Below are 68,839 nucleotides of genomic sequence, written 5' to 3'. Positions count from 1 at the left end.
AGACAGAATATACCACTTCATTAGAACGGGGGAGGGACCCGAGAGTATTCATGAGGCCATGGCACAAAGAAAAGTGGAGATTCAACGCGCACTCTTACGTTTTTTAATTAATTGTCTGATTAGGGAACAAGACCAGCCAAATAAAGAAGTAACTAAAGGTATGATGGAGTGGAGCAACAATATAGCTGCTTGTAAACATGATAAAATGTCAAAGATAGAATGCATGTACAGGAAAATACGTAAAGAAATTTTAAACTTACACAGGAAAGAGTCAGACGAGAAAGAGGACGACTTAGCATCAGATGAGGCTGAGTCCGAAACAGAGGAAGTGAGTAAAATAAATTACGTAGGTAGAGCAAGACAGTTTGACAGGCCCAAAGGTCTCGATTACAGTAAACATGGACCTCCCATACCAGAGAGATATTCTCTCGAAAACCTATTCCAAGCTACCGAGAATGCACTGAGAAGACGAGTAGGGGGCGGGGGCGGTAGACCGCATACTATGCATGAACAGGAACTAACCCGGTCAGCCGTTCAATGGGCGTGCAATTCTAATATATATAATGATGACGTAGTGGCGCAAACTTTTTTAAGTCTTCCTCCGGAAGAACAGCGTTTAGCTGGAATTTACATGGTTCAACATCTGATCACGTTGTACGAGAGTCAACATTCTGATCCAGGTCCCTTGTATAAATTACTGGATGATCTACTCCTAGAGAGATGGATAGGCCTAGGTACCGAATTAATTAATGTCATTCTAGACCAACGACATAAGTACTTGACTTTTCTGACCTCACACTTGATCCCTGCCCCACACCACGACAGAAAGATTTTCCACATAGACAGACAGAACCCCCTACGTGAGGTACATCCCTTCAAAAATGAAAATAATGAGCTTCAACGAGTATATGTTTATACACCCTTGACGAAAATAGAAATACTGGAAATGAAAAAATTACTGCCCTGTCATGATAAAGACCCGGGGGGGTTCCACCGTGAATTAAAAGACATTCTCTGCATAGGGGATTATACGCACGCTGACATCATTAAATTGTTAAAGGTACTGTTACCAGCAGGCATTTATGAAAAGTTACAAGAAAAAGATTGGGAAGTGGGAGAGAAAAAGATAAATTGGACAGAATTGGAAGATGAGGAAAAAACTCGGCTCCCTGGTGTTGGTCTTGGGGCAAAAGCTAAAGCACTACCTGAACTATTGATACAGGTCCTGCCGAGATTATTAGTTACTAAAAAGGAAGATTGGGATGCTATTTCAGCCTGTAAACAGAAACCAGATGAAGACACCAGTGATTTTTATTCTAGATTCGAAAAATGTTTTACTATTAATAGTGGCCTTAAGACAAATAGTGAATCATATCCACATCTTTTTGTGAGCAAATTAGTAGAAAATTCCTTACCCCCGATCAAGAATAGAGTAATGAAGGTTGAGAGTACCTGGCAAGCAAATAGCCCTTCCCAAATGTTACAAATGTTACAATACCACCAGAACCGAATTAGAGAGGAACAGGAACATGAAAAGAGACGCATGAAAGATACGAAAATGAAAGTACTAGTTGCACAATCAGTACCAGCTGATGGACATAAAAAGGGCACGGCACCTGTTAAAGGGAACTGTAATTATTGCAAGCAACCAGGTCACTATGTAAATGAATGTGCTGTCCTGAAACACAATATAGCTACAGGCAAGACAAAAGAAAGACCGCGTCCTCCTAGACAGGATAGCACCCCGCAGAACACGCAAACGCCACAGAACACGCAACAGACAGTAGCTATACCGCAACCGATAGCTGCCACACAACATGTCACACAACAAATGTACCAGTACGCACAGTCAGACTATCCAGAATATCAACAGTACTCATGAAATAGCCTAGAGAGGGAGGTTGGCTTGCCCCTTATTGAGGTTCCTGTAGATCAAGAGGGTCCCTATGTACATAGTCGTGTATTGGGAAAAGACAGAAAATTTCTGATTGACACAGGGGCGAGCAGAACTACCATCAGTCATGACGAGGTTCCAGGGGCACCCCTCTCAGGCTCAGAGAATATTTCCCTGGGATTTTCAGGAAAGCCTATTGTTAACGAAGTGTCAAAGCCAGTTTCATTAGGAGTCGGTCCATTGTCCCGTACTACAGACTTGTTACTTACTAAGTCATGTCCAGAAAATTTGCTTGGTATAAAGACATTGAAAGAACTAGGAGCAGTGATTTGTTGTTCTCCGGAAGGAGTGAGATTGTTCTTACGTGATTTTAAAGGTCATTATGTGTTGAGAGATTTTGATCCCAGACTCCAGAATGTACCACAGCATTTATGGGCGCAAGGTCCGACTGATGTAGGTTACATGCACATTATGCCACACCGTGTCACTCTCAAACCAGGAGTTGTACTGCCACGAATCCGACAATACAAGTTGCCACCTGATGCCGTAGTAGCATTACTGAAAATTGTTGACAAACTCATTGCACAGGGAGTGGTTGTAGAAACTGACTCAAATGTATGTAATTCACCTGTCATCCCTATTCTTAAGCGAACTGACCCTAATGCACCACCAGTCTACAGACTAGTGATTGACCTCCGAGAACTGAACAAATGCATAATACCCCAGTACCCAGTAGTCCCAGACATTTCTTCATTACTGACTGCAATTGATTCCGAAGCGACGTTCTTTACTGTAATCGATCTCAAGAACGCCTTCTTTAGTGTCCCAATACATCCAGAAAGTCAGTACCTTTTCGGATTCTGTTTAAATGGACGCAGTTTTAAATTTACGAGGGCTCCTCAAGGATTCACAGAAAGTCCTAGCATTTACAGTCAAGCATTGAAAAGACAACTAGACAGTATTCACATGCCTACCGACACCGCACTGCTCCAGTACGTGGACGATATCCTGATCACAGCACAAACAGAACGAGACTGCGAACGTGCATCACTGACAGTCCTATACTTTCTGGCAGACAAGGGGCACAAAGTGTCCCCTTCAAAGTTACAATTCTGTGCACAGCAAGTGGTGTACCTTGGACACTTGCTGTCCAAGAGGGGTAGACAGCTGACACAAGACCGCATTCAGTTAATTGCAAATCTTCCACAGCCCAAGACACAAAAGGAGGTAGGGGCCTTCATTGGCCTCACTTCTTACTGCAGACAATGGATTCCCCAGTATGCATATCTAGCCAAACCACTCATACAGTTGACAACACAGGAGGCAGCGTCTTCGACTGTCCTCCCTTGGACACAAGAACATACCCTTGCATTTGATGAATTGAAAAAAGCCTTATGTCAAGCACCAGTTTTAGCGACTCCTTGTTACAGCAAGCCTTTTACGCTTTTTGTCACTGAACGAGATGGAACAGCATTATCTGTCCTTACACAAGATCAAGCAGGAAAACACAAGCCTTGTGCTTATTTTTCTAGTACATTGGATCCAGTGGCCCAGGCTCTGTCTGCGTGCCTGAAATCAGTTGCAGCAACAGCCCTAGCAATAAGACAGAGTGATTCCATAGTGTTAGGACACCCCCTGACAGTACAAGTTCCACACTCAGTGGAAGTTCTCTTGAACAGGACTCAGACTCAACACCTGACTATAGCAAGACTGACAGGATATGAACTGACATTATTCCAGCCACACATAGAGATCAGACGATGCAATACTTTAAACCCTGCTACACTCTTGCCCTCAAGCACAGCAGACACTGCACCACATGACTGTGTGGAAGTAATTGATACAGTAACGAAGCCAAGACAAGACTTGACAGACATTGCACTGCCAGACCCAGACCTGACACTTTATGTGGACGGTTCATGCATGAGAACAAGCACAGGAGAGTTAGTGGCCGCATATGCAGTGACCACTGATACTGAAGTCATAGAGACACAACGAATTGACACACTGTCAGCCCAAGCAGCAGAGCTCATCGCTCTGACACAAGCCTGCATACGAGCCAAGAACATGAAAGTAAATATATACACAGATTCGCAGTATGCCTTCGGAGTCGTTCACGACTTCGGAGTTTTGTGGCAGGAGAGAGGTTTTCTGACCTCTCATGGGGCCAAGATTCAGCATGGTCCCCTTATTCAGGCTCTGTTAGATGCAATACACTTGCCTACAGCCATAGCTATCATGAAGTGCAAAGCTCATACTAAAGTCACAGACACCATTTCCCAGGGTAACGACCTGGCAGATCGAACAGCTAAACTTACAGCCCAGACTCCAACAGACATTCCTACAGACGCGACGAAGACAGAAGTACCATCACTGACAAATTGCATGACAGTCAGGGATCCCTCACAAGATGTACTCGACATACAGACACATGCCACTCCAGACGAAATAAAGAAATGGACCGAACAAGGAGGGGTCCAGACTGACCAGGGTTGGATGACAAAAGGCAAAGCTACATGGTTTCTTCCTGACTCCATGGTTCAAGTTATCATAAATACAGCACATAGTCCAGCACACTTAGGAGAAAAGGCTATGTTAGACAGTTTACAGAATATTTGGTTCAACAAGCACCTGCGTGCAGCAGCAAAACAGAAAGTGCGTACCTGCATGATCTGTTGCCAGTTCAATCCAGGCAAAGCCATTCCCGTGGAACAAGGTGGATTTCCTCCTCCTGACCACCCTTTTGAAGTCCTCCAGATGGATTATATTCAGATGGACAGATGTCGAGGATACAAGTATGTCCTAGTAATTGTATGTGCATTATCTAGATGGACAGAAGCGTACCCAGTCCCAGATTACACTGCTGTAACCACTGCCAGGCAGTTGGTTCGAGAATTCTTTCCGCGGTACGGTTTGCCCCGTGTCGTGTACTCAGATAACGGTCAGCCATTCTCCTCTGAATTAATGAAACAAGTATCTCTTCTGTTAGGGTACCAGTGGAAGTTCCATTGTGTACGGCACCCAGAGGCAGCAGGCCTTGTCAATAGGCACAATCAGACACTTAAGACAAAATTAGCGAAAGTCTGTGCAGAAAAAGGCGTGGATTGGATGGTAGCCTTGCCGGTTGCCCTCTTTTACATGTGTATGGTAGCTCATTCCAGAACAGGAATGTCCCCGTACGAGGTGGTTTTTGGTAGACCGCCGAATATGTGGTGTACGCCTATGCCAAAGAGAATTACCGATGTTGACAGTAATATGCTGACAGATTACCTGGCTTCCTTGATGTTTGCACTCCTTTCTTGTCGTTCACAGGTTGCAGCTGCCTTCCCTGACAACACCCACGTGAAGGAACACTCTATCGTTCCTGGAGATACCGTATTGGTCCGGAATTTTGATCGTTGAAGTCCTCTCGAGCCCCGCTGGCGAGCACCGAAGCTGGTACTTCTCACAACGAGGACCGCCGTCAAGGTCGAGGGAAGAAAAGGCTGGATCCATGCCCAACACATTAAAAGATTCCATGGACACGGAACTGTAAACGAGATTAAGGACTGCCCAGATATCAGTGACTCGAAACTCCCTTTGCTAGAAAAGACTCCGCAACAGGAGTACAAATTAAAGCTACGGTCTAGTAAGTCAGACAGCGTTAATTGTTTAAGTCCACCCTGTGGTGAATCGGTTAGACAGGTTCCTGACATGTATAAGATCGTAGACCCGAATAATAGACAGAGAGATAGACAGAGAGATAAGAAAGAGAAATACTGCAAGACCTTACGCAGCAGATGCATAGTAACTCTGATCATTATGTTTTTTTTTTAGTATATCGATTATATGTATAAGCTTGACACTACATGTTTTCTTTCCTCCTCTTGGTTCACATATACATTCTTCCTTCAACGACACTGTAGAGCACACATTCAGTGATCTGCCACCCCATGAACTGTCATATCGACTAGCACTGCGCAACAATATTTTTATTCGCATGTTACACCATTCTCACCAGACCAGCAATGTAACGAATTGCTGGGTATGTGGCCGACTCCCACCTTATCAGAAAACGAAGGGAGTTCTGCCCCTTTTTCCTTATCCATTCTCACACAATGGTTCGTGCTGAGCATGGTTTGCTTTAATGTCATCGTTACAAGACAGAAAGTTCACAGAGAATTCCCAGAGTGAATGGATTTGGGGAGATTTGAATATAGTAATGAATAAGGCATGTTTCCCAGACAAAAATGGTTTTCCCCAAAGGAAAGAAACAGATCTAGAAAATGAAGTGTATGAACTAGGAAATGTTTCCCTTAACTTTATGATTCTGAATGTCCAATCCGAGACAAATATAGGTTCACCGTTCATAACAGTCTTACCAGTAAAAGGTGAATTATGCGTTAGAAAGAAAGGTTCAATGCAATTAGGACACAGTGATTGTAATACTGTGGTCGAGTTCAATGATAAAGGAAAGTCTACTTTCAAAGCCTCCCGCCATTCCTATTTCATCTGCGGTCAGACAGCCTATGTACGTCTGCCCTTAGACTGGGGTGGGACATGTTATATAGCGTTCCTACTGCCACCTGACACAAGAGGGAGACCGATTCCCCAGTTGTCGATCAGACTGAGACAGCTTTGGAGCAATATACAGATTTCAATAGAGGATTCTTTTTCTTCATAGGTCCCATCCAAAACAGTAAATTAATACGCAGATTAACGAGAACTTTGGAAGCAGTAGTGAATGAGACTACTTCTGCTTTAGGAAACTTGACCGAGGAACAGTCTGCTATGAGACTTGTTGTTCTTCAAAATCGCCTTGTTCTTGACGTCATCCTGGCAGATAGGGGCGGGGCTTGTAGAGTGATCGGCTCCAGTTGTTGCGTGTTTATTCCTAATAACGCACCATCTGTATACGCAGCAATAACAAGACTCCATAAGATAGCTCACGAGATACACCAAAATCCAGGCACATGGACTTGGTCCGGTTGGCTCTGGAGTGTAATATCAGCTTGGGGATGGAAATTACTTTCGTTCCTAGGAATAATACTACTAGTCATATTCAGTTGCTGTCTCTGTCTGCAATGTGGCCCAGCGATTTGCGGCTTGTGTGCCACTGCCTGTATTCCCCGTCCATGTTCATGTGTACAAAAGAAAAGAAACCAGCAAATGATGCTGTATGAACAGATAGATGGTATCATGAATATAGACGTGTCCTGAAGGGCACAGTAGGGGACAAGGAGGGAATGAGGAAATAGAAATTTTACGTGGCCAGTGTGTCCCCTACACGCACCCTATGTATGTACCTATGCCCCATGTATGTCCATGTCATCATGCAATTCCCTTCTCATGCCTGTAGTAATAATGCCTCTGCATTTCCGTCCAATGTTAGCATGTCAGTTATTAGGCCCTCCATGAATGAAATGTTAATTCAGCACTGAGGCCTATGTTGCCAATGCATTTACATGGTACACGTTTAAATATTGAGATGAACACGTTTTTGTGGCACAGCCGAGCCAGGACCCGAATTCAGGCTCCGAGCCTCCTGACATTCTGAAAGCTGCAGTTTAGTTATGAATCCCTGACCTCTCACATACTTCCTGCTCAGCCGAGAGGTGCCCAGCCTGGCCTGCCAAGACAGTATTTTGCCTACAGTTATCTGTTCAGCTCCACAGAAACACATTCCTGTCTAACGTAAGGGGTAAACATATTCCGCCTGCAGAAGATAGGGCCTAGCCTTTCTGTCTCCATCCAAGTGATTTACTGAACCCGTTTCCATAGAAGGCCCATGGCCCCCACACAATGCACAAAGAGATATATGCACACACTAGCATTTAGTGATGAGCAGCCTTTGCTCGAGCGACCTTTACTTCAGACAATACATCCTCCAAACACAAGATATCAGATAATGCCAGAGGTGCAGGTCGTTCTGACATCCCAGACTCTTCTACTAGCACTAAAGTCAGCTCCCCCCAGCTCTCCCCAGTTACACGTCAATTCCACGTCATGACCAGTTTTGCGCGCACAAGTAGGGTAAAGGTTCCTGCTGACCATGCAGACCCCCTCTATGCATCCACCCACCTATGACACACCTATGACTCATCAAGTGTACACCCATGTGTACGCCCTCTTTCACGCCCATGTGCTCTTATCTCTCTCTTTCACTTGCTCCGCCTGGAGTGCTCCGCCTTCTCTATCCAATTGAATGTATGTTTTAACTATATATAATGTATTCTGTGAATAAAGAATCAGATGACGATCCTTCCTGAACCTTAGTGGTGATGGAACCCGATTCTCCAGTAACTCGAGGTATTGTATTAAAGCCCTTCTGAATCGGACACCACGGACTCTGCCTCTCATTATATGCATGATCCTTATTAATGTATAGAAATTATGACAGGGTAATTTATTATTTACCACAGTTCCAGTGCTGCCCCCTCAGCTAGTTCCATTCCGTTTCATTGTTTGACGACGCCCGCTGCAGTCGCTCTACAGACGAGCGAGTGAGCGAGCGAGAAGGACGCCACGCCACTGACACACAGGCTCCCGCGCTACTGATACCCTCTGGGGGGAGTTCTAGCCAGCTGCCTTCTCGCCCGCCTGATGTGGGGGACCCTATACAGGCTGAAGGCTACAGGAAAGGAGCTGCTCCTTCGTTATAGCGCTCCATAGCGCGGTTGTGTTATCGGACCAAAGGTGAAAAGATGAGCACAGTTCGGCGTGGCCACAGCAGGTGAGTGCACCCAATTTTAGGTTTCGCCTGGCGTCCGCTGCGCAGCAGGGAGAAAACTTTCGAGAAGAGTATGTGGCTTGGTCACCGCCTCTCACTTCCATTGGCTAGCTCCATAAATGGAGGCTAGCCATTGGAAGTGAGATATGTCCGTCCCGGTCCGAGGCGTTTCGTGGGATTTCCGGCGATCTTTTTCTCATCCTGCCCCTTTTCGCACGTCATACGGCTGTGGGCGTGTGTTTTTTTTTTCTCCTGTGATGTTTTCGTCTTTTTGGAAGTACCTTTAGCCGGAGTGGTCGGCGAGATTTACGTTGCCAGGAAGTTGTTGTGATTTCCGATCAGGTAAGCAGTATTTTGTTTACAATTTTGCTCTTTGCTCTTGTCTCTGTTTTGTTGTCTAATGCTTGTTTTTGTTCCTTTTACAGGTCTCCCCCGGCCCGTGGCCGTTCCGTGCAGCGTCGTGCAAGGAGTGTTTTGCCCGGTATGTATGCAGCAGTTTGCGGGTCTCAGGTAAGCCATCTTGTCTCTGTTTGATGTCTAATGCTTCTTTTTGTTCCTGTTACAGGTCCCCCCGGCCCGTGGCCGTTCCGTGCAGCGTCGTGCAAGGAGTGTTTTGCCCGGTATGTATGCAGCTGTTTGCGGGTCTCAGGTAAGTCATCTGGTCTCTGTTTGTTGTCTAATGCTTGTTTTTGTTCCTTTTACAGGTCCCCCCGGCCCGTGGCCGTTCCATGCAGCGTTGTGCAAGGAGTGTTTTGCCCGGTATGTATGCAGCTGTTTGCGGGTCTCAGGTAAGCCATCTTGTCTCCGTTTGTTGTCTAATGCTTGTTTTGTTCCTTTTACAGGTCCCCCCCGGCCCGTGGCCCCTCCGTGCAGCGTCGTGCAAGGAGTGTTTTGCCCGGTATGCATGCAGCAGTTTGCGGGTCTCAGGTAAACCATCTTGTCTCTGTTTTGTTGTCTAATGCTTGTTTTTGTTCCTTTTACAGGTCCCCCCGGCCCGTGGCCGTTCCATGCAGCGTTGTGCAAGGAGTGTTTTGCCCGGTATGTATGCAGCTGTTTGCGGGTCTCAGGTAAGCCATCTTGTCTCTGTTTGTTGTCTAATGCTTGTTTTTGTTCCTTTTACAGGTCCCCCCCGGCCCGTGGCCGTTCCGTGCAGCGTCGTGCAAGGAGTGTTTTGCCCGGTATGTATGCAGCTGTTTGCGGGTCTCAGGTAAGCCATCTTGTCTCTGTTTGTTGTCTAATGCTTGTTTTTGTTCCTTTTACAGGTACCCCCGGCCCGTGGCCGTTCCGTGCAGCGTCGTGCAAGGAGTGTTTTGCCTGGTATGTATGCAGCTGTTTGCTGGTCTCAGGTAAGTCATCTTGTTTCTATTTGTTGTCTGATGCTTGTTTTGTTCCTTTTACAGGTCCCCCTGGCCTGTGGCCCCTCCGTGCAGCGTCGTGCAAGGAGTGTTTTGCCCGGTATGTATGCAGCAGTTTGCAGGTCTCAGGTAAGCCATCTTGTATCTGTTTTGTTGTCTAATGCTTGTTTCTGTTCCTTTTACAGGTCCCCCCCCTGGCCCGTGGCCGTTCCGTGCAGCGTCGTGCATGGAGTGTTTTGCCCGGTATGTATGCAGCACTTTCTGGGTCTCAGGTAAGCCATCTTGTCTCTGTTTGTTGTCTAATGCTTGTTTTTTTTCCTTTTACAGGTCCCCCCGGCCCGTGGCCGTTCCGTGCAGCGTCGTGCAAGGAGTGTTTTGCCCGGTATGTATGCAGCTGTTTGCTGGTCTCAGGTAAGCCATCTTGTTTCTGTTTGTTGTCTAATGCTTGTTTTGTTCCTTTTACAGGTCCCCCCGGCCCGTGGCCCCTCCGTGCAGCGTCGTGTAAGGAGTGTTTTGCCCGGTATGTATGCAGCTGTTTGCGGGTCTCAAGTAAGCCATCTTGTCTCTGTTTGTTGTCTAATGCTTGTTTTTGTACCTTTTTACAGGTCCCCCCCAGCCCGTGGCCCCTCGGTGCAGCGTTGTGCAAGGAGTGTTTTGCCCTGTATGTATGCAGCAGTTTGCGGGTCTCAGGTAAGCCATCTTGTCTCTATTTTGTTGTCTAATGCTTGTTTTTGTTCCTTTTACCGGTCCCCCCCGGCCCGTGGCCGTTTTGTGCAGCGTCGTGCAAGGAGTGTTTTGCCCGGTATGTATGCAGCTGTTTGCGGGTCTCAAGTAAGCCATCTTGTCTCTGTTTGTTGTCTAATGCTTGTTTTTGTACCTTTTTACAGGTCCCCCCCAGCCCGTGGCCCCTCCGTGCAGCGTCGTGCAAGGAGTGTTTTGCCCTGTATGTATGCAGCAGTTTGCGGGTCTCAGGTGAGCCATCTTGTCTCTGTTTTGTTGTCTAATGCTTGTTTTTGTTCCTTTTACAGGTCCCCCCCGGCCCGTGGCCGTTTTGTGCAGCGTCGTGCAAGGAGTGTTTTGCCCGGTATGTATACAGCTGTTTGCGGGTCTCAGGTAAGCCGTCTTGTCTCTGTTTTGTTGTCTAATGCTTGTTTTTGTTCCTTTTACAGGTCTCCCCCGGCCCGTGACCGTTCCGTGCAGCGTCGTGCAAGGAGTGTTTTGCCTGGTATGTATGCAGCTGTTTGCGGGTCTCAGGTAAGCCATCTTGTCTCTGTTTGTTGTCTAATGCTTGTTTTTGTTCCTTTTACAGATCCCCCCCGGCCCGTGGCCGTTCCGTGCAGCGTCGTGCAAGGAGTGTTTTGCCCGGTATGTATGCAGCACTTTCTGGGTCTGGGGTAAGCCATCTTGTCTCTGTTTTTTGTCTAATGCTTGTTTTTGTACCTTTTTACAGGTCCCCCCCAGCCCGTGGCCCCTCGGTGCAGCGTTGTGCAAGGAGTGTTTTGCCCTGTATGTATGCAGCAGTTTGCGGGTCTCAGGTAAGCCATCTTGTCTCTATTTTGTTGTCTAATGCTTGTTTTTGTTCCTTTTACCGGTCCCCCCCGGCCCGTGGCCGTTTTGTGCAGCGTCGTGCAAGGAGTGTTTTGCCCGGTATATATGCAGCTGTTTGCGGGTCACAAGTAAGCCATCTTGTCTCTGTTTGTTGTCTAATGCTTGTTTTTGTACCTTTTTACAGGTTCCCCCCAGCCCGTGGCCCCTCCGTGCAGCGTCGTGCAAGGAGTGTTTTGCCCTGTATGTATGCAGCAGTTTGCGGGTCTCAGGTGAGCCATCTTGTCTCTGTTTTGTTGTCTAATGCTTGTTTTTGTTCCTTTTACAGGTCCCCCCCGGCCCGTGGCCGTTTTGTGCAGCGTCGTGCAAGGAGTGTTTTGCCCGGTATGTATACAGCTGTTTGCGGGTCTCAGGTAAGCCGTCTTGTCTCTGTTTTGTTGTCTAATGCTTGTTTTTGTTCCTTTTACAGGTCTCCCCCGGCCCGTGACCGTTCCGTGCAGCGTCGTGCAAGGAGTGTTTTGCCTGGTATGTATGCAGCTGTTTGCGGGTCTCAGGTAAGCCATCTTGTCTCTGTTTGTTGTCTAATGCTTGTTTTTGTTCCTTTTACAGATCCCCTCCGGCCCGTGGCCGTTCCGTGCAGCGTCGTGCCAGGAGTGTTTTGCCCGGTATGTATGCAGCACTTTCTGGGTCTGGGGTAAGCCATCTTGTCTCTGTTTTGTTGTCTAATGCTTGTTTTTGTTCCTTTTACAGGTCCCCCCGGCCCGTGGCCGTTCCGTGCAGCGTCGTGCAAGGAGTGTTTTGCCCGGTATGTATGCAGCACTTTCTGGGTCTCGGGTAAGCCATCTTGTCTCGGTTTTGTAGTCTAATGCTTGTTTTTGTTCCTGTTACAGGTCCCCCCCGGCCCGTGGCCATTTCGTGCAGCGTCGTGCAAGGAGTGTTTTGCCAGGTATGTATGCAGCAGTTTGCGGGTGTAGGAAGGTGGCTACCTGACTATGGTTACCCCAGATTTTTTGCCTTGTGTTTAGCTGGTTTTCGACTTAGTTGGCCTGGTTCCCTGCTAATCAGGGCCCCAGGCTATCTGCTCTCTCTGTAAAATGGATTCCATGTACCCTAGGTACATACCACAATTGGAAATGGACTCCTTGTCAGCCCCTGTACTATGCACTATAGGTGCTCAGGGCATAGGTGCCACCAAGGCCTACCAGGGGCTGAAGCATAGCTTTTGCCACCCCTGGCTGGTTCTTAAATTGACACAACTGGCTGATCACTCAGCTGGGGCAAGTGGGTGTAATCACCCCTTGCTTAGATATAGTATACCTATATCTAAACCTATATCTGGACACATATATAGCCTGTAAGCCACTCCTATGGAAGGCCTCATCAATCCTGGAGGCAGAGTGCGTGGTTTTATGTGAGATGGAGCTCTGGCATGAGCTGAGCCTGTCTGCAGCTGTCGGGAACAACTCCCTAAGCTGATCCGGGATAATGCCATACCATATACTCTTAAGCGCCTTATAATCCTCGCAGTTATATAGCAACTTTGGTTTGGCTTTATCAAAACATGTCGTGTAAGGTGTCATACGAATTGGAATACTACCCCCTCGCCAGTTCTGGCGACGGGGGTAGCATTCCACCCTTCTAGAGGGAGAAGACATGTTACTTTGCTGAAACACGGTTGATTTAAAATGAGCCTCAGATCCACAAAATGGATGCCTCTGCCACAGACACGGGTCTGGCCTCCTGCTGCTGACCGAAACTCAGCATATGGTGGCCTGGACAAAGAGTTTCCTGTCGCAGGGCGGTGTCAAACCACCCCAGACAGGAGATAGGGGATTGTAGTAGGGAGGCTTCAAAGAAACCAGACACTGCCTGGGGAGCACAAGGCTGCCCCTTGCATAATCCGGCCAAACCGGTTCTGGGGCCTCCCAGCCCCTGTCCCAGCGCGGCCTGGATCAAAGGAAAGGGGTGTAACCACCCCCTTCCTGGGTCCCACCCATAGGAGGGGACCTAGCAGGATGTACAGCCCACCAGATTCGAATAAGAGTGGGAGCAGTGCCAATGCAACTCAGATCATCCTGAAGAAACATAAGAAACGAATTCTGGACCCTTCGACTTTCTACTCAACGCAGAAGACTGAAGAATCTCCCTTGTGGTCAAGGAGTGACCACCCTGTGCAAACAGGCACCATCGAGCCCTCGACCCTTGCTTTGTTGCAGTTCCCGCCGGAACTCGAGCAACAGACATTGACGAGATCAAGCTTGCCTGCCTTCTACCTGCCCGATCCACAGTCCCTGCAGAGCTGAGACCAGTGGAGGCGACCGGAAGCGTGGGGCACGCCATCTTGAAAAGGCCACGAGACGCTGACCGTGCAGCCCACGAGTGATCCTCGAAGCTGTGCACCGGGGTTTGAGAAGCCCCCACCCCGAGCTACACTTGCACCAAAGCTACCCCCTCCACACTCGACGAGTGCTGCGTGGGGCCCTTCTGCTTGTGGCGGCTCGACGCGTTGGCCCGGTCACTTGCCAGCTGCCTTGTGGCCCCTGTGCCGACGAAAACCAAAATACGACTTGCTTTTCTGGTTGCTCCAGATCTGCACCAGCTCCTGTGAAAAGGAGCCCCCACTCTGACCCTCCTGGTTTGAGTGCTAAGCAATCTCCCGGTTCCGCGTGGATTGCTTTTGCCAAGTGCTGTTTGCTGCAATCTTGAAGCCGACGGTGCTGACGGCGAGAGCCTACGTTGGACAGATCGTGACCCGCTCCTGGACGTCGCAGATGCCCCAGAGCCCACGTGACAGCGGAGAGAAGCCTATCGACAACCACCTGACTGCGCCCGACATTGCCTGGTTCCGTCCAAGTTCCACCCTGGTCACTGCTGAGTGACCCAGACTCTGTCCCCTCTGCTTTCAGGTACTTTTCTACTTCGATCCACCCTTGGATTGCACCGGACACTTCTGCTTCACATCGCCTGCAGCTGCAACAGCTTCAAGCACCAACAGCCTGCGTGTCAAAACCCGACGCCAGTTCGACCCTGTGCACCTGTAAAACAGGAGCCCATATTACTATCGATGCCCAGGCCGCTGGCGCAAACCGCCTCTTAGTTCCCATGTTGAATAGTTACCAAATAAAGAGACGGGCGCTGGAGCAGGAATCAAGAACAGAGTTTATTTCTCATGAGGAGAGCCTGTCATTTCGGACACGAAACACGGTGTCTTTCAGGAGGTGCTCTAACAAGTGAGCTGAGACTCCGTCTTTTATACTTTACAAAACACTTGGCATTACAATCATGATATTGTGTAACAAGGAAAATACAACCCCATGATCCTTGTGTCAATCCTACCCCACAAGTGTTCACAATAAGGACCCTTGACCTGCTGATAAGAGGGGAGGGCAATCACGCAGCCGAGTGTTCCGTCAACTGTTTAGGATGTGTGCGCTTGATCATAGCCCAGGGGGTGGGGTGGCCAGGATCAATAGTGGGTCCTTTGAAGAGGAGTGACTTCATGCAATAAGGGCAGTAAATGGTATCTCCTGGCTCAGGCGATGGCCTTGGACATGTGTGGTCAGCCGGACTCGGGGGAAGGGGTCATCAAAGGAGTGGTATTCATGCCGCGTGGACAATCAAGCGCGGAGGGAAGGCTTGTCAACAGAGGGGCATTCATGGAAGGAAAGGAGGTGTTGGTCAGGCGCGGCCGTGGCTCCCAAGGACAGGGTCTTGCAGAAGAAGAAGGTTTATGACTTGCCCATGTGAGGAGAAGGGAGGGGGAGCCAGGGTGGACACAGGGACAGAGTCACATAGAGAAAGAGAGAGATCTTATGACCCATACATGAGAGAGCGGGGGCAGTCAGGTGCAGCTGGGGAGGGCTATGTCAGCTAAGGCGAAGGATGCCTCTTCAAGAGGGAATGGGGGGGTTTGTGCGGGTCAAGCAGAAGGGTTGCCTTTCACAGCAGGGCCGCGCAGAGGGAGAGGGTTTCATGGTCTATGCATGAGAGAGGGGGTTTAAGATACGCGCAGGAGGGAAGCCGGGGATTCCAATGGGTAAAAGGCCGTGGTGCCTAGAATGGCTGTACATATGCATATGGGTATGGGCTCTTACTGGCAGAGTGATACGGTCAATAATTTACGGTATTCATGGTGCTCACAGGGAGAGGAGTGGGAGAAGAAGGGAAATGAATGCTGTTTATGTACATCAATTTCTTCAATTTCCACACACCCACGGCCTGTGGGTGAGGTAACATTGCAACGCCAGTGTACATACACTGGTACACACCTCTAGGGTCTGTGTCTAAAGTTTTGTTCCCCTAGGTTCAGCGGAAGTATCTTTTAATTCACTTTATCTAACTTTTACGCACCATTGACATTGCATTGGTGCGAGCCGCACTTTCCGTGCTGCACCCGTCTCCTGTGGGCTACTCCCGACTTCAGCATTGCTAGTCCTGACTGCTCCCAGCGAATCTCTAGGCCCTAGGCCTAACCACTGTTCGATAAGTGTTCCTTATACCATTTTTTTAGTATATGGTCTGAGTGGCCACCCGCCCTCATCCATAATTGTGCAACTTTATATGTTTTACTGTGCTTTTGATTTAACGCTTGTGCCCCTTTCCTCATAAAGAGTACTGGGGAGTAATTTAGAAATAAATACATATATTTTTATAATATATACTTGTGTGGTGTCCTTTCATTTGATTACAGGATTGTATGTGGTAAAACAGCTCGCTTAACACGACCTCTTAAGTTAAGCCTTTAAGGCTGCTTAGTCCATGCTACCACTAGGATAGCTTGTCTAACAAGGTTGACTTACAACCAGACATCTTTGGGGTTTGTTTGGACTGATACACAGTGGTTCCAGAATTGGAAACACTACATATCAGGCCAACTTCTCACAGCGGGTCTCAGGTAAGCCATCTTGTCTCTGTTTTGTTGTCTAATGCTTGTTTTTGTCCCTTTTACAGGTCCCCCCCCGGCCCGTGGCCGTTCCGTGCAGCGTTGCGCAAGGAGTCTTTTGCCCGGTATGTATGCAGCACTTTCTGGGTCTCAGGTAAGCCATCTTGTCTCTGTTTTGTTGTCTAATGCTTGTTTTTGTTCCTTTTACAGGTCCCCCCGGCCCGTGGCCATTCCGTGCAGCGTCCTGCAAGGATGTGTTTTGCCCGGTATGTATGCAGCTGTTTGCGGGTCTCAGCTAAGCCATCTTGTCTCTGTTTGTTGTCTAATACTTGTTTTTGTTCCTTTTATGAGATTTACGTTGCAATGAAGTTGTTGTGATTTCCGATCAGGTAAGCAGCATTTTGTTTATAATTTTGCTCCTTGCTCTTGTCTCTGTTTTGTTGTCTAATGCTTGTTTTTGTTCCTTTTACAGGTCCCCACCGGCCCGTGGCCGTTCCGTGCAGCGTCGTGCAAGGAGTGTATTGCCCGGTATGTATGCAGCAGTTTGCAAGTCGCAGGTAAGCCATCTTGTCTCTGTTTTGTTGTCAAATGCTTGTTTTTGTTCCTTTTACAGGTCCCCCCCGGCCCGTTGCCGTTCCGTGCAGCGTCGTGCAAGGAGTGTTTTGCCCGGTATGTATGCAGCAGTTTGTGGGTCTCAGGTAAGCCATCTTGTCTCTGTTTGTTGTCTAATGCTTGTTTTGTTTCTTTTACCGGCCCCCCCCGGCCTGTGGCCATTCCGTGCAGTGTCGTGCAAGGAGTGTTTTGCCCGGTATGTATGCAGCTGTTTGCGGGTCTCAGGTAAGCCATCTTGTTACTGTTTGTTGTCTAATGCTTGTTTTTGTTCCTTTTACAGGTTCCCCCGGCCCGTGGCCGTTCCGTGCAGCGTCGTGCAAGGAGTGTTTTGCCCGGTATGTATACAGCTGTTTGCGGGTCTCAGGTAAGCTCTCTTGTCTCCATTTTGTTGTCTAATGCTTGTTTTTGTTCCTTTTACAGGTCTCCCCCGGCCCGTGGCCGTTCCGTGCAGCGTCGTGCAAGGAGTGTTTTGCCTGGTATGTATGCAGCTGTTTGCGGGTCTCAGGTAAGCCATCTTGTCTCTGTTTGTTGTCTAATGCTTGTTTTTGTTCCTTTTACAGATCCCCCCCGGCCCGTGGCCGTTCCGTGCAGCGTCGTGCAAGGAGTGTTTTGCCCGGTATGTATGCAGCACTTTCTGGGTCTCGGGTAAGCCATCTTGTCTCTGTTTTGTTGTCTAATGCTTGTTTTTGTTCCTTTTACAGGTCCCCCCGGCCCGTGGCCGTTCTGTGCAGCGCCGTGCAAGGAGTGTTTTGCCCGGTATGTATGCAGCACTTTCTGGGTCTCGGGTAAGCCATCTTGTCTCGGTTTTGTAGTCTAATGCCTGTTTTTGTTCCTGTTACAGGTCCCCCCCGGCCCGTGGCCATTTCGTGCAGCGTCGTGCAAGGAGTGTTTTGCCAGGTATGTATGCACCAGTTTGCGGGTCTCAGGTAAGCCATCTTGTCTCTGTTTTGTTGTCTAATGCTTGTTTTTGTCCCTTTTACAGGTCCCCCCCCGGCCCGTGGCCGTTCCGTGCAGCGTCGCGCAAGGAGTCTTCTGCCCGGTATGTATGCAGCTGTTTGCGGGTCTCAGGTAAGCCATCTTGTCTCTGTTTGTTGTCTAATGCTTGTTTTTGTTCCTTTTACAGATCCCCCCGGCCCGTGGCCGTTCCGTGCAGCGTCGTGCAAGGAGTGTTTTGCCCGGTATGTATGCAGCACTTTCTGGGTCTCAGGTAAGCCATCTTGTCTCTGTTTTGTTGTCTAATGCTTGTTTTTGTTCCTTTTACAGGCCCCCCCCCCGGCCCGTGGCCATTCCGTGCAGCGTCCTGCAAGGATGTGTTTTGCCCGGTATGTATGCAGCTGTTTGCGGGTCTCAGCTAAGCCATCTTGTCTCTGTTTGTTGTCTAATGCTTGTTTTTGTTCCTTTTATGAGATTTACGTTGCAAGGAAGTTGTTGTGATTTCCGATCAGGTAAGCAGCATTTTGTTTATAATTTTGCTTCTTGCTCTTGTCTCTGTTTTGTTGTCTAATGCTTGTTTTTGTTCCTTTTACAGGTCCCCACCGGCCCGTGGCTGTTCCGTGCAGCGTCGTGCAAGGAGTGTTTTGCCCGGTATGTATGCAGCAGTTTGCGGGTCTCAGGTAAGCCATCTTGTCTCTGTTTTGTTGTCTAATGCTTGTTTTTGTTCCTTTTACAGGTCCCCTCCCTGGCCCGTGGCCGTTCCGTGCAGCGTCGTGCATGGAGTGTTTTGCCTGGTATGTATGCAGCACTTTCTGGGTCTCAGGTAAGCCATCTTGTCTCTGTTTGTTGTCTAATGCTTGTTTTTGTTCCTTTTACAGGTCCCCCCCGGCCCGTGGCCGTTCCGTGCAGCGTCGTGCAAGGAGTGTTTTGCCCGCTATGTATGCAGCTGTTTGCTGGTCTCAGGTAAGCCATCTTGTTTCTGTTTGTTGTCTAATGCTTGTTTTGTTCCTTTTACAGGTCCCCCCGGCCGTGGCCCCTCCATGCAGCGTCGTGCAAGGAGTGTTTTGCCCGGTATGTATGCAGCTGTTTGCGGGTCTCAAGTAAGCCATCTTGTCTCTGTTTGTTGTCTAATGCTTGTTTTTGTACCTTTTTACAGGTCCCCCCCAGCCCGTGGCCCCTCCGTGCAGCGTTGTGCAAGGAGTGTTTTGCCCTGTATGTATGCAGCAGTTTGCGGGTCTCAGGTAAGCCATCTTGTCTCTATTTTGTTGTCTAATGCTTGTTTTTGTTCCTTTTACCGGTCCCCCCCGGCCCGTGGCCGTTTTGTGCAGCGTCGTGCAAGGAGTGTTTTGCCCGGTATGTATGCAGCTGTTTGCGGGTCTCAAGTAAGCCATCTTGCCTCTGTTTGTTGTCTAATGCTTGTTTTTGTACCTTTTTACAGGTCCCCCCCAGCCCGTGGCCCCTCCGTGCAGCGTCGTGCAAGGAGTGTTTTGCCCTGTATGTATGCAGCAGTTTGCGGGTCTCAGGTGAGCCATCTTGTCTCTGTTTTGTTGTCTAATGCTTGTTTTTGTTCCTTTTACAGGTCCCCCCCGGCCCGTGGCCGTTTTGTGCAGCGTCGTGCAAGGAGTGTTTTGCCCAGTATGTATACAGCTGTTTGCGGGTCTCAGGTAAGCCATCTTGTCTCTGTTTTGTTGTCTAATGCTTGTTTTTGTTCCTTTTACAGGTCTCCCCCGGCCCGTGGCCGTTCCGTGCAGCGTCGTGCAAGGAGTGTTTTGCCTGGTATGTATGCAGCTGTTTGCGGGTCTCAGGTAAGCCATCTTGTCTCTGTTTGTTGTCTAATGCTTGTTTTTGTACCTTTTTACAGGTCCCCCCCAGCCCGTGGCCCCTCCGTGCAGCGTCGTGCAAGGAGTGTTTTGCCCGGTATGTATGCAGCACTTTCTGGGTCTCGGGTAAGCCGTCTTGTCTCTGTTTTGTTGTCTAATGCTTGTTTTTGTTCCTTTTACAGGTCCCCCCGGCCCGTGGCCATTTCGTGCAGCGTCGTGCAAGGAGTGATTTGCCAGGTATGTATGCAGCAGTTTGCGGGTCTCAGGTAAGCCATCTTGTCTCTGTTTTGTTGTCTAATGCTTGCTTTTGTCCCTTTATAGGTCCCCCCCTGCCCGTGGCCGTTCCGTGCAGCGTCGCGCAAGGAGTGTTTTGCCCGGTATGCATGCAGCTGTTTGCGGGTCTCAGGTAAGCCATCTTGTCTCTGTTTGTTGTCTAATGCTTGTTTTTGTTCCTTTTACAGATCCTCCCGGCCCGTGGCCGTTCCGTGCAGCGTCGTGCAAGGAGTGCTTTGCCCGGTATGTATGCAGCACTTTCTGGGTCTCAGGTAAGCCATCTTGTCTCTGTTTTGTTGTCTAATGCTTGTTTTTGTTCCTTTTACAGGTCCCCCCCGGCCCGTGGCCATTCCGTGCAGCGTCCTGCAAGGATGTGTTTTGCCCGGTATGTATGCAGCTGTTTGCGGGTCTCAGCTAAGCCATCTTGTCTCTGTTTGTTGTCTAATGCTTGTTTTTGTTCCTTGTATGAGATTTACGTTGCAAGGAAGTTGTTGTGATTTCCGATCAGGTAAGCAGCATTTTGTTTATAATTTTGTTCCTTGCTCTTGTCTCTGTTTTGTTGTCTAATGCTTGTTTTTGTTCCTTTTACAGGTCCCCACCGGCCCGTGACCGTTCCGTGCAGCGTCGTGCATGGAGTGTTTTGCCCGGTATGTATGCAGCACTTTCTGGGTCTCAGGTAAGCCATCTTGTCTCTGTTTGTTGTCTAATGCTTGTTTTTGTTCCTTTTACAGGTCCCCCCCGGCCTGTGGCCATTCCGTGCAGCGTCGTGCAAGGAGTGTTTTGCCCGGTATGTATGCAGCTGTTTGCTGGTCTCAGGTAAGCCATCTTGTTTCTGTTTGTTGTCTGATGCTTGTTTTGTTCCTTTTACAGGTCCCCCCGGCCCGTGGCCCCTCCGTGCAGCGTTGTGCAAGGAGTGTTTTGCCCGGTATGTATGCAGCTGTTTGCGGGTCTCAAGTAAGCCATCTTGTCTCTGTTTGTTGTCTAATGCTTGTTTTTGTACCTTTTTACAGGTCCCCCCCAGCCCGTGGCCCCTCCGTGCAGCGTCGTGCAAGGAGTGTTTTGCCCTGTATGTATGCAGCAGTTTGCGGGTCTCAGGTGAGCCGTCTTGTCTCTGTTTTGTTGTCTAATGCTTGTTTTTGTTCCTTTTACAGGTCCCCCCCGGCCGGTGGCCATTTTGTGCAGCGTCGTGCAAGGAGTGTTTTGCCCAGTATGTATACAGCTGTTTGCGGGTCTCAGGTAAGCCATCTTGTCTCTGTTTTGTTGTCTAATGCTTGTTTTTGTTCCTTTTACAGGTCTCCCCCGGCCCGTGGCCGTTCCGTGCAGTGTCGTGCAAGGAGTGTTTTGCCTGGTATGTATGCAGCTGTTTGCGGGTCTCAGGTAAGCCATCTTGTCTCTGTTTGTTGTCTAATGCTTGTTTTTGTTCCATTTACAGATCCCCCCCGGCCCGAGGCCGTTCCGTGCAGCGTCGTGCAAGGAGTGTTTTGCCCGGTATGTATGCAGCACTTTCTGGGTCTCGGGTAAGCCATCTTGTCTCTGTTTTGTTGTCTAATGCTTGTTTTTGTTCCTTTTACAGGTCCCCCCGTCCCGTGGCCATTTCGTGCAGCGTCGTGCAAGGAGTGTTTTGCCAGGTATGTATGCAGCAGTTTGCGGGTCTCAGGTAAGCCATCTTGTCTCTGTTTTGTTGTCTAATGCTTGCTTTTGTCCCTTTTACAGGTCCCCCCCCGGCCCGTGGCCGTTCCGTGCAGCGTCGCGCAAGGAGTGTTTTGCCCGGTATGTATGCAGCTGTTTGCGGGTCTCAGGTAAGCCATCTTGTCTCTGTTTGTTGTCTAATGCTTGTTTTTGTTCCTTTTACAGATCCTCCCGGCCCGTGGCCGTTCCGTGCAGCTTCGTGCAAGGAGTGCTTTGCCCGGTATGTATGCAGCACTTTCTGGGTCTCAGGTAAGCCATCTTGTCTCTGTTTTGTTGTCTAATGCTTGTTTTTTTCCATTTACAGGTCCCCCCAGCCCGTGGCCATTCCGTGCAGCGTCCTGCAAGGATGTGTGTTGCTCGGTATGTATGCAGCTGTTTGCGGGTCTCAGCTAAGCCATCTTGTCTCTGTTTGTTGTCTAATGCTTGTTTTTGTTCCTTTTATGAGATTTACGTTGCAAGGAAGTTGTTGTGATTTCCGATCAGGTAAGCAGCATTTTGTTTATAATTTTGTTCCTTGCTCTTGTCTCTGTTTTGTTGTCTAATGCTTGTTTTTGTTCCTTTTACAGGTCCCCACCGGCCCGTGACCGTTCCGTGCAGCGTTGTGCATGGAGTGTTTTGCCCGGTATGTATGCAGCACTTTCTGGGTCTCAGGTAAGCAATCTTGTCTCTGTTTGTTGTCTAATGCTTGTTTTTGTTCCTTTTACAGGTCCCCACCGGCCCGTGGCCGTTCCGTGCAGCGTCGTGCAAGGAGTGTATTGCCCGGTATGTATGCAGCAGTTTGCAAGTCGCAGGTAAGCCATCTTGTCTCTGTTTTGTTGTCAAATGCTTGTTTTTGTTCCTTTTACAGGTCCCCCCCGGCCCGTTGCCGTTCCGTGCAGCGTCGTGCAAGGAGTGTTTTGCCCGGTATGTATGCAGCAGTTTGTGGGTCTCAGGTAAGCCATCTTGTCTCTGTTTGTTGTCTAATGCTTGTTTTGTTTCTTTTACCGGCCCCCCCCGGCCTGTGGCCATTCCGTGCAGTGTCGTGCAAGGAGTGTTTTGCCCGGTATGTATGCAGCTGTTTGCGGGTCTCAGGTAAGCCATCTTGTTACTGTTTGTTGTCTAATGCTTGTTTTTGTTCCTTTTACAGGTTCCCCCGGCCCGTGGCCGTTCCGTGCAGCGTCGTGCAAGGAGTGTTTTGCCCGGTATGTATACAGCTGTTTGCGGGTCTCAGGTAAGCTCTCTTGTCTCCATTTTGTTGTCTAATGCTTGTTTTTGTTCCTTTTACAGGTCTCCCCCGGCCCGTGGCCGTTCCGTGCAGCGTCGTGCAAGGAGTGTTTTGCCTGGTATGTATGCAGCTGTTTGCGGGTCTCAGGTAAGCCATCTTGTCTCTGTTTGTTGTCTAATGCTTGTTTTTGTACCTTTTTACAGGTCCCCCCCAGCCCGTGGCCCCTCCGTGCAGCGTTGTGCAAGGAGTGTTTTGCCCTGTATGTATGCAGCAGTTTGCGGGTCTCAGGTAAGCCATCTTGTCTCTATTTTGTTGTCTAATGCTTGTTTTTGTTCCTTTTACCGGTCCCCCCCGGCCCGTGGCCGTTTTGTGCAGCGTCGTGCAAGGAGTGTTTTGCCCGGTATGTATGCAGCTGTTTGCGGGTCTCAAGTAAGCCATCTTGCCTCTGTTTGTTGTCTAATGCTTGTTTTTGTACCTTTTTACAGGTCCCCCCCAGCCCGTGGCCCCTCCGTGCAGCGTCGTGCAAGGAGTGTTTTGCCCTGTATGTATGCAGCAGTTTGCGGGTCTCAGGTGAGCCATCTTGTCTCTGTTTTGTTGTCTAATGCTTGTTTTTGTTCCTTTTACAGGTCCCCCCCGGCCCGTGGCCGTTTTGTGCAGCGTCGTGCAAGGAGTGTTTTGCCCAGTATGTATACAGCTGTTTGCGGGTCTCAGGTAAGCCATCTTGTCTCTGTTTTGTTGTCTAATGCTTGTTTTTGTTCCTTTTACAGGTCTCCCCCGGCCCGTGGCCGTTCCGTGCAGCGTCGTGCAAGGAGTGTTTTGCCTGGTATGTATGCAGCTGTTTGCGGGTCTCAGGTAAGCCATCTTGTCTCTGTTGTCTAATGCTTGTTTTTGTACCTTTTTACAGGTCCCCCCCAGCCCGTGGCCCCTCCGTGCAGCGTCGTGCAAGGAGTGTTTTGCCCGGTATGTATGCAGCACTTTCTGGGTCTCGGGTAAGCCGTCTTGTCTCTGTTTTGTTGTCTAATGCTTGTTTTTGTTCCTTTTACAGGTCCCCCCAGCCCGTGGCCATTTCGTGCAGCGTCGTGCAAGGAGTGATTTGCCAGGTATGTATGCAGCAGTTTGCGGGTCTCAGGTAAGCCATCTTGTCTCTGTTTTGTTGTCTAATGCTTGCTTTTGTCCCTTTATAGGTCCCCCCCTGCCCGTGGCCGTTCCGTGCAGCGTCGCGCAAGGAGTGTTTTGCCCGGTATGTATGCAGCTGTTTGCGGGTCTCAGGTAAGCCATCTTGTCTCTGTTTGTTGTCTAATGCTTGTTTTTGTTCCTTTTACAGATCCTCCCGGCCCGTGGCCGTTCCGTGCAGCGTCGTGCAAGGAGTGCTTTGCCCGGTATGTATGCAGCACTTTCTGGGTCTCAGGTAAGCCATCTTGTCTCTGTTTTGTTGTCTAATGCTTGTTTTTGTTCCTTTTACAGGTCCCCCCCGGCCCGTGGCCATTCCGTGCAGCGTCCTGCAAGGATGTGTTTTGCCCGGTATGTATGCAGCTGTTTGCGGGTCTCAGCTAAGCCATCTTGTCTCTGTTTGTTGTCTAATGCTTGTTTTTGTTCCTTGTATGAGATTTACGTTGCAAGGAAGTTGTTGTGATTTCCGATCAGGTAAGCAGCATTTTGTTTATAATTTTGTTCCTTGCTCTTGTCTCTGTTTTGTTGTCTAATGCTTGTTTTTGTTCCTTTTACAGGTCCCCACCGGCCCGTGACCGTTCCGTGCAGCGTCGTGCATGGAGTGTTTTGCCCGGTATGTATGCAGCACTTTCTGGGTCTCAGGTAAGCCATCTTGTCTCTGTTTGTTGTCTAATGCTTGTTTTTGTTCCTTTTACAGGTCCCCCCCGGCCTGTGGCCATTCCGTGCAGCGTCGTGCAAGGAGTGTTTTGCCCGGTATGTATGCAGCTGTTTGCTGGTCTCAGGTAAGCCATCTTGTTTCTGTTTGTTGTCTGATGCTTGTTGTGTTCCTTTTACAGGTCCCCCCGGCCCGTGGCCCCTCCGTGCAGCGTTGTGCAAGGAGTGTTTTGCCCGGTATGTATGCAGCTGTTTGCGGGTCTCAAGTAAGCCATCTTGTCTCTGTTTGTTGTCTAATGCTTGTTTTTGTACCTTTTTACAGGTCCCCCCCAGCCCGTGGCCCCTCCGTGCAGCGTCGTGCAAGGAGTGTTTTGCCCTGTATGTATGCAGCAGTTTGCGGGTCTCAGGTGAGCCGTCTTGTCTCTGTTTTGTTGTCTAATGCTTGTTTTTGTTCCTTTTACAGGTCCCCCCCGGCCGGTGGCCATTTTGTGCAGCGTCGTGCAAGGAGTGTTTTGCCCAGTATGTATACAGCTGTTTGCGGGTCTCAGGTAAGCCATCTTGTCTCTGTTTTGTTGTCTAATGCTTGTTTTTGTTCCTTTTACAGGTCTCCCCCGGCCCGTGGCCGTTCCGTGCAGTGTCGTGCAAGGAGTGTTTTGCCTGGTATGTATGCAGCTGTTTGCGGGTCTCAGGTAAGCCATCTTGTCTCTGTTTGTTGTCTAATGCTTGTTTTTGTTCCATTTACAGATCCCCCCCGGCCCGAGGCCGTTCCGTGCAGCGTCGTGCAAGGAGTGTTTTGCCCGGTATGTATGCAGCACTTTCTGGGTCTCGGGTAAGCCATCTTGTCTCTGTTTTGTTGTCTAATGCTTGTTTTTGTTCCTTTTACAGGTCCCCCCGTCCCGTGGCCATTTCGTGCAGCGTCGTGCAAGGAGTGTTTTGCCAGGTATGTATGCAGCAGTTTGCGGGTCTCAGGTAAGCCATCTTGTCTCTGTTTTGTTGTCTAATGCTTGCTTTTGTCCCTTTTACAGGTCCCCCCCCGGCCCGTGGCCGTTCCGTGCAGCGTCGCGCAAGGAGTGTTTTGCCCGGTATGTATGCAGCTGTTTGCGGGTCTCAGGTAAGCCATCTTGTCTCTGTTTGTTGTCTAATGCTTGTTTTTGTTCCTTTTACAGATCCTCCCGGCCCGTGGCCGTTCCGTGCAGCGTCGTGCAAGGAGTGCTTTGCCCGGTATGTATGCAGCACTTTCTGGGTCTCAGGTAAGCCATCTTGTCTCTGTTTTGTTGTCTAATGCTTGTTTTTTTCCATTTACAGGTCCCCCCAGCCCGTGGCCATTCCGTGCAGCGTCCTGCAAGGATGTGTGTTGCTCGGTATGTATGCAGCTGTTTGCGGGTCTCAGCTAAGCCATCTTGTCTCTGTTTGTTGTCTAATGCTTGTTTTTGTTCCTTTTATGAGATTTACGTTGCAAGGAAGTTGTTGTGATTTCCGATCAGGTAAGCAGCATTTTGTTTATAATTTTGTTCCTTGCTCTTGTCTCTGTTTTGTTGTCTAATGCTTGTTTTTGTTCCTTTTACAGGTCCCCACCGGCCCGTGACCGTTCCGTGCAGCGTTGTGCATGGAGTGTTTTGCCCGGTATGTATGCAGCACTTTCTGGGTCTCAGGTAAGCAATCTTGTCTCTGTTTGTTGTCTAATGCTTGTTTTTGTTCCTTTTACAGGTCCCCACCGGCCCCTGGCCGTTCCGTGCAGCGTCGTGCAAGGAGTGTATTGCCCGGTATGTATGCAGCAGTTTGCAAGTCGCAGGTAAGCCATCTTGTCTCTGTTTTGTTGTCAAATGCTTGTTTTTGTTCCTTTTACAGGTCCCCCCCGGCCCGTTGCCGTTCCGTGCAGCGTCGTGCAAGGAGTGTTTTGCCCGGTATGTATGCAGCAGTTTGTGGGTCTCAGGTAAGCCATCTTGTCTCTGTTTGTTGTCTAATGCTTGTTTTGTTTCTTTTACCGGCCCCCCCCGGCCTGTGGCCATTCCGTGCAGTGTCGTGCAAGGAGTGTTTTGCCCGGTATGTATGCAGCTGTTTGCGGGTCTCAGGTAAGCCATCTTGTTACTGTTTGTTGTCTAATGCTTGTTTTTGTTCCTTTTACAGGTTCCCCCGGCCCGTGGCCGTTCCGTGCAGCGTCGTGCAAGGAGTGTTTTGCCCGGTATGTATACAGCTGTTTGCGGGTCTCAGGTAAGCTCTCTTGTCTCCATTTTGTTGTCTAATGCTTGTTTTTGTTCCTTTTACAGGTCTCCCCCGGCCCGTGGCCGTTCCGTGCAGCGTCGTGCAAGGAGTGTTTTGCCTGGTATGTATGCAGCTGTTTGCGGGTCTCAGGTAAGCCATCTTGTCTCTGTTTGTTGTCTAATGCTTGTTTTTGTTCCTTTTACAGATCCCCCCCGGCCCGTGGCCGTTCCGTGCAGCGTCGTGCAAGGAGTGTTTTGCCCGGTATGTATGCAGCACTTTCTGGGTCTCGGGTAAGCCATCTTGTCTCTGTTTTGTTGTCTAATGCTTGTTTTTGTTCCTTTTACAGGTCCCCCCGGCCCGTGGCCGTTCTGTGCAGCGTCGTGCAAGGAGTGTTTTGCCCGGTATGTATGCAGCACTTTCTGGGTCTCGGGTAAGCCATCTTGTCTCGGTTTTGTAGTCTAATGCCTGTTTTTGTTCCTGTTACAGGTCCCCCCCGGCCCGTGGCCATTTCGTGCAGCGTCGTGCAAGGAGTGTTTTGCCAGGTATGTATGCAGCAGTTTGCGGGTCTCAGGTAAGCCATCTTGTCTCTGTTTTGTTGTCTAATGCTTGTTTTTGTCCCTTTTACAGGTCCCCCCCCGGCCCGTGGCCGTTCCGTGCAGCGTCGCGCAAGGAGTCTTCTGCCCGGTATGTATGCAGCTGTTTGCGGGTCTCAGGTAAGCCATCTTGTCTCTGTTTGTTGTCTAATGCTTGTTTTTGTTCCTTTTACAGATCCCCCCGGCCCGTGGCCGTTCCGTGCAGCGTCGTGCAAGGAGTGTTTTGCCCGGTATGCATGCAGCACTTTCTGGGTCTCAGGTAAGCCATCTTGTCTCTGTTTTGTTGTCTAATGCTTGTTTTTGTTCCTTTTACAGGCCCCCCCCCCGGCCCGTGGCCATTCCGTGCAGCGTCCTGCAAGGATGTGTTTTGCCCGGTATGTATGCAGCTGTTTGCGGGTCTCAGCTAAGCCATCTTGTCTCTGTTTGTTGTCTAATGCTTGTTTTTGTTCCTTTTATGAGATTTACGTTGCAAGGAAGTTGTTTTGATTTCCGATCAGGTAAGCAGCATTTTGTTTATAATTTTGCTTCTTGCTCTTGTCTCTGTTTTGTTGTCTAATGCTTGTTTTTGTTCCTTTTACAGGTCCCCACCGGCCCGTGGCCGTTCCGTGCAGCGTCGTGCAAGGAGTGTTTTGCCCGGTATGTATGCAGCAGTTTGCGGGTCTCAGGTAAGCCATCTTGTTTCTGTTTGTTGTCTAATGCTTGTTTTTGTTCCTTTTACAGGTCCCCACCGGCCCGTGGCCGTTCCGTGCAGCGTCGTGCAAGGAGTGTTTTGCCCGGTATGTATGCAGCAGTTTGCGGGTCTCAGGTAAGCCATCTTGTCTCTGTTTTGTTGTCTAATGCTTGTTTTTGTTCCTTTTACAGGTCCCCTCCCTGGCCCGTGGCCGTTCCGTGCAGCGTCGTGCATGGAGTGTTTTGCCTGGTATGTATGCAGCACTTTCTGGGTCTCAGGTAAGCCATCTTGTCTCTGTTTGTTGTCTAATGCTTGTTTTTGTTCCTTTTACAGGTCCCCCCCGGCCCGTGGCCGTTCCGTGCAGCGTCGTGCAAGGAGTGTTTTGCCCGCTATGTATGCAGCTGTTTGCTGGTCTCAGGTAAGCCATCTTGTTTCTGTTTGTTGTCTAATGCTTGTTTTGTTCCTTTTACAGGTCCCCCCGGCCGTGGCCCCTCCATGCAGCGTCGTGCAAGGAGTGTTTTGCCCGGTATGTATGCAGCTGTTTGCGGGTCTCAAGTAAGCCATCTTGTCTCTGTTTGTTGTCTAATGCTTGTTTTTGTACCTTTTTACAGGTCCCCCCCAGCCCGTGGCCCCTCCGTGCAGCGTTGTGCAAGGAGTGTTTTGCCCTGTATGTATGCAGCAGTTTGCGGGTCTCAGGTAAGCCATCTTGTCTCTATTTTGTTGTCTAATGCTTGTTTTTGTTCCTTTTACCGGTCCCCCCCGGCCCGTGGCCGTTTTGTGCAGCGTCGTGCAAGGAGTGTTTTGCCCGGTATGTATGCAGCTGTTTGCGGGTCTCAAGTAAGCCATCTTGCCTCTGTTTGTTGTCTAATGCTTGTTTTTGTACCTTTTTACAGGTCCCCCCCAGCCCGTGGCCCCTCCGTGCAGCGTCGTGCAAGGAGTGTTTTGCCCTGTATGTATGCAGCAGTTTGCGGGTCTCAGGTGAGCCATCTTGTCTCTGTTTTGTTGTCTAATGCTTGTTTTTGTTCCTTTTACAGGTCCCCCCCGGCCCGTGGCCGTTTTGTGCAGCGTCGTGCAAGGAGTGTTTTGCCCAGTATGTATACAGCTGTTTGCGGGTCTCAGGTAAGCCATCTTGTCTCTGTTTTGTTGTCTAATGCTTGTTTTTGTTCCTTTTACAGGTCTCCCCCGGCCCGTGGCCGTTCCGTGCAGCGTCGTGCAAGGAGTGTTTTGCCTGGTATGTATGCAGCTGTTTGCGGGTCTCAGGTAAGCCATCTTGTCTCTGTTTGTTGTCTAATGCTTGTTTTTGTACCTTTTTACAGGTCCCCCCCAGCCCGTGGCCCCTCCGTGCAGCGTCGTGCAAGGAGTGTTTTGCCCGGTATGTATGCAGCACTTTCTGGGTCTCGGGTAAGCCGTCTTGTCTCTGTTTTGTTGTCTAATGCTTGTTTTTGTTCCTTTTACAGGTCCCCCCGGCCCGTGGCCATTTCGTGCAGCGTCGTGCAAGGAGTGATTTGCCAGGTATGTATGCAGCAGTTTGCGGGTCTCAGGTAAGCCATCTTGTCTCTGTTTTGTTGTCTAATGCTTGCTTTTGTCCCTTTATAGGTCCCCCCCTGCCCGTGGCCGTTCCGTGCAGCGTCGCGCAAGGAGTCTTCTGCCCGGTATGTATGCAGCTGTTTGCGGGTCTCAGGTAAGCCATCTTGTCTCTGTTTGTTGTCTAATGCTTGTTTTTGTTCCTTTTACAGATCCCCCCGGCCCGTGGCCGTTCCGTGCAGCGTCGTGCAAGGAGTGTTTTCCCCGGTATGTATGCAGCACTTTCTGGGTCTCAGGTAAGCCATCTTGTCTCTGTTTTGTTGTCTAATGCTTGTTTTTGTTCCTTTTACAGGCCCCCCCCCCGGCCCGTGGCCATTCCGTGCAGCGTCCTGCAAGGATGTGTTTTGCCCGGTATGTATGCAGCTGTTTGCGGGTCTCAGCTAAGCCATCTTGTCTCTGTTTGTTGTCTAATGCTTGTTTTTGTTCCTTTTATGAGATTTACGTTGCAAGGAAGTTGTTGTGATTTCCGATCAGGTAAGCAGCATTTTGTTTATAATTTTGCTTCTTGCTCTTGTCTCTGTTTTGTTGTCTAATGCTTGTTTTTGTTCCTTTTACAGGTCCCCACCGGCCCGTGGCCGTTCCGTGCAGCGTCGTGCAAGGAGTGTTTTGCCCGGTATGTATGCAGCAGTTTGCGGGTCTCAGGTAAGCCATCTTGTCTCTGTTTTGTTGTCTAATGCTTGTTTTTGTTCCTTTTACAGGTCCCCTCCCTGGCCCGTGGCCGTTCCGTGCAGCGTCGTGCATGGAGTGTTTTGCCTGGTATGTATGCAGCACTTTCTGGGTCTCAGGTAAGCCATCTTGTCTCTGTTTGTTGTCTAATGCTTGTTTTTGTTCCTTTTACATGTCCCCCCCCGGCCCGTGGCCGTTCCGTGCAGCGTCGTGCAAGGAGTGTTTTGCCCGCTATGTATGCAGCTGTTTGCTGGTCTCAGGTAAGCCATCTTGTTTCTGTTTGTTGTCTAATGCTTGTTTTGTTCCTTTTACAGGTCCCCCCGGCCGTGGCCCCTCCATGCAGCGTCGTGCAAGGAGTGTTTTGCCCGGTATGTATGCAGCTGTTTGCGGGTCTCAAGTAAGCCATCTTGTCTCTGTTTGTTGTCTAATGCTTGTTTTTGTACCTTTTTACAGGTTCCCCCCAGCCCGTGGCCCCTCCGTGCAGCGTTGTGCAAGGAGTGTTTTGCCCTGTATGTATGCAGCAGTTTGCGGGTCTCAGGTAAGCCATCTTGTCTCTATTTTGTTGTCTAATGCTTGTTTTTGTTCCTTTTACCGGTCCCCCCCGGCCCGTGGCCGTTTTGTGCAGCGTCGTGCAAGGAGTGTTTTGCCCGGTATGTATGCAGCTGTTTGCGGGTCTCAAGTAAGCCATCTTGCCTCTGTTTGTTGTCTAATGCTTGTTTTTGTACCTTTTTACAGGTCCCCCCCAGCCCGTGGCCCCTCCGTGCAGCGTCGTGCAAGGAGTGTTTTGCCCTGTATGTATGCAGCAGTTTGCGGGTCTCAGGTGAGCCATCTTGTCTCTGTTTTGTTGTCTAATGCTTGTTTTTGTTCCTTTTACAGATCCCCCCGGCCCGTGGCCGTTCCGTGCAGCGTCGTGCAAGGAGTGTTTTCCCCGGTATGTATGCAGCACTTTCTGGGTCTCAGGTAAGCCATCTTGTCTCTGTTTTGTTGTCTAATGCTTGTTTTTGTTCCTTTTACAGGCCCCCCCCCCGGCCCGTGGCCATTCCGTGCAGCGTCCTGCAAGGATGTGTTTTGCCCGGTATGTATGCAGCTGTTTGCGGGTCTCAGCTAAGCCATCTTGTCTCTGTTTGTTGTCTAATGCTTGTTTTTGTTCCTTTTATGAGATTTACGTTGCAAGGAAGTTGTTGTGATTTCCGATCAGGTAAGCAGCATTTTGTTTATAATTTTGCTTCTTGCTCTTGTCTCTGTTTTGTTGTCTAATGCTTGTTTTTGTTCCTTTTACAGGTCCCCACCGGCCCGTGGCCGTTCCGTGCAGCGTCGTGCAAGGAGTGTTTTGCCCGGTATGTATGCAGCAGTTTGCGGGTCTCAGGTAAGCCATCTTGTCTCTGTTTTGTTGTCTAATGCTTGTTTTTGTTCCTTTTACAGGTCCCCTCCCTGGCCCGTGGCCGTTCCGTGCAGCGTCGTGCATGGAGTGTTTTGCCTGGTATGTATGCAGCACTTTCTGGGTCTCAGGTAAGCCATCTTGTCTCTGTTTGTTGTCTAATGCTTGTTTTTGTTCCTTTTACATGTCCCCCCCCGGCCCGTGGCCGTTCCGTGCAGCGTCGTGCAAGGAGTGTTTTGCCCGCTATGTATGCAGCTGTTTGCTGGTCTCAGGTAAGCCATCTTGTTTCTGTTTGTTGTCTAATGCTTGTTTTGTTCCTTTTACAGGTCCCCCCGGCCGTGGCCCCTCCATGCAGCGTCGTGCAAGGAGTGTTTTGCCCGGTATGTATGCAGCTGTTTGCGGGTCTCAAGTAAGCCATCTTGTCTCTGTTTGTTGTCTAATGCTTGTTTTTGTACCTTTTTACAGGTTCCCCCCAGCCCGTGGCCCCTCCGTGCAGCGTTGTGCAAGGAGTGTTTTGCCCTGTATGTATGCAGCAGTTTGCGGGTCTCAGGTAAGCCATCTTGTCTCTATTTTGTTGTCTAATGCTTGTTTTTGTTCCTTTTACCGGTCCCCCCCGGCCCGTGGCCGTTTTGTGCAGCGTCGTGCAAGGAGTGTTTTGCCCGGTATGTATGCAGCTGTTTGCGGGTCTCAAGTAAGCCATCTTGCCTCTGTTTGTTGTCTAATGCTTGTTTTTGTACCTTTTTACAGGTCCCCCCCAGCCCGTGGCCCCTCCGTGCAGCGTCGTGCAAGGAGTGTTTTGCCCTGTATGTATGCAGCAGTTTGCGGGTCTCAGGTGAGCCATCTTGTCTCTGTTTTGTTGTCTAATGCTTGTTTTTGTTCCTTTTACAGGTCCCCCCCGGCCCGTGGCCGTTTTGTGCAGCGTCGTGCAAGGAGTGTTTTGCCCAGTATGTATACAGCTGTTTGCGGGTCTCAGGTAAGCCATCTTGTCTTTGTTTTGTTGTCTAATGCTTGTTTTTGTTCCTTTTACAGGTCTCCCCCGGCCCGTGGCCGTTCCGTGCAGCGTCGTGCAAGGAGTGTTTTGCCTGGTATGTATGCAGCTGTTTGCGGGTCTCAGGTAAGCCATCTTGTCTCTGTTTGTTGTCTAATGCTTGTTTTTGTACCTTTTTACAGGTCCCCCCCAGCCCGTGGCCCCTCCGTGCAGCGTCGTGCAAGGAGTGTTTTGCCCGGTATGTATGCAGCACTTTCTGGGTCTCGGGTAAGCCGTCTTGTCTCTGTTTTGTTGTCTAATGCTTGTTTTTGTTCCTTTTACAGGTCCCCCCGGCCCGTGGCCATTTCGTGCAGCGTCGTGCAAGGAGTGATTTGCCAGGTATGTATGCAGCAGTTTGCGGGTCTCAGGTAAGCCATCTTGTCTCTGTTTTGTTGTCTAATGCTTGCTTTTGTCCCTTTATAGGTCCCCCCCTGCCCGTGGCCGTTCCGTGCAGCGTCGCGCAAGGAGTGTTTTGCCCGGTATGTATGCAGCTGTTTGCGGGTCTCAGGTAAGCCATCTTGTCTCTGTTTGTTGTCTAATGCTTGTTTTTGTTCCTTTTACAGATCCTCCCGGCCCGTGGCCGTTCCGTGCAGCGTCGTGCAAGGAGTGCTTTGCCCGGTATGTATGCAGCACTTTCTGGGTCTCAGGTAAGCCATCTTGTCTCTGTTTTGTTGTCTAATGCTTGTTTTTGTTCCTTTTACAGGTCCCCCCCGGCCCGTGGCCATTCCGTGCAGCGTCCTGCAAGGATGTGTTTTGCCCGGTATGTATGCAGCTGTTTGCGGGTCTCAGCTAAGCCATCTTGTCTCTGTTTGTTGTCTAATGCTTGTTTTTGTTCCTTGTATGAGATTTACGTTGCAAGGAAGTTGTTGTGATTTCCGATCAGGTAAGCAGCATTTTGTTTATAATTTTGTTCCTTGCTCTTGTCTCTGTTTTGTTGTCTAATGCTTGTTTTTGTTCCTTTTACAGGTCTCCCCCGGCCCGTGGCCGTTCCGTGCAGCGTCGTGCAAGGAGTGTTTTGCCTGGTATGTATGCAGCTGTTTGCGGGTCTCAGGTAAGCCATCTTGTCTCTGTTTGTTGTCTAATGCTTGTTTTTGTACCTTTTTACAGGTCCCCCCCAGCCCGTGGCCCCTCCGTGCAGCGTTGTGCAAGGAGTGTTTTGCCCTGTATGTATGCAGCAGTTTGCGGGTCTCAGGTAAGCCATCTTGTCTCTATTTTGTTGTCTAATGCTTGTTTTTGTTCCTTTTACCGGTCCCCCCCGGCCCGTGGCCGTTTTGTGCAGCGTCGTGCAAGGAGTGTTTTGCCCGGTATGTATGCAGCTGTTTGCGGGTCTCAAGTAAGCCATCTTGCCTCTGTTTGTTGTCTAATGCTTGTTTTTGTACCTTTTTACAGGTCCCCCCCAGCCCGTGGCCCCTCCGTGCAGCGTCGTGCAAGGAGTGTTTTGCCCTGTATGTATGCAGCAGTTTGCGGGTCTCAGGTGAGCCATCTTGTCTCTGTTTTGTTGTCTAATGCTTGTTTTTGTTCCTTTTACAGGTCCCCCCCGGCCCGTGGCCGTTTTGTGCAGCGTCGTGCAAGGAGTGTTTTGCCCAGTATGTATACAGCTGTTTGCGGGTCTCAGGTAAGCCATCTTGTCTCTGTTTTGTTGTCTAATGCTTGTTTTTGTTCCTTTTACAGGTCTCCCCCGGCCCGTGGCCGTTCCGTGCAGCGTCGTGCAAGGAGTGTTTTGCCTGGTATGTATGCAGCTGTTTGCGGGTCTCAGGTAAGCCATCTTGTCTCTGTTTGTTGTCTAATGCTTGTTTTTGTACCTTTTTACAGGTCCCCCCCAGCCCGTGGCCCCTCCGTGCAGCGTCGTGCAAGGAGTGTTTTGCCCGGTATGTATGCAGCACTTTCTGGGTCTCGGGTAAGCCGTCTTGTCTCTGTTTTGTTGTCTAATGCTTGTTTTTGTTCCTTTTACAGGTCCCCCCGGCCCGTGGCCATTTCGTGCAGCGTCGTGCAAGGAGTGATTTGCCAGGTATGTATGCAGCAGTTTGCGGGTCTCAGGTAAGCCATCTTGTCTCTGTTTTGTTGTCTAATGCTTGCTTTTGTCCCTTTATAGGTCCCCCCCTGCCCGTGGCCGTTCCGTGCAGCGTCGCGCAAGGAGTGTTTTGCCCGGTATGCATGCAGCTGTTTGCGGGTCTCAGGTAAGCCATCTTGTCTCTGTTTGTTGTCTAATGCTTGTTTTTGTTCCTTTTACAGATCCTCCCGGCCCGTGGCCGTTCCGTGCAGCGTCGTGCAAGGAGTGCTTTGCCCGGTATGTATGCAGCACTTTCTGGGTCTCAGGTAAGCCATCTTGTCTCTGTTTTGTTGTCTAATGCTTGTTTTTGTTCCTTTTACAGGTCCCCCCCGGCCCGTGGCCATTCCGTGCAGCGTCCTGCAAGGATGTGTTTTGCCCGGTATGTATGCAGCTGTTTGCGGGTCTCAGCTAAGCCATCTTGTCTCTGTTTGTTGTCTAATGCTTGTTTTTGTTCCTTGTATGAGATTTACGTTGCAAGGAAGTTGTTGTGATTTCCGATCAGGTAAGCAGCATTTTGTTTATAATTTTGTTCCTTGCTCTTGTCTCTGTTTTGTTGTCTAATGCTTGTTTTTGTTCCTTTTACAGGTCCCCACCGGCCCGTGACCGTTCCGTGCAGCGTCGTGCATGGAGTGTTTTGCCCGGTATGTATGCAGCACTTTCTGGGTCTCAGGTAAGCCATCTTGTCTCTGTTTGTTGTCTAATGCTTGTTTTTGTTCCTTTTACAGGTCCCCCCCGGCCTGTGGCCATTCCGTGCAGCGTCGTGCAAGGAGTGTTTTGCCCGGTATGTATGCAGCTGTTTGCTGGTCTCAGGTAAGCCATCTTGTTTCTGTTTGTTGTCTGATGCTTGTTTTGTTCCTTTTACAGGTCCCCCCGGCCCGTGGCCCCTCCGTGCAGCGTTGTGCAAGGAGTGTTTTGCCCGGTATGTATGCAGCTGTTTGCGGGTCTCAAGTAAGCCATCTTGTCTCTGTTTGTTGTCTAATGCTTGTTTTTGTACCTTTTTACAGGTCCCCCCCAGCCCGTGGCCCCTCCGTGCAGCGTCGTGCAAGGAGTGTTTTGCCCTGTATGTATGCAGCAGTTTGCGGGTCTCAGGTGAGCCGTCTTGTCTCTGTTTTGTTGTCTAATGCTTGTTTTTGTTCCTTTTACAGGTCCCCCCCGGCCGGTGGCCATTTTGTGCAGCGTCGTGCAAGGAGTGTTTTGCCCAGTATGTATACAGCTGTTTGCGGGTCTCAGGTAAGCCATCTTGTCTCTGTTTTGTTGTCTAATGCTTGTTTTTGTTCCTTTTACAGGTCTCCCCCGGCCCGTGGCCGTTCCGTGCAGTGTCGTGCAAGGAGTGTTTTGCCTGGTATGTATGCAGCTGTTTGCGGGTCTCAGGTAAGCCATCTTGTCTCTGTTTGTTGTCTAATGCTTGTTTTTGTTCCATTTACAGATCCCCCCCGGCCCGAGGCCGTTCCGTGCAGCGTCGTGCAAGGAGTGTTTTGCCCGGTATGTATGCAGCACTTTCTGGGTCTCGGGTAAGCCATCTTGTCTCTGTTTTGTTGTCTAATGCTTGTTTTTGTTCCTTTTACAGGTCCCCCCGTCCCGTGGCCATTTCGTGCAGCGTCGTGCAAGGAGTGTTTTGCCAGGTATGTATGCAGCAGTTTGCGGGTCTCAGGTAAGCCATCTTGTCTCTGTTTTGTTGTCTAATGCTTGCTTTTGTCCCTTTTACAGGTCCCCCCCCGGCCCGTGGCCGTTCCGTGCAGCGTCGCGCAAGGAGTGTTTTGCCCGGTATGTATGCAGCTGTTTGCGGGTCTCAGGTAAGCCATCTTGTCTCTGTTTGTTGTCTAATGCTTGTTTTTGTTCCTTTTACAGATCCTCCCGGCCCGTGGCCGTTCCGTGCAGCTTCGTGCAAGGAGTGCTTTGCCCGGTATGTATGCAGCACTTTCTGGGTCTCAGGTAAGCCATCTTGTCTCTGTTTTGTTGTCTAATGCTTGTTTTTTTCCATTTACAGGTCCCCCCAGCCCGTGGCCATTCCGTGCAGCGTCCTGCAAGGATGTGTGTTGCTCGGTATGTATGCAGCTGTTTGCGGGTCTCAGCTAAGCCATCTTGTCTCTGTTTGTTGTCTAATGCTTGTTTTTGTTCCTTTTATGAGATTTACGTTGCAAGGAAGTTGTTGTGATTTCCGATCAGGTAAGCAGCATTTTGTTTATAATTTTGTTCCTTGCTCTTGTCTCTGTTTTGTTGTCTAATGCTTGTTTTTGTTCCTTTTACAGGTCCCCACCGGCCCGTGACCGTTCCGTGCAGCGTTGTGCATGGAGTGTTTTGCCCGGTATGTATGCAGCACTTTCTGGGTCTCAGGTAAGCAATCTTGTCTCTGTTTGTTGTCTAATGCTTGTTTTTGTTCCTTTTACAGGTCCCCACCGGCCCGTGGCCGTTCCGTGCAGCGTCGTGCAAGGAGTGTATTGCCCGGTATGTATGCAGCAGTTTGCAAGTCGCAGGTAAGCCATCTTGTCTCTGTTTTGTTGTCAAATGCTTGTTTTTGTTCCTTTTACAGGTCCCCCCCGGCCCGTTGCCGTTCCGTGCAGCGTCGTGCAAGGAGTGTTTTGCCCGGTATGTATGCAGCAGTTTGTGGGTCTCAGGTAAGCCATCTTGTCTCTGTTTGTTGTCTAATGCTTGTTTTGTTTCTTTTACCGGCCCCCCCCGGCCTGTGGCCATTCCGTGCAGTGTCGTGCAAGGAGTGTTTTGCCCGGTATGTATGCAGCTGTTTGCGGGTCTCAGGTAAGCCATCTTGTTACTGTTTGTTGTCTAATGCTTGTTTTTGTTCCTTTTACAGGTTCCCCCGGCCCGTGGCCGTTCCGTGCAGCGTCGTGCAAGGAGTGTTTTGCCCGGTATGTATACAGCTGTTTGCGGGTCTCAGGTAAGCTCTCTTGTCTCCATTTTGTTGTCTAATGCTTGTTTTTGTTCCTTTTACAGGTCTCCCCCGGCCCGTGGCCGTTCCGTGCAGCGTCGTGCAAGGAGTGTTTTGCCTGGTATGTATGCAGCTGTTTGCGGGTCTCAGGTAAGCCATCTTGTCTCTGTTTGTTGTCTAATGCTTGTTTTTGTACCTTTTTACAGGTCCCCCCCAGCCCGTGGCCCCTCCGTGCAGCGTTGTGCAAGGAGTGTTTTGCCCTGTATGTATGCAGCAGTTTGCGGGTCTCAGGTAAGCCATCTTGTCTCTATTTTGTTGTCTAATGCTTGTTTTTGTTCCTTTTACCGGTCCCCCCCGGCCCGTGGCCGTTTTGTGCAGCGTCGTGCAAGGAGTGTTTTGCCCGGTATGTATGCAGCTGTTTGCGGGTCTCAAGTAAGCCATCTTGCCTCTGTTTGTTGTCTAATGCTTGTTTTTGTACCTTTTTACAGGTCCCCCCCAGCCCGTGGCCCCTCCGTGCAGCGTCGTGCAAGGAGTGTTTTGCCCTGTATGTATGCAGCAGTTTGCGGGTCTCAGGTGAGCCATCTTGTCTCTGTTTTGTTGTCTAATGCTTGTTTTTGTTCCTTTTACAGGTCCCCCCCGGCCCGTGGCCGTTTTGTGCAGCGTCGTGCAAGGAGTGTTTTGCCCAGTATGTATACAGCTGTTTGCGGGTCTCAGGTAAGCCATCTTGTCTCTGTTTTGTTGTCTAATGCTTGTTTTTGTTCCTTTTACAGGTCTCCCCCGGCCCGTGGCCGTTCCGTGCAGCGTCGTGCAAGGAGTGTTTTGCCTGGTATGTATGCAGCTGTTTGCGGGTCTCAGGTAAGCCATCTTGTCTCTGTTGTCTAATGCTTGTTTTTGTACCTTTTTACAGGTCCCCCCCAGCCCGTGGCCCCTCCGTGCAGCGTCGTGCAAGGAGTGTTTTGCCCGGTATGTATGCAGCACTTTCTGGGTCTCGGGTAAGCCGTCTTGTCTCTGTTTTGTTGTCTAATGCTTGTTTTTGTTCCTTTTACAGGTCCCCCCAGCCCGTGGCCATTTCGTGCAGCGTCGTGCAAGGAGTGATTTGCCAGGTATGTATGCAGCAGTTTGCGGGTCTCAGGTAAGCCATCTTGTCTCTGTTTTGTTGTCTAATGCTTGCTTTTGTCCCTTTATAGGTCCCCCCCTGCCCGTGGCCGTTCCGTGCAGCGTCGCGCAAGGAGTGTTTTGCCCGGTATGTATGCAGCTGTTTGCGGGTCTCAGGTAAGCCATCTTGTCTCTGTTTGTTGTCTAATGCTTGTTTTTGTTCCTTTTACAGATCCTCCCGGCCCGTGGCCGTTCCGTGCAGCGTCGTGCAAGGAGTGCTTTGCCCGGTATGTATGCAGCACTTTCTGGGTCTCAGGTAAGCCATCTTGTCTCTGTTTTGTTGTCTAATGCTTGTTTTTGTTCCTTTTACAGGTCCCCCCCGGCCCGTGGCCATTCCGTGCAGCGTCCTGCAAGGATGTGTTTTGCCCGGTATGTATGCAGCTGTTTGCGGGTCTCAGCTAAGCCATCTTGTCTCTGTTTGTTGTCTAATGCTTGTTTTTGTTCCTTGTATGAGATTTACGTTGCAAGGAAGTTGTTGTGATTTCCGATCAGGTAAGCAGCATTTTGTTTATAATTTTGTTCCTTGCTCTTGTCTCTGTTTTGTTGTCTAATGCTTGTTTTTGTTCCTTTTACAGGTCCCCACCGGCCCGTGACCGTTCCGTGCAGCGTCGTGCATGGAGTGTTTTGCCCGGTATGTATGCAGCACTTTCTGGGTCTCAGGTAAGCCATCTTGTCTCTGTTTGTTGTCTAATGCTTGTTTTTGTTCCTTTTACAGGTCCCCCCCGGCCTGTGGCCATTCCGTGCAGCGTCGTGCAAGGAGTGTTTTGCCCGGTATGTATGCAGCTGTTTGCTGGTCTCAGGTAAGCCATCTTGTTTCTGTTTGTTGTCTGATGCTTGTTGTGTTCCTTTTACAGGTCCCCCCGGCCCGTGGCCCCTCCGTGCAGCGTTGTGCAAGGAGTGTTTTGCCCGGTATGTATGCAGCTGTTTGCGGGTCTCAAGTAAGCCATCTTGTCTCTGTTTGTTGTCTAATGCTTGTTTTTGTACCTTTTTACAGGTCCCCCCCAGCCCGTGGCCCCTCCGTGCAGCGTCGTGCAAGGAGTGTTTTGCCCTGTATGTATGCAGCAGTTTGCGGGTCTCAGGTGAGCCGTCTTGTCTCTGTTTTGTTGTCTAATGCTTGTTTTTGTTCCTTTTACAGGTCCCCCCCGGCCGGTGGCCATTTTGTGCAGCGTCGTGCAAGGAGTGTTTTGCCCAGTATGTATACAGCTGTTTGCGGGTCTCAGGTAAGCCATCTTGTCTCTGTTTTGTTGTCTAATGCTTGTTTTTGTTCCTTTTACAGGTCTCCCCCGGCCCGTGGCCGTTCCGTGCAGTGTCGTGCAAGGAGTGTTTTGCCTGGTATGTATGCAGCTGTTTGCGGGTCTCAGGTAAGCCATCTTGTCTCTGTTTGTTGTCTAATGCTTGTTTTTGTTCCATTTACAGATCCCCCCCGGCCCGAGGCCGTTCCGTGCAGCGTCGTGCAAGGAGTGTTTTGCCCGGTATGTATGCAGCACTTTCTGGGTCTCGGGTAAGCCATCTTGTCTCTGTTTTGTTGTCTAATGCTTGTTTTTGTTCCTTTTACAGGTCCCCCCGTCCCGTGGCCATTTCGTGCAGCGTCGTGCAAGGAGTGTTTTGCCAGGTATGTATGCAGCAGTTTGCGGGTCTCAGGTAAGCCATCTTGTCTCTGTTTTGTTGTCTAATGCTTGCTTTTGTCCCTTTTACAGGTCCCCCCCCGGCCCGTGGCCGTTCCGTGCAGCGTCGCGCAAGGAGTGTTTTGCCCGGTATGTATGCAGCTGTTTGCGGGTCTCAGGTAAGCCATCTTGTCTCTGTTTGTTGTCTAATGCTTGTTTTTGTTCCTTTTACAGATCCTCCCGGCCCGTGGCCGTTCCGTGCAGCGTCGTGCAAGGAGTGCTTTGCCCGGTATGTATGCAGCACTTTCTGGGTCTCAGGTAAGCCATCTTGTCTCTGTTTTGTTGTCTAATGCTTGTTTTTTTCCATTTACAGGTCCCCCCAGCCCGTGGCCATTCCGTGCAGCGTCCTGCAAGGATGTGTGTTGCTCGGTATGTATGCAGCTGTTTGCGGGTCTCAGCTAAGCCATCTTGTCTCTGTTTGTTGTCTAATGCTTGTTTTTGTTCCTTTTATGAGATTTACGTTGCAAGGAAGTTGTTGTGATTTCCGATCAGGTAAGCAGCATTTTGTTTATAATTTTGTTCCTTGCTCTTGTCTCTGTTTTGTTGTCTAATGCTTGTTTTTGTTCCTTTTACAGGTCCCCACCGGCCCGTGACCGTTCCGTGCAGCGTTGTGCATGGAGTGTTTTGCCCGGTATGTATGCAGCACTTTCTGGGTCTCAGGTAAGCAATCTTGTCTCTGTTTGTTGTCTAATGCTTGTTTTTGTTCCTTTTACAGGTCCCCACCGGCCCGTGGCCGTTCCGTGCAGCGTCGTGCAAGGAGTGTATTGCCCGGTATGTATGCAGCAGTTTGCAAGTCGCAGGTAAGCCATCTTGTCTCTGTTTTGTTGTCAAATGCTTGTTTTTGTTCCTTTTACAGGTCCCCCCCGGCCCGTTGCCGTTCCGTGCAGCGTCGTGCAAGGAGTGTTTTGCCCGGTATGTATGCAGCAGTTTGTGGGTCTCAGGTAAGCCATCTTGTCTCTGTTTGTTGTCTAATGCTTGTTTTGTTTCTTTTACCGGCCCCCCCCGGCCTGTGGCCATTCCGTGCAGTGTCGTGCAAGGAGTGTTTTGCCCGGTATGTATGCAGCTGTTTGCGGGTCTCAGGTAAGCCATCTTGTTACTGTTTGTTGTCTAATGCTTGTTTTTGTTCCTTTTACAGGTTCCCCCGGCCCGTGGCCGTTCCGTGCAGCGTCGTGCAAGGAGTGTTTTGCCCGGTATGTATACAGCTGTTTGCGGGTCTCAGGTAAGCTCTCTTGTCTCCATTTTGTTGTCTAATGCTTGTTTTTGTTCCTTTTACAGGTCTCCCCCGGCCCGTGGCCGTTCCGTGCAGCGTCGTGCAAGGAGTGTTTTGCCTGGTATGTATGCAGCTGTTTGCGGGTCTCAGGTAAGCCATCTTGTCTCTGTTTGTTGTCTAATGCTTGTTTTTGTTCCTTTTACAGATCCCCCCCGGCCCGTGGCCGTTCCGTGCAGCGTCGTGCAAGGAGTGTTTTGCCCGGTATGTATGCAGCACTTTCTGGGTCTCGGGTAAGCCATCTTGTCTCTGTTTTGTTGTCTAATGCTTGTTTTTGTTCCTTTTACAGGTCCCCCCGGCCCGTGGCCGTTCTGTGCAGCGTCGTGCAAGGAGTGTTTTGCCCGGTATGTATGCAGCACTTTCTGGGTCTCGGGTAAGCCATCTTGTCTCGGTTTTGTAGTCTAATGCCTGTTTTTGTTCCTGTTACAGGTCCCCCCCGGCCCGTGGCCATTTCGTGCAGCGTCGTGCAAGGAGTGTTTTGCCAGGTATGTATGCAGCAGTTTGCGGGTCTCAGGTAAGCCATCTTGTCTCTGTTTTGTTGTCTAATGCTTGTTTTTGTCCCTTTTACAGGTCCCCCCCCGGCCCGTGGCCGTTCCGTGCAGCGTCGCGCAAGGAGTCTTCTGCCCGGTATGTATGCAGCTGTTTGCGGGTCTCAGGTAAGCCATCTTGTCTCTGTTTGTTGTCTAATGCTTGTTTTTGTTCCTTTTACAGATCCCCCCGGCCCGTGGCCGTTCCGTGCAGCGTCGTGCAAGGAGTGTTTTGCCCGGTATGCATGCAGCACTTTCTGGGTCTCAGGTAAGCCATCTTGTCTCTGTTTTGTTGTCTAATGCTTGTTTTTGTTCCTTTTACAGGCCCCCCCCCCGGCCCGTGGCCATTCCGTGCAGCGTCCTGCAAGGATGTGTTTTGCCCGGTATGTATGCAGCTGTTTGCGGGTCTCAGCTAAGCCATCTTGTCTCTGTTTGTTGTCTAATGCTTGTTTTTGTTCCTTTTATGAGATTTACGTTGCAAGGAAGTTGTTTTGATTTCCGATCAGGTAAGCAGCATTTTGTTTATAATTTTGCTTCTTGCTCTTGTCTCTGTTTTGTTGTCTAATGCTTGTTTTTGTTCCTTTTACAGGTCCCCACCGGCCCGTGGCCGTTCCGTGCAGCGTCGTGCAAGGAGTGTTTTGCCCGGTATGTATGCAGCAGTTTGCGGGTCTCAGGTAAGCCATCTTGTTTCTGTTTGTTGTCTAATGCTTGTTTTTGTTCCTTTTACAGGTCCCCACCGGCCCGTGGCCGTTCCGTGCAGCGTCGTGCAAGGAGTGTTTTGCCCGGTATGTATGCAGCAGTTTGCGGGTCTCAGGTAAGCCATCTTGTCTCTGTTTTGTTGTCTAATGCTTGTTTTTGTTCCTTTTACAGGTCCCCTCCCTGGCCCGTGGCCGTTCCGTGCAGCGTCGTGCATGGAGTGTTTTGCCTGGTATGTATGCAGCACTTTCTGGGTCTCAGGTAAGCCATCTTGTCTCTGTTTGTTGTCTAATGCTTGTTTTTGTTCCTTTTACAGGTCCCCCCCGGCCCGTGGCCGTTCCGTGCAGCGTCGTGCAAGGAGTGTTTTGCCCGCTATGTATGCAGCTGTTTGCTGGTCTCAGGTAAGCCATCTTGTTTCTGTTTGTTGTCTAATGCTTGTTTTGTTCCTTTTACAGGTCCCCCCGGCCGTGGCCCCTCCATGCAGCGTCGTGCAAGGAGTGTTTTGCCCGGTATGTATGCAGCTGTTTGCGGGTCTCAAGTAAGCCATCTTGTCTCTGTTTGTTGTCTAATGCTTGTTTTTGTACCTTTTTACAGGTCCCCCCCAGCCCGTGGCCCCTCCGTGCAGCGTTGTGCAAGGAGTGTTTTGCCCTGTATGTATGCAGCAGTTTGCGGGTCTCAGGTAAGCCATCTTGTCTCTATTTTGTTGTCTAATGCTTGTTTTTGTTCCTTTTACCGGTCCCCCCCGGCCCGTGGCCGTTTTGTGCAGCGTCGTGCAAGGAGTGTTTTGCCCGGTATGTATGCAGCTGTTTGCGGGTCTCAAGTAAGCCATCTTGCCTCTGTTTGTTGTCTAATGCTTGTTTTTGTACCTTTTTACAGGTCCCCCCCAGCCCGTGGCCCCTCCGTGCAGCGTCGTGCAAGGAGTGTTTTGCCCTGTATGTATGCAGCAGTTTGCGGGTCTCAGGTGAGCCATCTTGTCTCTGTTTTGTTGTCTAATGCTTGTTTTTGTTCCTTTTACAGGTCCCCCCCGGCCCGTGGCCGTTTTGTGCAGCGTCGTGCAAGGAGTGTTTTGCCCAGTATGTATACAGCTGTTTGCGGGTCTCAGGTAAGCCATCTTGTTACTGTTTGTTGTCTAATGCTTGTTTTTGTTCCTTTTACAGGTTCCCCCGGCCCGTGGCCGTTCCGTGCAGCGTCGTGCAAGGAGTGTTTTGCCCGGTATGTATACAGCTGTTTGCGGGTCTCAGGTAAGCTCTCTTGTCTCCATTTTGTTGTCTAATGCTTGTTTTTGTTCCTTTTACAGGTCTCCCCCGGCCCGTGGCCGTTCCGTGCAGCGTCGTGCAAGGAGTGTTTTGCCTGGTATGTATGCAGCTGTTTGCGGGTCTCAGGTAAGCCATCTTGTCTCTGTTTGTTGTCTAATGCTTGTTTTTGTTCCTTTTACAGATCCCCCCCGGCCCGTGGCCGTTCCGTGCAGCGTCGTGCAAGGAGTGTTTTGCCCGGTATGTATGCAGCACTTTCTGGGTCTCGGGTAAGCCATCTTGTCTCTGTTTTGTTGTCTAATGCTTGTTTTTGTTCCTTTTACAGGTCCCCCCGGCCCGTGGCCGTTCTGTGCAGCGTCGTGCAAGGAGTGTTTTGCCCGGTATGTATGCAGCACTTTCTGGGTCTCGGGTAAGCCATCTTGTCTCGGTTTTGTAGTCTAATGCCTGTTTTTGTTCCTGTTACAGGTCCCCCCCGGCCCGTGGCCATTTCGTGCAGCGTCGTGCAAGGAGTGTTTTGCCAGGTATGTATGCAGCAGTTTGCGGGTCTCAGGTAAGCCATCTTGTCTCTGTTTTGTTGTCTAATGCTTGTTTTTGTCCCTTTTACAGGTCCCCCCCCGGCCCGTGGCCGTTCCGTGCAGCGTCGCGCAAGGAGTCTTCTGCCCGGTATGTATGCAGCTGTTTGCGGGTCTCAGGTAAGCCATCTTGTCTCTGTTTGTTGTCTAATGCTTGTTTTTGTTCCTTTTACAGATCCCCCCGGCCCGTGGCCGTTCCGTGCAGCGTCGTGCAAGGAGTGTTTTGCCCGGTATGCATGCAGCACTTTCTGGGTCTCAGGTAAGCCATCTTGTCTCTGTTTTGTTGTCTAATGCTTGTTTTTGTTCCTTTTACAGGCCCCCCCCCCGGCCCGTGGCCATTCCGTGCAGCGTCCTGCAAGGATGTGTTTTGCCCGGTATGTATGCAGCTGTTTGCGGGTCTCAGCTAAGCCATCTTGTCTCTGTTTGTTGTCTAATGCTTGTTTTTGTTCCTTTTATGAGATTTACGTTGCAAGGAAGTTGTTTTGATTTCCGATCAGGTAAGCAGCATTTTGTTTATAATTTTGCTTCTTGCTCTTGTCTCTGTTTTGTTGTCTAATGCTTGTTTTTGTTCCTTTTACAGGTCCCCACCGGCCCGTGGCCGTTCCGTGCAGCGTCGTGCAAGGAGTGTTTTGCCCGGTATGTATGCAGCAGTTTGCGGGTCTCAGGTAAGCCATCTTGTTTCTGTTTGTTGTCTAATGCTTGTTTTTGTTCCTTTTACAGGTCCCCACCGGCCCGTGGCCGTTCCGTGCAGCGTCGTGCAAGGAGTGTTTTGCCCGGTATGTATGCAGCAGTTTGCGGGTCTCAGGTAAGCCATCTTGTCTCTGTTTTGTTGTCTAATGCTTGTTTTTGTTCCTTTTACAGGTCCCCTCCCTGGCCCGTGGCCGTTCCGTGCAGCGTCGTGCATGGAGTGTTTTGCCTGGTATGTATGCAGCACTTTCTGGGTCTCAGGTAAGCCATCTTGTCTCTGTTTGTTGTCTAATGCTTGTTTTTGTTCCTTTTACAGGTCCCCCCCGGCCCGTGGCCGTTCCGTGCAGCGTCGTGCAAGGAGTGTTTTGCCCGCTATGTATGCAGCTGTTTGCTGGTCTCAGGTAAGCCATCTTGTTTCTGTTTGTTGTCTAATGCTTGTTTTGTTCCTTTTACAGGTCCCCCCGGCCGTGGCCCCTCCATGCAGCGTCGTGCAAGGAGTGTTTTGCCCGGTATGTATGCAGCTGTTTGAGGGTCTCAAGTAAGCCATCTTGTCTCTGTTTGTTGTCTAATGCTTGTTTTTGTACCTTTTTACAGGTCCCCCCCAGCCCGTGGCCCCTCCGTGCAGCGTTGTGCAAGGAGTGTTTTGCCCTGTATGTATGCAGCAGTTTGCGGGTCTCAGGTAAGCCATCTTGTCTCTATTTTGTTGTCTAATGCTTGTTTTTGTTCCTTTTACCGGTCCCCCCCGGCCCGTGGCCGTTTTGTGCAGCGTCGTGCAAGGAGTGTTTTGCCCGGTATGTATGCAGCTGTTTGCGGGTCTCAAGTAAGCCATCTTGCCTCTGTTTGTTGTCTAATGCTTGTTTTTGTACCTTTTTACAGGTCCCCCCCAGCCCGTGGCCCCTCCGTGCAGCGTCGTGCAAGGAGTGTTTTGCCCTGTATGTATGCAGCAGTTTGCGGGTCTCAGGTGAGCCATCTTGTCTCTGTTTTGTTGTCTAATGCTTGTTTTTGTTCCTTTTACAGGTCCCCCCCGGCCCGTGGCCGTTTTGTGCAGCGTCGTGCAAGGAGTGTTTTGCCCAGTATGTATACAGCTGTTTGCGGGTCTCAGGTAAGCCATCTTGTCTCTGTTTTGTTGTCTAATGCTTGTTTTTGTTCCTTTTACAGGTCTCCCCCGGCCCGTGGCCGTTCCGTGCAGCGTCGTGCAAGGAGTGTTTTGCCTGGTATGTATGCAGCTGTTTGCGGGTCTCAGGTAAGCCATCTTGTCTCTGTTTGTTGTCTAATGCTTGTTTTTGTACCTTTTTACAGGTCCCCCCCAGCCCGTGGCCCCTCCGTGCAGCGTCGTGCAAGGAGTGTTTTGCCCGGTATGTATGCAGCACTTTCTGGGTCTCGGGTAAGCCGTCTTGTCTCTGTTTTGTTGTCTAATGCTTGTTTTTGTTCCTTTTACAGGTCCCCCCGGCCCGTGGCCATTTCGTGCAGCGTCGTGCAAGGAGTGATTTGCCAGGTATGTATGCAGCAGTTTGCGGGTCTCAGGTAAGCCATCTTGTCTCTGTTTTGTTGTCTAATGCTTGCTTTTGTCCCTTTATAGGTCCCCCCCTGCCCGTGGCCGTTCCGTGCAGCGTCGCGCAAGGAGTCTTCTGCCCGGTATGTATGCAGCTGTTTGCGGGTCTCAGGTAAGCCATCTTGTCTCTGTTTGTTGTCTAATGCTTGTTTTTGTTCCTTTTACAGATCCCCCCGGCCCGTGGCCGTTCCGTGCAGCGTCGTGCAAGGAGTGTTTTCCCCGGTATGTATGCAGCACTTTCTGGGTCTCAGGTAAGCCATCTTGTCTCTGTTTTGTTGTCTAATGCTTGTTTTTGTTCCTTTTACAGGCCCCCCCCCCGGCCCGTGGCCATTCCGTGCAGCGTCCTGCAAGGATGTGTTTTGCCCGGTATGTATGCAGCTGTTTGCGGGTCTCAGCTAAGCCATCTTGTCTCTGTTTGTTGTCTAATGCTTGTTTTTGTTCCTTTTATGAGATTTACGTTGCAAGGAAGTTGTTGTGATTTCCGATCAGGTAAGCAGCATTTTGTTTATAATTTTGCTTCTTGCTCTTGTCTCTGTTTTGTTGTCTAATGCTTGTTTTTGTTCCTTTTACAGGTCCCCACCGGCCCGTGGCCGTTCCGTGCAGCGTCGTGCAAGGAGTGTTTTGCCCGGTATGTATGCAGCAGTTTGCGGGTCTCAGGTAAGCCATCTTGTCTCTGTTTTGTTGTCTAATGCTTGTTTTTGTTCCTTTTACAGGTCCCCTCCCTGGCCCGTGGCCGTTCCGTGCAGCGTCGTGCATGGAGTGTTTTGCCTGGTATGTATGCAGCACTTTCTGGGTCTCAGGTAAGCCATCTTGTCTCTGTTTGTTGTCTAATGCTTGTTTTTGTTCCTTTTACATGTCCCCCCCCGGCCCGTGGCCGTTCCGTGCAGCGTCGTGCAAGGAGTGTTTTGCCCGCTATGTATGCAGCTGTTTGCTGGTCTCAGGTAAGCCATCTTGTTTCTGTTTGTTGTCTAATGCTTGTTTTGTTCCTTTTACAGGTCCCCCCGGCCGTGGCCCCTCCATGCAGCGTCGTGCAAGGAGTGTTTTGCCCGGTATGTATGCAGCTGTTTGCGGGTCTCAAGTAAGCCATCTTGTCTCTGTTTGTTGTCTAATGCTTGTTTTTGTACCTTTTTACAGGTTCCCCCCAGCCCGTGGCCCCTCCGTGCAGCGTTGTGCAAGGAGTGTTTTGCCCTGTATGTATGCAGCAGTTTGCGGGTCTCAGGTAAGCCATCTTGTCTCTATTTTGTTGTCTAATGCTTGTTTTTGTTCCTTTTACCGGTCCCCCCCGGCCCGTGGCCGTTTTGTGCAGCGTCGTGCAAGGAGTGTTTTGCCCGGTATGTATGCAGCTGTTTGCGGGTCTCAAGTAAGCCATCTTGCCTCTGTTTGTTGTCTAATGCTTGTTTTTGTACCTTTTTACAGGTCCCCCCCAGCCCGTGGCCCCTCCGTGCAGCGTCGTGCAAGGAGTGTTTTGCCCTGTATGTATGCAGCAGTTTGCGGGTCTCAGGTGAGCCATCTTGTCTCTGTTTTGTTGTCTAATGCTTGTTTTTGTTCCTTTTACAGGTCCCCCCCGGCCCGTGGCCGTTTTGTGCAGCGTCGTGCAAGGAGTGTTTTGCCCAGTATGTATACAGCTGTTTGCGGGTCTCAGGTAAGCCATCTTGTCTTTGTTTTGTTGTCTAATGCTTGTTTTTGTTCCTTTTACAGGTCTCCCCCGGCCCGTGGCCGTTCCGTGCAGCGTCGTGCAAGGAGTGTTTTGCCTGGTATGTATGCAGCTGTTTGCGGGTCTCAGGTAAGCCATCTTGTCTCTGTTTGTTGTCTAATGCTTGTTTTTGTACCTTTTTACAGGTCCCCCCCAGCCCGTGGCCCCTCCGTGCAGCGTCGTGCAAGGAGTGTTTTGCCCGGTATGTATGCAGCACTTTCTGGGTCTCGGGTAAGCCGTCTTGTCTCTGTTTTGTTGTCTAATGCTTGTTTTTGTTCCTTTTACAGGTCCCCCCGGCCCGTGGCCATTTCGTGCAGCGTCGTGCAAGGAGTGATTTGCCAGGTATGTATGCAGCAGTTTGCGGGTCTCAGGTAAGCCATCTTGTCTCTGTTTTGTTGTCTAATGCTTGCTTTTGTCCCTTTATAGGTCCCCCCCTGCCCGTGGCCGTTCCGTGCAGCGTCGCGCAAGGAGTGTTTTGCCCGGTATGTATGCAGCTGTTTGCGGGTCTCAGGTAAGCCATCTTGTCTCTGTTTGTTGTCTAATGCTTGTTTTTGTTCCTTTTACAGATCCTCCCGGCCCGTGGCCGTTCCGTGCAGCGTCGTGCAAGGAGTGCTTTGCCCGGTATGTATGCAGCACTTTCTGGGTCTCAGGTAAGCCATCTTGTCTCTGTTTTGTTGTCTAATGCTTGTTTTTGTTCCTTTTACAGGTCCCCCCCGGCCCGTGGCCATTCCGTGCAGCGTCCTGCAAGGATGTGTTTTGCCCGGTATGTATGCAGCTGTTTGCGGGTCTCAGCTAAGCCATCTTGTCTCTGTTTGTTGTCTAATGCTTGTTTTTGTTCCTTGTATGAGATTTACGTTGCAAGGAAGTTGTTGTGATTTCCGATCAGGTAAGCAGCATTTTGTTTATAATTTTGTTCCTTGCTCTTGTCTCTGTTTTGTTGTCTAATGCTTGTTTTTGTTCCTTTTACAGGTCTCCCCCGGCCCGTGGCCGTTCCGTGCAGCGTCGTGCAAGGAGTGTTTTGCCTGGTATGTATGCAGCTGTTTGCGGGTCTCAGGTAAGCCATCTTGTCTCTGTTTGTTGTCTAATGCTTGTTTTTGTACCTTTTTACAGGTCCCCCCCAGCCCGTGGCCCCTCCGTGCAGCGTTGTGCAAGGAGTGTTTTGCCCTGTATGTATGCAGCAGTTTGCGGGTCTCAGGTAAGCCATCTTGTCTCTATTTTGTTGTCTAATGCTTGTTTTTGTTCCTTTTACCGGTCCCCCCCGGCCCGTGGCCGTTTTGTGCAGCGTCGTGCAAGGAGTGTTTTGCCCGGTATGTATGCAGCTGTTTGCGGGTCTCAAGTAAGCCATCTTGCCTCTGTTTGTTGTCTAATGCTTGTTTTTGTACCTTTTTACAGGTCCCCCCCAGCCCGTGGCCCCTCCGTGCAGCGTCGTGCAAGGAGTGTTTTGCCCTGTATGTATGCAGCAGTTTGCGGGTCTCAGGTGAGCCATCTTGTCTCTGTTTTGTTGTCTAATGCTTGTTTTTGTTCCTTTTACAGGTCCCCCCCGGCCCGTGGCCGTTTTGTGCAGCGTCGTGCAAGGAGTGTTTTGCCCAGTATGTATACAGCTGTTTGCGGGTCTCAGGTAAGCCATCTTGTCTCTGTTTTGTTGTCTAATGCTTGTTTTTGTTCCTTTTACAGGTCTCCCCCGGCCCGTGGCCGTTCCGTGCAGCGTCGTGCAAGGAGTGTTTTGCCTGGTATGTATGCAGCTGTTTGCGGGTCTCAGGTAAGCCATCTTGTCTCTGTTTGTTGTCTAATGCTTGTTTTTGTACCTTTTTACAGGTCCCCCCCAGCCCGTGGCCCCTCCGTGCAGCGTCGTGCAAGGAGTGTTTTGCCCGGTATGTATGCAGCACTTTCTGGGTCTCGGGTAAGCCGTCTTGTCTCTGTTTTGTTGTCTAATGCTTGTTTTTGTTCCTTTTACAGGTCCCCCCGGCCCGTGGCCATTTCGTGCAGCGTCGTGCAAGGAGTGATTTGCCAGGTATGTATGCAGCAGTTTGCGGGTCTCAGGTAAGCCATCTTGTCTCTGTTTTGTTGTCTAATGCTTGCTTTTGTCCCTTTATAGGTCCCCCCCTGCCCGTGGCCGTTCCGTGCAGCGTCGCGCAAGGAGTGTTTTGCCCGGTATGCATGCAGCTGTTTGCGGGTCTCAGGTAAGCCATCTTGTCTCTGTTTGTTGTCTAATGCTTGTTTTTGTTCCTTTTACAGATCCTCCCGGCCCGTGGCCGTTCCGTGCAGCGTCGTGCAAGGAGTGCTTTGCCCGGTATGTATGCAGCACTTTCTGGGTCTCAGGTAAGCCATCTTGTCTCTGTTTTGTTGTCTAATGCTTGTTTTTGTTCCTTTTACAGGTCCCCCCCGGCCCGTGGCCATTCCGTGCAGCGTCCTGCAAGGATGTGTTTTGCCCGGTATGTATGCAGCTGTTTGCGGGTCTCAGCTAAGCCATCTTGTCTCTGTTTGTTGTCTAATGCTTGTTTTTGTTCCTTGTATGAGATTTACGTTGCAAGGAAGTTGTTGTGATTTCCGATCAGGTAAGCAGCATTTTGTTTATAATTTTGTTCCTTGCTCTTGTCTCTGTTTTGTTGTCTAATGCTTGTTTTTGTTCCTTTTACAGGTCCCCACCGGCCCGTGACCGTTCCGTGCAGCGTCGTGCATGGAGTGTTTTGCCCGGTATGTATGCAGCACTTTCTGGGTCTCAGGTAAGCCATCTTGTCTCTGTTTGTTGTCTAATGCTTGTTTTTGTTCCTTTTACAGGTCCCCCCCGGCCTGTGGCCATTCCGTGCAGCGTCGTGCAAGGAGTGTTTTGCCCGGTATGTATGCAGCTGTTTGCTGGTCTCAGGTAAGCCATCTTGTTTCTGTTTGTTGTCTGATGCTTGTTTTGTTCCTTTTACAGGTCCCCCCGGCCCGTGGCCCCTCCGTGCAGCGTTGTGCAAGGAGTGTTTTGCCCGGTATGTATGCAGCTGTTTGCGGGTCTCAAGTAAGCCATCTTGTCTCTGTTTGTTGTCTAATGCTTGTTTTTGTACCTTTTTACAGGTCCCCCCCAGCCCGTGGCCCCTCCGTGCAGCGTCGTGCAAGGAGTGTTTTGCCCTGTATGTATGCAGCAGTTTGCGGGTCTCAGGTGAGCCGTCTTGTCTCTGTTTTGTTGTCTAATGCTTGTTTTTGTTCCTTTTACAGGTCCCCCCCGGCCGGTGGCCATTTTGTGCAGCGTCGTGCAAGGAGTGTTTTGCCCAGTATGTATACAGCTGTTTGCGGGTCTCAGGTAAGCCATCTTGTCTCTGTTTTGTTGTCTAATGCTTGTTTTTGTTCCTTTTACAGGTCTCCCCCGGCCCGTGGCCGTTCCGTGCAGTGTCGTGCAAGGAGTGTTTTGCCTGGTATGTATGCAGCTGTTTGCGGGTCTCAGGTAAGCCATCTTGTCTCTGTTTGTTGTCTAATGCTTGTTTTTGTTCCATTTACAGATCCCCCCCGGCCCGAGGCCGTTCCGTGCAGCGTCGTGCAAGGAGTGTTTTGCCCGGTATGTATGCAGCACTTTCTGGGTCTCGGGTAAGCCATCTTGTCTCTGTTTTGTTGTCTAATGCTTGTTTTTGTTCCTTTTACAGGTCCCCCCGTCCCGTGGCCATTTCGTGCAGCGTCGTGCAAGGAGTGTTTTGCCAGGTATGTATGCAGCAGTTTGCGGGTCTCAGGTAAGCCATCTTGTCTCTGTTTTGTTGTCTAATGCTTGCTTTTGTCCCTTTTACAGGTCCCCCCCCGGCCCGTGGCCGTTCCGTGCAGCGTCGCGCAAGGAGTGTTTTGCCCGGTATGTATGCAGCTGTTTGCGGGTCTCAGGTAAGCCATCTTGTCTCTGTTTGTTGTCTAATGCTTGTTTTTGTTCCTTTTACAGATCCTCCCGGCCCGTGGCCGTTCCGTGCAGCTTCGTGCAAGGAGTGCTTTGCCCGGTATGTATGCAGCACTTTCTGGGTCTCAGGTAAGCCATCTTGTCTCTGTTTTGTTGTCTAATGCTTGTTTTTTTCCATTTACAGGTCCCCCCAGCCCGTGGCCATTCCGTGCAGCGTCCTGCAAGGATGTGTGTTGCTCGGTATGTATGCAGCTGTTTGCGGGTCTCAGCTAAGCCATCTTGTCTCTGTTTGTTGTCTAATGCTTGTTTTTGTTCCTTTTATGAGATTTACGTTGCAAGGAAGTTGTTGTGATTTCCGATCAGGTAAGCAGCATTTTGTTTATAATTTTGTTCCTTGCTCTTGTCTCTGTTTTGTTGTCTAATGCTTGTTTTTGTTCCTTTTACAGGTCCCCACCGGCCCGTGACCGTTCCGTGCAGCGTTGTGCATGGAGTGTTTTGCCCGGTATGTATGCAGCACTTTCTGGGTCTCAGGTAAGCAATCTTGTCTCTGTTTGTTGTCTAATGCTTGTTTTTGTTCCTTTTACAGGTCCCCACCGGCCCGTGGCCGTTCCGTGCAGCGTCGTGCAAGGAGTGTATTGCCCGGTATGTATGCAGCAGTTTGCAAGTCGCAGGTAAGCCATCTTGTCTCTGTTTTGTTGTCAAATGCTTGTTTTTGTTCCTTTTACAGGTCCCCCCCGGCCCGTTGCCGTTCCGTGCAGCGTCGTGCAAGGAGTGTTTTGCCCGGTATGTATGCAGCAGTTTGTGGGTCTCAGGTAAGCCATCTTGTCTCTGTTTGTTGTCTAATGCTTGTTTTGTTTCTTTTACCGGCCCCCCCCGGCCTGTGGCCATTCCGTGCAGTGTCGTGCAAGGAGTGTTTTGCCCGGTATGTATGCAGCTGTTTGCGGGTCTCAGGTAAGCCATCTTGTTACTGTTTGTTGTCTAATGCTTGTTTTTGTTCCTTTTACAGGTTCCCCCGGCCCGTGGCCGTTCCGTGCAGCGTCGTGCAAGGAGTGTTTTGCCCGGTATGTATACAGCTGTTTGCGGGTCTCAGGTAAGCTCTCTTGTCTCCATTTTGTTGTCTAATGCTTGTTTTTGTTCCTTTTACAGGTCTCCCCCGGCCCGTGGCCGTTCCGTGCAGCGTCGTGCAAGGAGTGTTTTGCCTGGTATGTATGCAGCTGTTTGCGGGTCTCAGGTAAGCCATCTTGTCTCTGTTTGTTGTCTAATGCTTGTTTTTGTACCTTTTTACAGGTCCCCCCCAGCCCGTGGCCCCTCCGTGCAGCGTTGTGCAAGGAGTGTTTTGCCCTGTATGTATGCAGCAGTTTGCGGGTCTCAGGTAAGCCATCTTGTCTCTATTTTGTTGTCTAATGCTTGTTTTTGTTCCTTTTACCGGTCCCCCCCGGCCCGTGGCCGTTTTGTGCAGCGTCGTGCAAGGAGTGTTTTGCCCGGTATGTATGCAGCTGTTTGCGGGTCTCAAGTAAGCCATCTTGCCTCTGTTTGTTGTCTAATGCTTGTTTTTGTACCTTTTTACAGGTCCCCCCCAGCCCGTGGCCCCTCCGTGCAGCGTCGTGCAAGGAGTGTTTTGCCCTGTATGTATGCAGCAGTTTGCGGGTCTCAGGTGAGCCATCTTGTCTCTGTTTTGTTGTCTAATGCTTGTTTTTGTTCCTTTTACAGGTCCCCCCCGGCCCGTGGCCGTTTTGTGCAGCGTCGTGCAAGGAGTGTTTTGCCCAGTATGTATACAGCTGTTTGCGGGTCTCAGGTAAGCCATCTTGTCTCTGTTTTGTTGTCTAATGCTTGTTTTTGTTCCTTTTACAGGTCTCCCCCGGCCCGTGGCCGTTCCGTGCAGCGTCGTGCAAGGAGTGTTTTGCCTGGTATGTATGCAGCTGTTTGCGGGTCTCAGGTAAGCCATCTTGTCTCTGTTGTCTAATGCTTGTTTTTGTACCTTTTTACAGGTCCCCCCCAGCCCGTGGCCCCTCCGTGCAGCGTCGTGCAAGGAGTGTTTTGCCCGGTATGTATGCAGCACTTTCTGGGTCTCGGGTAAGCCGTCTTGTCTCTGTTTTGTTGTCTAATGCTTGTTTTTGTTCCTTTTACAGGTCCCCCCAGCCCGTGGCCATTTCGTGCAGCGTCGTGCAAGGAGTGATTTGCCAGGTATGTATGCAGCAGTTTGCGGGTCTCAGGTAAGCCATCTTGTCTCTGTTTTGTTGTCTAATGCTTGCTTTTGTCCCTTTATAGGTCCCCCCCTGCCCGTGGCCGTTCCGTGCAGCGTCGCGCAAGGAGTGTTTTGCCCGGTATGTATGCAGCTGTTTGCGGGTCTCAGGTAAGCCATCTTGTCTCTGTTTGTTGTCTAATGCTTGTTTTTGTTCCTTTTACAGATCCTCCCGGCCCGTGGCCGTTCCGTGCAGCGTCGTGCAAGGAGTGCTTTGCCCGGTATGTATGCAGCACTTTCTGGGTCTCAGGTAAGCCATCTTGTCTCTGTTTTGTTGTCTAATGCTTGTTTTTGTTCCTTTTACAGGTCCCCCCCGGCCCGTGGCCATTCCGTGCAGCGTCCTGCAAGGATGTGTTTTGCCCGGTATGTATGCAGCTGTTTGCGGGTCTCAGCTAAGCCATCTTGTCTCTGTTTGTTGTCTAATGCTTGTTTTTGTTCCTTGTATGAGATTTACGTTGCAAGGAAGTTGTTGTGATTTCCGATCAGGTAAGCAGCATTTTGTTTATAATTTTGTTCCTTGCTCTTGTCTCTGTTTTGTTGTCTAATGCTTGTTTTTGTTCCTTTTACAGGTCCCCACCGGCCCGTGACCGTTCCGTGCAGCGTCGTGCATGGAGTGTTTTGCCCGGTATGTATGCAGCACTTTCTGGGTCTCAGGTAAGCCATCTTGTCTCTGTTTGTTGTCTAATGCTTGTTTTTGTTCCTTTTACAGGTCCCCCCCGGCCTGTGGCCATTCCGTGCAGCGTCGTGCAAGGAGTGTTTTGCCCGGTATGTATGCAGCTGTTTGCTGGTCTCAGGTAAGCCATCTTGTTTCTGTTTGTTGTCTGATGCTTGTTGTGTTCCTTTTACAGGTCCCCCCGGCCCGTGGCCCCTCCGTGCAGCGTTGTGCAAGGAGTGTTTTGCCCGGTATGTATGCAGCTGTTTGCGGGTCTCAAGTAAGCCATCTTGTCTCTGTTTGTTGTCTAATGCTTGTTTTTGTACCTTTTTACAGGTCCCCCCCAGCCCGTGGCCCCTCCGTGCAGCGTCGTGCAAGGAGTGTTTTGCCCTGTATGTATGCAGCAGTTTGCGGGTCTCAGGTGAGCCGTCTTGTCTCTGTTTTGTTGTCTAATGCTTGTTTTTGTTCCTTTTACAGGTCCCCCCCGGCCGGTGGCCATTTTGTGCAGCGTCGTGCAAGGAGTGTTTTGCCCAGTATGTATACAGCTGTTTGCGGGTCTCAGGTAAGCCATCTTGTCTCTGTTTTGTTGTCTAATGCTTGTTTTTGTTCCTTTTACAGGTCTCCCCCGGCCCGTGGCCGTTCCGTGCAGTGTCGTGCAAGGAGTGTTTTGCCTGGTATGTATGCAGCTGTTTGCGGGTCTCAGGTAAGCCATCTTGTCTCTGTTTGTTGTCTAATGCTTGTTTTTGTTCCATTTACAGATCCCCCCCGGCCCGAGGCCGTTCCGTGCAGCGTCGTGCAAGGAGTGTTTTGCCCGGTATGTATGCAGCACTTTCTGGGTCTCGGGTAAGCCATCTTGTCTCTGTTTTGTTGTCTAATGCTTGTTTTTGTTCCTTTTACAGGTCCCCCCGTCCCGTGGCCATTTCGTGCAGCGTCGTGCAAGGAGTGTTTTGCCAGGTATGTATGCAGCAGTTTGCGGGTCTCAGGTAAGCCATCTTGTCTCTGTTTTGTTGTCTAATGCTTGCTTTTGTCCCTTTTACAGGTCCCCCCCCGGCCCGTGGCCGTTCCGTGCAGCGTCGCGCAAGGAGTGTTTTGCCCGGTATGTATGCAGCTGTTTGCGGGTCTCAGGTAAGCCATCTTGTCTCTGTTTGTTGTCTAATGCTTGTTTTTGTTCCTTTTACAGATCCTCCCGGCCCGTGGCCGTTCCGTGCAGCGTCGTGCAAGGAGTGCTTTGCCCGGTATGTATGCAGCACTTTCTGGGTCTCAGGTAAGCCATCTTGTCTCTGTTTTGTTGTCTAATGCTTGTTTTTTTCCATTTACAGGTCCCCCCAGCCCGTGGCCATTCCGTGCAGCGTCCTGCAAGGATGTGTGTTGCTCGGTATGTATGCAGCTGTTTGCGGGTCTCAGCTAAGCCATCTTGTCTCTGTTTGTTGTCTAATGCTTGTTTTTGTTCCTTTTATGAGATTTACGTTGCAAGGAAGTTGTTGTGATTTCCGATCAGGTAAGCAGCATTTTGTTTATAATTTTGTTCCTTGCTCTTGTCTCTGTTTTGTTGTCTAATGCTTGTTTTTGTTCCTTTTACAGGTCCCCACCGGCCCGTGACCGTTCCGTGCAGCGTTGTGCATGGAGTGTTTTGCCCGGTATGTATGCAGCACTTTCTGGGTCTCAGGTAAGCAATCTTGTCTCTGTTTGTTGTCTAATGCTTGTTTTTGTTCCTTTTACAGGTCCCCACCGGCCCGTGGCCGTTCCGTGCAGCGTCGTGCAAGGAGTGTATTGCCCGGTATGTATGCAGCAGTTTGCAAGTCGCAGGTAAGCCATCTTGTCTCTGTTTTGTTGTCAAATGCTTGTTTTTGTTCCTTTTACAGGTCCCCCCCGGCCCGTTGCCGTTCCGTGCAGCGTCGTGCAAGGAGTGTTTTGCCCGGTATGTATGCAGCAGTTTGTGGGTCTCAGGTAAGCCATCTTGTCTCTGTTTGTTGTCTAATGCTTGTTTTGTTTCTTTTACCGGCCCCCCCCGGCCTGTGGCCATTCCGTGCAGTGTCGTGCAAGGAGTGTTTTGCCCGGTATGTATGCAGCTGTTTGCGGGTCTCAGGTAAGCCATCTTGTTACTGTTTGTTGTCTAATGCTTGTTTTTGTTCCTTTTACAGGTTCCCCCGGCCCGTGGCCGTTCCGTGCAGCGTCGTGCAAGGAGTGTTTTGCCCGGTATGTATACAGCTGTTTGCGGGTCTCAGGTAAGCTCTCTTGTCTCCATTTTGTTGTCTAATGCTTGTTTTTGTTCCTTTTACAGGTCTCCCCCGGCCCGTGGCCGTTCCGTGCAGCGTCGTGCAAGGAGTGTTTTGCCTGGTATGTATGCAGCTGTTTGCGGGTCTCAGGTAAGCCATCTTGTCTCTGTTTGTTGTCTAATGCTTGTTTTTGTTCCTTTTACAGATCCCCCCCGGCCCGTGGCCGTTCCGTGCAGCGTCGTGCAAGGAGTGTTTTGCCCGGTATGTATGCAGCACTTTCTGGGTCTCGGGTAAGCCATCTTGTCTCTGTTTTGTTGTCTAATGCTTGTTTTTGTTCCTTTTACAGGTCCCCCCGGCCCGTGGCCGTTCTGTGCAGCGTCGTGCAAGGAGTGTTTTGCCCGGTATGTATGCAGCACTTTCTGGGTCTCGGGTAAGCCATCTTGTCTCGGTTTTGTAGTCTAATGCCTGTTTTTGTTCCTGTTACAGGTCCCCCCCGGCCCGTGGCCATTTCGTGCAGCGTCGTGCAAGGAGTGTTTTGCCAGGTATGTATGCAGCAGTTTGCGGGTCTCAGGTAAGCCATCTTGTCTCTGTTTTGTTGTCTAATGCTTGTTTTTGTCCCTTTTACAGGTCCCCCCCCGGCCCGTGGCCGTTCCGTGCAGCGTCGCGCAAGGAGTCTTCTGCCCGGTATGTATGCAGCTGTTTGCGGGTCTCAGGTAAGCCATCTTGTCTCTGTTTGTTGTCTAATGCTTGTTTTTGTTCCTTTTACAGATCCCCCCGGCCCGTGGCCGTTCCGTGCAGCGTCGTGCAAGGAGTGTTTTGCCCGGTATGCATGCAGCACTTTCTGGGTCTCAGGTAAGCCATCTTGTCTCTGTTTTGTTGTCTAATGCTTGTTTTTGTTCCTTTTACAGGCCCCCCCCCCGGCCCGTGGCCATTCCGTGCAGCGTCCTGCAAGGATGTGTTTTGCCCGGTATGTATGCAGCTGTTTGCGGGTCTCAGCTAAGCCATCTTGTCTCTGTTTGTTGTCTAATGCTTGTTTTTGTTCCTTTTATGAGATTTACGTTGCAAGGAAGTTGTTTTGATTTCCGATCAGGTAAGCAGCATTTTGTTTATAATTTTGCTTCTTGCTCTTGTCTCTGTTTTGTTGTCTAATGCTTGTTTTTGTTCCTTTTACAGGTCCCCACCGGCCCGTGGCCGTTCCGTGCAGCGTCGTGCAAGGAGTGTTTTGCCCGGTATGTATGCAGCAGTTTGCGGGTCTCAGGTAAGCCATCTTGTTTCTGTTTGTTGTCTAATGCTTGTTTTTGTTCCTTTTACAGGTCCCCACCGGCCCGTGGCCGTTCCGTGCAGCGTCGTGCAAGGAGTGTTTTGCCCGGTATGTATGCAGCAGTTTGCGGGTCTCAGGTAAGCCATCTTGTCTCTGTTTTGTTGTCTAATGCTTGTTTTTGTTCCTTTTACAGGTCCCCTCCCTGGCCCGTGGCCGTTCCGTGCAGCGTCGTGCATGGAGTGTTTTGCCTGGTATGTATGCAGCACTTTCTGGGTCTCAGGTAAGCCATCTTGTCTCTGTTTGTTGTCTAATGCTTGTTTTTGTTCCTTTTACAGGTCCCCCCCGGCCCGTGGCCGTTCCGTGCAGCGTCGTGCAAGGAGTGTTTTGCCCGCTATGTATGCAGCTGTTTGCTGGTCTCAGGTAAGCCATCTTGTTTCTGTTTGTTGTCTAATGCTTGTTTTGTTCCTTTTACAGGTCCCCCCGGCCGTGGCCCCTCCATGCAGCGTCGTGCAAGGAGTGTTTTGCCCGGTATGTATGCAGCTGTTTGCGGGTCTCAAGTAAGCCATCTTGTCTCTGTTTGTTGTCTAATGCTTGTTTTTGTACCTTTTTACAGGTCCCCCCCAGCCCGTGGCCCCTCCGTGCAGCGTTGTGCAAGGAGTGTTTTGCCCTGTATGTATGCAGCAGTTTGCGGGTCTCAGGTAAGCCATCTTGTCTCTATTTTGTTGTCTAATGCTTGTTTTTGTTCCTTTTACCGGTCCCCCCCGGCCCGTGGCTGTTTTGTGCAGCGTCGTGCAAGGAGTGTTTTGCCCGGTATGTATGCAGCTGTTTGCGGGTCTCAAGTAAGCCATCTTGCCTCTGTTTGTTGTCTAATGCTTGTTTTTGTACCTTTTTACAGGTCCCCCCCAGCCCGTGGCCCCTCCGTGCAGCGTCGTGCAAGGAGTGTTTTGCCCTGTATGTATGCAGCAGTTTGCGGGTCTCAGGTGAGCCATCTTGTCTCTGTTTTGTTGTCTAATGCTTGTTTTTGTTCCTTTTACAGGTCCCCCCCGGCCCGTGGCCGTTTTGTGCAGCGTCGTGCAAGGAGTGTTTTGCCCAGTATGTATACAGCTGTTTGCGGGTCTCAGGTAAGCCATCTTGTCTCTGTTTTGTTGTCTAATGCTTGTTTTTGTTCCTTTTACAGGTCTCCCCCGGCCCGTGGCCGTTCCGTGCAGCGTCGTGCAAGGAGTGTTTTGCCTGGTATGTATGCAGCTGTTTGCGGGTCTCAGGTAAGCCATCTTGTCTCTGTTTGTTGTCTAATGCTTGTTTTTGTACCTTTTTACAGGTCCCCCCCAGCCCGTGGCCCCTCCGTGCAGCGTCGTGCAAGGAGTGTTTTGCCCGGTATGTATGCAGCACTTTCTGGGTCTCGGGTAAGCCGTCTTGTCTCTGTTTTGTTGTCTAATGCTTGTTTTTGTTCCTTTTACAGGTCCCCCCGGCCCGTGGCCATTTCGTGCAGCGTCGTGCAAGGAGTGATTTGCCAGGTATGTATGCAGCAGTTTGCGGGTCTCAGGTAAGCCATCTTGTCTCTGTTTTGTTGTCTAATGCTTGCTTTTGTCCCTTTATAGGTCCCCCCCTGCCCGTGGCCGTTCCGTGCAGCGTCGCGCAAGGAGTCTTCTGCCCGGTATGTATGCAGCTGTTTGCGGGTCTCAGGTAAGCCATCTTGTCTCTGTTTGTTGTCTAATGCTTGTTTTTGTTCCTTTTACAGATCCCCCCGGCCCGTGGCCGTTCCGTGCAGCGTCGTGCAAGGAGTGTTTTCCCCGGTATGTATGCAGCACTTTCTGGGTCTCAGGTAAGCCATCTTGTCTCTGTTTTGTTGTCTAATGCTTGTTTTTGTTCCTTTTACAGGCCCCCCCCCCGGCCCGTGGCCATTCCGTGCAGCGTCCTGCAAGGATGTGTTTTGCCCGGTATGTATGCAGCTGTTTGCGGGTCTCAGCTAAGCCATCTTGTCTCTGTTTGTTGTCTAATGCTTGTTTTTGTTCCTTTTATGAGATTTACGTTGCAAGGAAGTTGTTGTGATTTCCGATCAGGTAAGCAGCATTTTGTTTATAATTTTGCTTCTTGCTCTTGTCTCTGTTTTGTTGTCTAATGCTTGTTTTTGTTCCTTTTACAGGTCCCCACCGGCCCGTGGCCGTTCCGTGCAGCGTCGTGCAAGGAGTGTTTTGCCCGGTATGTATGCAGCAGTTTGCGGGTCTCAGGTAAGCCATCTTGTCTCTGTTTTGTTGTCTAATGCTTGTTTTTGTTCCTTTTACAGGTCCCCTCCCTGGCCCGTGGCCGTTCCGTGCAGCGTCGTGCATGGAGTGTTTTGCCTGGTATGTATGCAGCACTTTCTGGGTCTCAGGTAAGCCATCTTGTCTCTGTTTGTTGTCTAATGCTTGTTTTTGTTCCTTTTACATGTCCCCCCCCGGCCCGTGGCCGTTCCGTGCAGCGTCGTGCAAGGAGTGTTTTGCCCGCTATGTATGCAGCTGTTTGCTGGTCTCAGGTAAGCCATCTTGTTTCTGTTTGTTGTCTAATGCTTGTTTTGTTCCTTTTACAGGTCCCCCCGGCCGTGGCCCCTCCATGCAGCGTCGTGCAAGGAGTGTTTTGCCCGGTATGTATGCAGCTGTTTGCGGGTCTCAAGTAAGCCATCTTGTCTCTGTTTGTTGTCTAATGCTTGTTTTTGTACCTTTTTACAGGTTCCCCCCAGCCCGTGGCCCCTCCGTGCAGCGTTGTGCAAGGAGTGTTTTGCCCTGTATGTATGCAGCAGTTTGCGGGTCTCAGGTAAGCCATCTTGTCTCTATTTTGTTGTCTAATGCTTGTTTTTGTTCCTTTTACCGGTCCCCCCCGGCCCGTGGCCGTTTTGTGCAGCGTCGTGCAAGGAGTGTTTTGCCCGGTATGTATGCAGCTGTTTGCGGGTCTCAAGTAAGCCATCTTGCCTCTGTTTGTTGTCTAATGCTTGTTTTTGTACCTTTTTACAGGTCCCCCCCAGCCCGTGGCCCCTCCGTGCAGCGTCGTGCAAGGAGTGTTTTGCCCTGTATGTATGCAGCAGTTTGCGGGTCTCAGGTGAGCCATCTTGTCTCTGTTTTGTTGTCTAATGCTTGTTTTTGTTCCTTTTACAGGTCCCCCCCGGCCCGTGGCCGTTTTGTGCAGCGTCGTGCAAGGAGTGTTTTGCCCAGTATGTATACAGCTGTTTGCGGGTCTCAGGTAAGCCATCTTGTCTTTGTTTTGTTGTCTAATGCTTGTTTTTGTTCCTTTTACAGGTCTCCCCCGGCCCGTGGCCGTTCCGTGCAGCGTCGTGCAAGGAGTGTTTTGCCTGGTATGTATGCAGCTGTTTGCGGGTCTCAGGTAAGCCATCTTGTCTCTGTTTGTTGTCTAATGCTTGTTTTTGTACCTTTTTACAGGTCCCCCCCAGCCCGTGGCCCCTCCGTGCAGCGTCGTGCAAGGAGTGTTTTGCCCGGTATGTATGCAGCACTTTCTGGGTCTCGGGTAAGCCGTCTTGTCTCTGTTTTGTTGTCTAATGCTTGTTTTTGTTCCTTTTACAGGTCCCCCCGGCCCGTGGCCATTTCGTGCAGCGTCGTGCAAGGAGTGATTTGCCAGGTATGTATGCAGCAGTTTGCGGGTCTCAGGTAAGCCATCTTGTCTCTGTTTTGTTGTCTAATGCTTGCTTTTGTCCCTTTATAGGTCCCCCCCTGCCCGTGGCCGTTCCGTGCAGCGTCGCGCAAGGAGTGTTTTGCCCGGTATGTATGCAGCTGTTTGCGGGTCTCAGGTAAGCCATCTTGTCTCTGTTTGTTGTCTAATGCTTGTTTTTGTTCCTTTTACAGATCCTCCCGGCCCGTGGCCGTTCCGTGCAGCGTCGTGCAAGGAGTGCTTTGCCCGGTATGTATGCAGCACTTTCTGGGTCTCAGGTAAGCCATCTTGTCTCTGTTTTGTTGTCTAATGCTTGTTTTTGTTCCTTTTACAGGTCCCCCCCGGCCCGTGGCCATTCCGTGCAGCGTCCTGCAAGGATGTGTTTTGCCCGGTATGTATGCAGCTGTTTGCGGGTCTCAGCTAAGCCATCTTGTCTCTGTTTGTTGTCTAATGCTTGTTTTTGTTCCTTGTATGAGATTTACGTTGCAAGGAAGTTGTTGTGATTTCCGATCAGGTAAGCAGCATTTTGTTTATAATTTTGTTCCTTGCTCTTGTCTCTGTTTTGTTGTCTAATGCTTGTTTTTGTTCCTTTTACAGGTCCCCACCGGCCCGTGACCGTTCCGTGCAGCGTCGTGCATGGAGTGTTTTGCCCGGTATGTATGCAGCACTTTCTGGGTCTCAGGTAAGCCATCTTGTCTCTGTTTGTTGTCTAATGCTTGTTTTTGTTCCTTTTACAGGTCCCCCCCGGCCTGTGGCCATTCCGTGCAGCGTCGTGCAAGGAGTGTTTTGCCCGGTATGTATGCAGCTGTTTGCTGGTCTCAGGTAAGCCATCTTGTTTCTGTTTGTTGTCTGATGCTTGTTTTGTTCCTTTTACAGGTCCCCCCGGCCCGTGGCCCCTCCGTGCAGCGTTGTGCAAGGAGTGTTTTGCCCGGTATGTATGCAGCTGTTTGCGGGTCTCAAGTAAGCCATCTTGTCTCTGTTTGTTGTCTAATGCTTGTTTTTGTACCTTTTTACAGGTCCCCCCCAGCCCGTGGCCCCTCCGTGCAGCGTCGTGCAAGGAGTGTTTTGCCCTGTATGTATGCAGCAGTTTGCGGGTCTCAGGTGAGCCGTCTTGTCTCTGTTTTGTTGTCTAATGCTTGTTTTTGTTCCTTTTACAGGTCCCCCCCGGCCGGTGGCCATTTTGTGCAGCGTCGTGCAAGGAGTGTTTTGCCCAGTATGTATACAGCTGTTTGCGGGTCTCAGGTAAGCCATCTTGTCTCTGTTTTGTTGTCTAATGCTTGTTTTTGTTCCTTTTACAGGTCTCCCCCGGCCCGTGGCCATTCCGTGCAGTGTCGTGCAAGGAGTGTTTTGCCTGGTATGTATGCAGCTGTTTGCGGGTCTCAGGTAAGCCATCTTGTCTCTGTTTGTTGTCTAATGCTTGTTTTTGTTCCATTTACAGATCCCCCCCGGCCCGAGGCCGTTCCGTGCAGCGTCGTGCAAGGAGTGTTTTGCCCGGTATGTATGCAGCACTTTCTGGGTCTCGGGTAAGCCATCTTGTCTCTGTTTTGTTGTCTAATGCTTGTTTTTGTTCCTTTTACAGGTCCCCCCGTCCCGTGGCCATTTCGTGCAGCGTCGTGCAAGGAGTGTTTTGCCAGGTATGTATGCAGCAGTTTGCGGGTCTCAGGTAAGCCATCTTGTCTCTGTTTTGTTGTCTAATGCTTGCTTTTGTCCCTTTTACAGGTCCCCCCCCGGCCCGTGGCCGTTCCGTGCAGCGTCGCGCAAGGAGTGTTTTGCCCGGTATGTATGCAGCTGTTTGCGGGTCTCAGGTAAGCCATCTTGTCTCTGTTTGTTGTCTAATGCTTGTTTTTGTTCCTTTTACAGATCCTCCCGGCCCGTGGCCGTTCCGTGCAGCGTCGTGCAAGGAGTGCTTTGCCCGGTATGTATGCAGCACTTTCTGGGTCTCAGGTAAGCCATCTTGTCTCTGTTTTGTTGTCTAATGCTTGTTTTTTTCCATTTACAGGTCCCCCCAGCCCGTGGCCATTCCGTGCAGCGTCCTGCAAGGATGTGTGTTGCTCGGTATGTATGCAGCTGTTTGCGGGTCTCAGCTAAGCCATCTTGTCTCTGTTTGTTGTCTAATGCTTGTTTTTGTTCCTTTTATGAGATTTACGTTGCAAGGAAGTTGTTGTGATTTCCGATCAGGTAAGCAGCATTTTGTTTATAATTTTGTTCCTTGCTCTTGTCTCTGTTTTGTTGTCTAATGCTTGTTTTTGTTCCTTTTACAGGTCCCCACCGGCCCGTGACCGTTCCGTGCAGCGTTGTGCATGGAGTGTTTTGCCCGGTATGTATGCAGCACTTTCTGGGTCTCAGGTAAGCAATCTTGTCTCTGTTTGTTGTCTAATGCTTGTTTTTGTTCCTTTTACAGGTCCCCCCCGGCCTGTGGCCGTTCCGTGCAGCGTCGTGCAAGGAGTGTTTTGCCCGGTATGTATGCAGCTGTTTGCTGGTCTCAGGTAAGCCATCTTGTTTCTGTTTGTTGTCTGATGCTTGTTTTGTTCCTTTTACAGGTCCCCCCGGCCCGTGGCCCCTCCGTGCAGCGTCGTGCAAGGAGTGTTTTGCCCGGTATGTATGCAGCTGTTTGCGGGTCTCAAGTAAGCCATCTTGTCTCTGTTTGTTGTCTAATGCTTGTTTTTGTACCTTTTTACAGGTCCCCCCCAGCCTGTGGCCCCTCCGTGCAGCGTCGTGCAAGGAGTGTTTTGCCCTGTATGTAAGCAGTAGTTTGCGGGTCTCAGGTAAGCCATTTTGTCTCTATTTTGTTGTCTAATGCTTGTTTTTGTTCCTTTTACTGGTCCCCCCCGGCCCATGGCCGTTTTGTGCAGCGTCGTGCAAGGAGTGTTTTGCCCGGTATATATGCAGCTGTTTGCGGGTCTCAAGTAAGCCATCTTGTCTCTGTTTGTTGTCTAATGCTTGTTTTTGTACCTTTTTACAGGTCCCCCCCAGCCCGTGGCCCCTCCGTGCAGCGTTGTGCAAGGAGTGTTTTGCCCTGTATGTATGCAGCAGTTTGCGGGTCTCAGGTGAGCCATCTTGTCTCTGTTTTGTTGTCTAATGCTTGTTTTTGTTCCTTTTACAGGTCCCTCCCGGCCCGTGGCCGTTTTGTGCAGCGTCGTGCAAGGAGTGTTTTGCCCGGTATGTATACAGCTGTTTGCGGGTCTCAGGTAAGCCATCTTGTCTCTGTTTTGTTGTCTAATGCTTGTTTTTGTTCCTTTTACAGGTCTCCCCCGGCCCGTGGCCGTTCCGTGCAGCGTCGTGCAAGGAGTGTTTTGCCTGGTATGTATGCAGCTGTTTGCGGGTCTCAGGTAAGCCATCTTGTCTCTGTTTGTAGTCTAATGCTTGTTTTTGTTCCTTTTACAGATCCCCCCCGGCCCGTGGCCGTTCCGTGCAGCGTCGTGCAAGGAGTGTTTTGCCCGGTATGTATGCAGCACTTTCTGGGTCTCGGGTAAGCCATCTTGTCTCTGTTTTGTTGTCTAATGCTTGTTTTTGTTCCTTTTACAGGTCCCCCCGGCCCGTGGCCGTTCCGTGCAGCGTCGTGCAAGGAGTGTTTTGCCCGGTATGTATGCAGCACTTTCTGGGTCTCGGGTAAGCCATCTTGTCTCGGTTTTGTAGTCTAATGCTTGTTTTTTTTCCTGTTACAGGTTCCCCCCGGCCCGTGGCCATTTCGTGCAGCGTCGTGCAAGGAGTGTTTTGCCAGGTATGTATGCAGCAGTTTGGGGGTCTCAGGTAAGCCATCTTGTCTCTGTTTTGTTGTCTAATGCTTGTTTTTGTCCCTTTTACAGGTCCCCCCCCGGCCCATGGCCGTTCTGTGCAGCGTCGCGCAAGGAGTCTTTTGCCCGGTATGTATGCAGCTGTTTGCGGGTCTCAGGTAAGCCATCTTGTCTCTGTTTGTTGTCTAATGCTTGTTTTTGTTCCTTTTACAGATCCCGCCGGCCCGTGGCCGTTCCGTGCAGCGTCGTGCAAGGAGTGTTTTGCCCGGTATGTATGCAGCATTTCTGGGTCTCAGGTAAGCCATCTTGTCTCTGTTTTGTTGTCTAATGCTTGTTTTTGTTCCTTTTACAGGTCCCCCCCGGCCTGTGGCCATTCCGTGCAGCGTCCTGCAAGGATGTGTTTTGCCCGGTATGTATGCAGCTGTTTGCGGGTCTCAGCTAAGCCTTCTTGTCTCTGTTTGTTGTCTAATACTTGTTTTTGTTCCTTTTATGAGATTTACGTTGCAAGGAAGTTGTTGTGATTTCCGATCAGGTAAGCAGCATTTTGTTTATAATTTTGCTCCTTGCTCTTGTCTCTGTTTTGTTGTCTAATGCTTGTTTTTGTTCCTTTTACAGGTCCCCACCAGCCCGTGGCCGTTCCGTGCAGCGTCGTGCAAGGAGTGTATTGCTCGGTATGTATGCAGCAGTTTGCAAGTCAGGGGTAAGCCATCTTGTCTCTGTTTTGTTGTCTAATGCTTGTTTTTGTTTCTTTTACAGGTCCCCCCCGGCCCGTGGCCGTTCCGTGCAGCGTCGTGCAAGCAGTGTTTTGCCCGGTATGTATGCAGCAGTTTGTGGGTCTCAGGTAAGCCATCTTGTCTCTGTTTGTTGTCTAATGCTTGTTTTGTTTCTTTTACAGGCACCCCCCGGCCTGTGGCCATTCCGTGCAGTGTCGTGCAAGTAGTGTTTTGCCCGGTATGTATGCAGCTGTTTACGGGTCTCAGGTAAGCCATCTTGTCTCTGTTTGTTGTCTAATGCTTGTTTTTGTTCCTTTTACAGGTTCCCCCGGCCCGTGGCCGTTCCGTGCAGCGTCGTGCAAGGAGTGTTTTGCCCGGTATGTATGCAGCAGTTTGCGGGTCTCAGTTAAGCCATCTTGTCTCTGTTTTGTTGTCTAATGCTTGTTTTTGTTCCTTTTACAGGTCCCCCCCGGCCCGTGGCCGTTTCGTGCAGCGTCGTGCAAGGAGTGTTTTGCCCGGTATGTATACAGCTGTTTGCGGGTCTCAAGTAAGCCATCTTGCCTGTGTTTGTTGTCTAATGCTTGTTTTTGTACCTTTTTACAGGTCCCCCCCAGCCCGTGGCCCCTCCGTGCAGTGTCGTGCAAGGAGTGTTTTGCCCGGTATGTATGCAGCAGTTTGCGGGTCTCAGTTAAGCCATCTTGTCTTTGTTTTGTTGTCTAATGCTTGTTTTTGTTCCTTTTACAGGTCCCCACCGGCCCGTGGCCGTTCCGTGCAGCGTCGTGCAAGGAGTGTATTGCCCGGTATGTATGCAGCAGTTTGCAAGTCGCAGATAAGCCATCTTGTCTCTGTTTTGTTGTCTAATGCTTGTTTTTGTTCCTTTTACAGGTCCCCCCCGGCCCGTGGCCGTTCCGTGCAGCGTCGTGCAAGGAGTGTTTTGCCCGGTATGTATGCAGCAGTTTGTGGGTCTCAGGTAAGCCATCTTGTCTCTGTTTGTTGTCTAATGCTTGTTTTGTTTCTTTTACAGGCACCCCCCGGCCTGTGGCCATTCCGTGCAGTGTCGTGCAAGGAGTGTTTTGCCCGGTATGTATGCAGCTGTTTACGGGTCTCAGGTAAGCCATCTTGTCTCTGTTTGTTGTCTAATGCTTGTTTTTGTTCCTTTTACAGGTTCCTCCGGCCCGTGGCCGTTCCGTGCAGCGTCGTGCAAGGAGTGTTTTGCCCGGTATGTATGCAGCAGTTTGCGGGTCTCAGTTAAGCCATCTTGTCTCTGTTTTGTTGTCTAATGCTTGTTTTTGTTCCTTTTACAGGTCCCCCCCGGCCCGTGGCCATTCCGTGCAGCGTCCTGCAAGGATGTGTTTTGCCCGGTATGTATGCAGCTGTTTGCGGGTCTCAGCTAAGCCATCTTGTCTCTGTTTGTTGTCTAATACTTGTTTTTGTTCCTTTTATGAGATTTACGTTGCAAGGAAGTTGTTGTGATTTCCGATCAGGTAAGCAGCATTTTGTTTATAATTTTGCTCCTTGCTCCTGTCTCTGTTTTGTTATCTAATGCTTGTTTTTGTTCCTTTTACAGTTCCCCACCGGCCCGTGGCCGTTCCGTGCAGCGTCGTGCAAGGAGTGTATTGCCCGGTATGTATGCAGCAGTTTGCAAGTCGCAGGTAAGCCATCTTGTCTC

Source organism: Lissotriton vulgaris, chromosome 2_2 (assembly GCF_964263255.1).
Source record: "Lissotriton vulgaris chromosome 2_2, aLisVul1.2, whole genome shotgun sequence".
NCBI classification, from domain to species: domain Eukaryota; kingdom Metazoa; phylum Chordata; class Amphibia; order Caudata; family Salamandridae; genus Lissotriton; species Lissotriton vulgaris.
This window is presented reverse-complemented; position numbering follows the sequence as displayed.